The sequence below is a fragment of the Mycena indigotica genome (assembly GCF_014461135.1).
Source record: "Mycena indigotica strain 171206Taipei chromosome Unknown Mind.scaff0008, whole genome shotgun sequence".
Taxonomy (NCBI): Eukaryota; Fungi; Basidiomycota; class Agaricomycetes; order Agaricales; family Mycenaceae; genus Mycena; species Mycena indigotica.
The window spans coordinates 4,546,775-4,616,834 of NW_023503007.1; the positions used below are offsets into that span (position 1 = coordinate 4,546,775).

General features: G+C 52.9%; 8 protein-coding genes across 8 annotated transcripts; 6 read left to right on the forward strand and 2 right to left on the reverse strand.

The window, feature by feature from the left end:
• Nucleotides 1-9,020: 9,020 nt before the first annotated feature.
• MIND_00983700 (uncharacterized protein) lies at nt 9,021-13,614 on the forward strand (the record flags this gene model as incomplete). Its single annotated transcript, XM_037366446.1, has 5 exons — nt 9,021-10,016; nt 10,063-10,692; nt 10,913-12,320; nt 12,379-13,013; nt 13,099-13,614. 5 exons carry the CDS (start codon nt 9,021-9,023, stop codon nt 13,612-13,614), a joined length of 4,185 nt encoding a protein of 1,394 aa, XP_037217858.1.
• Nucleotides 13,615-31,453: 17,839 nt separating this feature from the next.
• On the forward strand, nt 31,454-33,190 carry MIND_00983800 (F-box domain-containing protein; the record flags this gene model as incomplete). Its single annotated transcript, XM_037366447.1, has 2 exons — nt 31,454-31,891; nt 31,940-33,190. Exons 1-2 carry the CDS (start codon nt 31,481-31,483, stop codon nt 33,188-33,190), a joined length of 1,662 nt encoding a protein of 553 aa, XP_037217859.1. The 5' UTR covers nt 31,454-31,480.
• Nucleotides 33,191-33,759: 569 nt separating this feature from the next.
• Nucleotides 33,760-35,063, reverse strand: MIND_00983900 (uncharacterized protein; the record flags this gene model as incomplete). Its single annotated transcript, XM_037366448.1, has 4 exons — nt 33,760-34,429; nt 34,476-34,619; nt 34,667-34,942; nt 34,993-35,063. 4 exons carry the CDS (start codon nt 35,061-35,063, stop codon nt 33,760-33,762), a joined length of 1,161 nt encoding a protein of 386 aa, XP_037217860.1.
• Nucleotides 35,064-39,829: 4,766 nt separating this feature from the next.
• Nucleotides 39,830-41,430, forward strand: MIND_00984000 (uncharacterized protein; the record flags this gene model as incomplete). The annotated part of the gene is made up of 12 exons (XM_037366449.1): nt 39,830-39,864; nt 39,918-39,948; nt 40,002-40,196; nt 40,248-40,327; nt 40,376-40,427; nt 40,476-40,558; nt 40,609-40,707; nt 40,764-40,867; nt 40,921-40,970; nt 41,026-41,152; nt 41,204-41,277; nt 41,335-41,430. The coding sequence occupies 12 exons, from the start codon at nt 39,830-39,832 to the stop codon at nt 41,428-41,430; spliced, it is 1,026 nt and encodes a 341-aa protein (XP_037217861.1).
• A 4,618-nt stretch (nt 41,431-46,048) lies between these two features.
• On the reverse strand, nt 46,049-47,233 carry MIND_00984100 (AB hydrolase-1 domain-containing protein; the record flags this gene model as incomplete). The annotated part of the gene is made up of 4 exons (XM_037366450.1): nt 46,049-46,345; nt 46,392-46,539; nt 46,588-47,023; nt 47,071-47,233. The coding sequence occupies 4 exons, from the start codon at nt 47,231-47,233 to the stop codon at nt 46,049-46,051; spliced, it is 1,044 nt and encodes a 347-aa protein (XP_037217862.1).
• A 1,250-nt stretch (nt 47,234-48,483) lies between these two features.
• MIND_00984200 (Beta-xylanase) lies at nt 48,484-50,159 on the forward strand (the record flags this gene model as incomplete). The annotated part of the gene is made up of 6 exons (XM_037366451.1): nt 48,484-48,743; nt 48,797-48,929; nt 48,977-49,287; nt 49,341-49,620; nt 49,668-50,082; nt 50,137-50,159. 6 exons carry the CDS (start codon nt 48,484-48,486, stop codon nt 50,157-50,159), a joined length of 1,422 nt encoding a protein of 473 aa, XP_037217863.1.
• A 2,104-nt stretch (nt 50,160-52,263) lies between these two features.
• Nucleotides 52,264-54,137, forward strand: MIND_00984300 (FAD-binding domain-containing protein; the record flags this gene model as incomplete). Its single annotated transcript, XM_037366452.1, has 8 exons — nt 52,264-52,595; nt 52,646-52,801; nt 52,853-53,117; nt 53,168-53,243; nt 53,293-53,818; nt 53,879-53,907; nt 53,957-54,050; nt 54,098-54,137. The coding sequence occupies 8 exons, from the start codon at nt 52,264-52,266 to the stop codon at nt 54,135-54,137; spliced, it is 1,518 nt and encodes a 505-aa protein (XP_037217864.1).
• Nucleotides 54,138-60,824: 6,687 nt separating this feature from the next.
• On the forward strand, nt 60,825-62,058 carry MIND_00984400 (AB hydrolase-1 domain-containing protein; the record flags this gene model as incomplete). The annotated part of the gene is made up of 5 exons (XM_037366453.1): nt 60,825-60,987; nt 61,038-61,473; nt 61,524-61,671; nt 61,719-61,861; nt 61,911-62,058. The coding sequence occupies 5 exons, from the start codon at nt 60,825-60,827 to the stop codon at nt 62,056-62,058; spliced, it is 1,038 nt and encodes a 345-aa protein (XP_037217865.1).
• Between the last annotated feature and the right edge of the window lie 8,002 nt (nt 62,059-70,060).

Below are 70,060 nucleotides of genomic sequence, written 5' to 3' on the forward strand. Positions count from 1 at the left end.
ATTTACAAACTGAAGTATGTAGTAATACATCAAAGTATTTATAGTACGAGAAGTAACGGAAACGGAATAAGGGATAACAAAGTAAGTAACGAGATTAGAACAAAGTCAAGTAAAGTAGAAGAGGAGTTGCATACGAGGAACAAGGCATAGATGATTGCATAGATCATAAGTCGGGGTAATTGGAAACGCTCAGTAAATCTTCATTGCGTAAAAACCAAATACCGGAATCGATATCGGAGACGGAATGCCGGAGTCGGCATGGATATAACACAGTCTAATGGCACAAGTGATAGTGTGTGTTGACATATCGCCAAACTCAGTGATTTCATGGCAAGAGTGTTGGCCCTAGTTGACTAATTGGACAATAACACAATAGACACTATTATTGATGTGTCTAAACCCCATGGGTAGACAGGAAGAGGATAGGTGTGCGTATTTCAGTGGTGGTCAGGCACTACTTGTGATTTATTCTCTGTTTCTCAACTCAGGCATCATATAATATACACTAGGGGCACAGCCTACAGCTTGCCGGAACACGCGGGTCAAACGCGTGGCTGACCTCGTACCTACCGCGGGCCAGCCGCGTTGCTAGCGCGGACCCAGAAACAAAGAATTTCTTTGTCCTAGGACAAAGAAAGTTGTCACTGAGCAAGCCCGTGGTAGGTACGCGGTGAGCTCTGCGGCCGGCCCGCGTGTTCCAGCACGCCTTAGGTAATTCCCCCAGTGATACCTTTGAAATGCCATCATTTATGAAAAATAGCAATAAGTGACTAGATTATAATCATGACAAGAATAATTTTAAATCTGACTACCTGAACTTCTGTAATTGAATATTCATAGAAGTGATATTGAAAGTTATCTGTTTCCTTATACAGGTTATTAATTAGCAATTGGCTTTGACTTGGAACAGTCATAGTATCACATGAAAACTTATGCAAGGGGACCATGGAGACCTTTGAGCTGTCATATACCCAGTTGGTATTTTACTTATTGTGAATCTCATATGTCAAACTCAGCATCTGATACAAGTTTTCCCCCTCCCTATGTCACACTGGTTTTGCAAATTTGGCATCCCAAAAGGGTAATTTTGTGATTTCTTCCAGTATCTCTGGTGCTAAGAATTTCCTGATAAGATTCCATGAATTGAGTTTCTATCAATAGCATTTGGCCATTTGAATTGAGTAAAATGTTGAAGTTTTGATGTGTTTGAATGTTCTGGCAGTTTTTACTTATGCTGACTGTAGTACTGATTCTCTACTGACTCACTTGGAATATATTAGAACAATGTGCAGCTAGTAGATAAACCCAATAGATAGTCAGTATATGGCATTGTTTGCCTTAACGCACAGATCCCTTCCAGGAGTGTAATTGCAATGCTCACTTTGATCCCATCACATCTCAGATCAACCGGAATTTCAACATAAAATAGTGCTATATTGTGCTGGACCATGATCAGACTATAGTCAAATGGTGATCTGACTATGGTCAGAAATTGACACTTTGGGATAAATTTTTGAAGTCAGAATTTGATCATGAGGTAACATCACAGAGCAACCTCAAACCTCAGAGCTGACAGCTCAAACCTCAATCTTGCACTGCAACCTCAATGTGCAAAGCACACTTCTCAAATACAAGCATCACAAACCTCAGAATCTTATGAATATGCCTCATTCCTTAGCTCAACAAGCACTGAATGCAAGCTCATATTTTCCAATGAAAAAAAAGGTCATACGGCCCCCTAGGCTCTAGCTTCACTGGTGAGTCCTGCCCTTGAGATACTGTTCCGTCTGTTTCCCACAATTGAAAATAGGTGAAGCTGCTGAGGAGAGTGGGTTGACTGTATGTCCTTCAAATCCTATCCTGATGATTGTATCTATCTGTTGTGCAGACAATCCCACTGGAAACAGTCAACCTCATCAAGCAACTATCAGTTTAGCGGTCTAGCACTGTGCATCTTGCTGCACTCAATGGGGGGTGTTGTCATTGTTCGTGTATTTCAGGGTCCTGATGCAAAAGTTGTAAGTGATAAACTATACTGTTAACATCTCTCTCAAATAACCCCCAGGCTCACAGGAGGAATATCTTAGCTTCAACATATCTATGGTCAGCCAGTCCTTATATTTTCTGTCAACTGTAGCAACTATTAAATCTAGGCATCCAAACTGGCTGCACATGTTCGGAACCTCACCACAATCTTCAAGGCATCAATATCTGGTATATCAAGGAGGTGTGTCTGGTCTCTGAAAGGTTGCTTCATGCTTCTATTCATGGCATCCTTGTAAGGGCAACCCCGGAGGCCTGAGATCAAGGTCCTAGCAGGGGAGGATCCAAAGCGTGAACATTGGTAAGCGAATACAAATGAAGCTGACCTAGCAGGGGAGGATCCAAAGAGAAGAAACTCTAAGGGTCCGCCTGCTAGGTAGCTGACTATATACTGCTTGTCCGTAGCTGCCGCTGTCGGGCACAGAAGGCTTGGGCAGCGTCGCAGGCGAGGTCCCAGGGCGACCGTCGGGAGGGCGTTGACGGATCGGTGATTGTGCGGGCGAGATGGAGGGCCGGACCGGAGACGGAACCGGAGTCGGACCGGAATCGGAGGCGTCTCCGAGGGGCCGAAAGGGGAGGTTCCCCTGACATCACCCCCCCTTTGAATGCGGCGTCCCGACGCATAGACCGGAACGGAATCGAGTCGAAGGTCGCGGAGGCGATGTGTCGTGGCTTGCCAGGGTACTTACGATAGAACTCCGCAATTTTCTCCGGGCGAAGACGCGGTCGAAGCGGACCCATTGGTCGTGCGATGCGTCGTAGCCTTTCCATCTGACGAAGTAGTTCAGCCGTTTATACCTCACCCTTGCGTCCAGGATTTCCTCTACTTCCCACTCCGGGACTCCGTCCTCGAGGTCCGGAGGGGGCTGGTCGTAGCCGGGGCGTCCGTCGAAGGGGTCGTCCTGAGCGAGCTCGAGCTTGACGACGGGGAAGACCGGGTGGAGCTTCGAGTAGCGCGGAGGGAGGTTGAGCTTGTAGGCACCTTTGCTGATCTCCGCGACTATCTTGAACGGTCCAAGGCGGCGATGGGAGAACTTTTCCGAGGGGCGAGTCGTCCTGATGTCAGAGGCATCCAGCCAAACACGGTCGCCAACCTTAAACTCCGGAGACGGAGTCCGTCTCCGGTCGTAGTAGCGCTTGTACTCCTCTTTGGCCTTAGTGAGCGGCCTTGGCTTCAGCAACACCAGTGGCGATCCGGTCGCGGAACTCGTTCACTGACTCCATGGCGGAACGGACTCCGGGTTCGAAGCCCATGCGGGAGCCGTCCCGTGTCCGTCATGAAGGGGACCTGCTGCGTGGAGGAGTGAACGTGGTTGTTGTAGGCGAACTCCGCGGCCGGAATCAGCTCATCCCAGTCGTCCTGCTGGTAGTTGGTGAAGATCCGCAAGTACTGCTCCAGCTCCTGGTTGACGCGCTCTGTTTGACCGTCTGTCTGCGGGTGGTACGCGGTGGACGTGGCGGGCTTGATGCCGATTAGACGCCAAAGTTCTCGGGTGAAGTCCGCGATGAACTGTGAGCCGCGGTCGGAGACGTACTTCTCCGGAGTCCCATGGTGCCGCCAGACATTCCGGTAGTAGAGGCGGGCTGCCCCTACTGCATCGACCGTCGTATGACCCTCTGAGAAGTGGGCGCGCTTTCCGAGGGTGTCAACGACGACCATGATCGCGTCGTACCCATGGGCTTCGGGAAGCTCTACGATGAAGTCGACGGAGACGGTATGCCAGCGTTCGGGGCGTTTCCGTGGGGTGCAGTTCTCCGTGGGGCAGTCTCCGGAGTGCCTTGGTGCGACAGCACAAGTCACAGGTCGCAACATACCGGCCGATATGGCGAGACATCTGAGGCCACCAGTAGTTCCGGGAGACCAACTCCAGGGTCTTGAAACGACCTGCGTGTCCGGCGACTCGGGTGTCATGGCAGAGCTCGATGATGCGTCTCCGGAGGTCCTTGTCCTTTGGCACGACGATCTTTCCTCGGAAATGGAGAAGACCGCCGGAGACGGCCCATTCGTCAGAACGTGAGGAGCGGGGGCCTCGAGCTTGACCTTGAACCTTAAGAAGTTGCCGGGCCGCTAGTGCGACGGGCTCCTCCAGGTCAGGCTCACCGGAGAGGGCATCACGGATGTCGCGGAGGAGTTCAGAGCCGGGACCGGAAACGGAAACGCCCTCGAGTGCGCGGACGTGGAAGAGTTCAGGCCGCAGGAGGACGACATCGGAGTTGTCGGAATCGACTCCGTGGTCGGGTCTCCGGGAGAGGGCGTCAGGCCGACCCATATCGCGGCCAGGCTTGTGGTGCAGCGTGAAGTCGAACCGGGAGAGGTACAGAGACCACCGGGCCTGTCTCCGGTTGAGGTGCTGCGTCTTCCTGAAGTACTCCAAATTCTTATGGTCAGTCCAAATCTCGACAGGGTGCGCGGCGCCCTCGAGGAAGTGTCTATACTCCTCGAGTGCGCGGATGATCGCGAGCATCTCCTTGTCGTGGATTTCGTAGTTGCGCTGGACATCATTTAAGCTTTTGGAATAGAATGCTACAGGGTGCCACTTCCCGTCCGGGGCGGATTGTGAAAGAACCGCCCCGTCGCATAATCAGAGCTGTCCGCCTCGAGTCGGAAAGGCCGTGCGTCGTCCGGAATCGCCAGGACCGGTTCGAGGTGACCGCCGCCTTGATCGCTTGGAACGCGGAGGCCTCCGTCGCCCCAAGTCCATTGCTGGTCCTTCTTGGTGAGCACGAAAAGAGGGCGCGCAAGGGTCGAGAAGTCCCGAATGAACCTGCGGTAGAAGTTAGCGAACCCAAGGAACTGCTGAATGTCCTTCTTGTTTTCCGGAGTCGGCCAAGCGGAGACGCCTGCGACCTTGACGGGGTCCATTTCGACGTGGTTGTGGGAGATGATGACTCCGAGGTACTCGATTGACGATTTTTCAAAGTCGCACTTCTCCGCCTCGAAGGTACAACTTGTGCTCCCGGAGTCGCCGTAAGACCTCCTGGACAATCTGCCGGTGTTTCCGGAGGTCGGAATGGGCGATCAAGATGTCGTCAAGGTAGATCATGACGTCTCCGGAGAGGATGAGGTCCTGGAAAATGTCATTCATCATCGTTTGGAACGTCAGGGAGAGTTTGTCAGGCCGAAATACATCACCAAGGGCTCGAACAGGCCTCGGTTAGTCCGGAAAGCCGCTTTCCACTCGTCACCTTCCTTGATCCGGACGTTGTTAAAGCCCCAACGGACGTCGAGTTTGGTGAAGTAACGAGCGCCTTTGAGCCGGTTGATGAGGTCGTTGATCAGCGAAAGGGGGTACCGGTTTTTGACAGTCATCGCGTTGAGAGCACGGTAGTCCTGGACGAAGCGGAGTCCGCCGTCCTTCTTCTTGACGAAGAAGACCGGAGATGCCATCGGAGACTTGGAGGGGCGAATCCGGCCCGTCGAAAGCCCTTCCTCGATGAACGCGTCGAGCTCGCGTTGCTCGAGGGGCGAGATGGGGTACACCTTACAGTTGGTGGGCTTAGCATCGGGGACGAGTTCAATGGCGTGGTCCCAGGCTCTCCGCTCCGGTAGCGTGTCGAAGGACTCCTTGTTGAAGACGTCCTGGAACTCCTTAGCCCAGTCCGGGATCTCGGAGGGCGGAGGGGCGGAGTTCCTGGCGAAGGCTTCGGCCAGGCGTTGCGAGACAGTACTGCCCAGCGTATCTCCTCCGAGGGACGGAACGAGGTGTAGAAGATGCGGTCACCATCTTCAAGCTGACCATCGTCATCGTCGTCGCCGGAGTCCCGGCGTCAGATCAGGCAGGCCGGAGTCGTCACCGGAGACGGAATCGTCTCCGTCATCAGACCCAGAAAGGTCCATGGCGCAGACCGAGGGGAACGGGCCGGAGCGGAGACGCTTCTGAAGCGACCGGAGTCGCCGCAACTCGGTCCGTTCGACGCGCTCTTCCTCACGGCAGGTCGAGCAATTGGGGGCACCATGTCATCTTGACCTCCTTGGTTTCCCAATTGATCTCTGGGTTATGTTTCCGCAACCAGGAATACCCCAGGATGAGGTCTTGCTTGCCAAGATGGGTGACGGCCAGCTGAACTCGTTCGGCATGGCCCTTGTAGCGCAGGACCAAGTCCGCGATCTGTTTGATGGAGCCAGCGTCATTGGGGGTGCCATCGACATTGAAAACCGGAATCGGCTGATCAAGAGTGCGGACCGGAATGCCATTCCGAGCAACATAGTTCGTGTCAATGAAGTCGGAGGTGGCACCACAGTCGACAAGCCCAGAGAGTGAGAGCTTCGCGCGCTGGTGGTGGACTCGAGCTCTAACGGGAGGTGGAGGGAGTTCGCCCCAGGGGCAGCGGCAACGGTGTACTGCTTGGGCAGTTTCTTTTCCCAGGCAGTGAGGCGGCGGAGGACGATGACCGGAGTCGCGGGCGGAGTCGGAGACGGAGTCGAGGGGGGCAGGAGAGGGTGTGTCTTTCGTTTCGGGCTCATTGTAGGGCAAGGAACTGCATTCATCATACAAAGAGGCAAAACGATTTATAGACGCGAACGAGGGCACACCAGTCACTCGTCGCGGGGGACAAAATCCTCTCCGGCCATCGACTCCGCTGCCATCTCCGGCAGGGCAGCTGTGTCCGTGTAGCGGGCGATCAACTCCGCTAACATCTCGTCACCGAGTTGTTGGATCACCTCGTCGAGGATGTCCATCGAGCGGACATCGGCGGGGAGGGGGCAATCCCGGGCGAGATGGTTTGGGTCGCCACACCTGAAGCAGGCGCGACGAGGGGCACCCCGAGCCCTGGTGCGATCCAACTCCATAGGGGACGGGAGCTGGAGGCGCCGGAGCGGGGGCGGGGCGGGCCGCGGGTGGCACGACCGGAGCCACCGGGCGGAAAGGGGCCGGAGCCGGGATGCGGTTGACCGGAAACGGAGTCCGAATCAAACCGCCAGGCGTCTTGGGGGCGGCTGACTTGATCAGCTTGGCCCGGACCAGGGCCTCGTATTGACGGAAGGCCGGGTGCGCCAGCTAAGGTAATCCCGGAGGTCCGGGGGTCGTTCGAGGACGTGATTCCGTTATTGATCAAGGGGTCAAGTCCGTGGCGGAACTTGGTCACCTTGACCAGCGCGTCTTCGAATCCGGCGAGGTCCATCAGGTCCTCAAAGTCGTCGGTGTACTGGTAGACATCCTTTGTACCCATGTGATAGGCGGAAGTCTCCAGCTTGGAGAGAGCGTGATCTTGCTCGTTCTCCTCGACGAACCGGAGTCGAAACTCGGAAACGAACGAGCCCCAGGACGGAAACGGAAACGGGGCTTTGCTTCCGTGGCGCTCCGCCCATTGCTGAGCGGGTCCTTCTGCCATAAACGACATGGCATAGCGGACAGCCTTTTCCTCGCTCGCCTCTCCGTTGACCACGAAGGCCTCAGGGGCAAGGCGGGCGTAGGTGCGGACCGCGTAGAGAGGAACGCGCGGCCGCGTTTCCGGTCGCCGTTGAAGGTGAACGGGGGTTTGGTCGCAAGACCAATTTTTGAGGCGAGGTTGATGTCGCCAAAAAGGGCTTCGGAGTCGCCCTGGACCGGAGTCGGAGTCGGAATCGACGTCTCCGGCGATGGTGTTTGGGGTCCGCCAGCATTATTAGCGGCGGCAGCGGCAGCGGAAGCCTGGTTGGTGAGTAAAGCAAGGGCCTCAGTTAGGCTATCGATTTTCGCCTCGAGTGAGTCCAGCCGGGCGTCTGCGGTAGGAGTGACTCCGGACGGCATGACGGGTGCGGGGACCACAGGAGTAGAGGAGGAGGGGACAAGTGGCAGGGGCGGTGACGAGGGCGGAACGGACTCGTACTCGAGCCTGAGTCAGCGCCGAACCTGGCAATCTTGTCCGGTTGATCCCGTAGAGAGTTTCTTCTGCTGTAAGGGCAACCCCGGAGGCCTGAGATCAAGGTCCTAGCAGGGGAGGATCCAAAGCGTGAACATTGGTAAGCGAATACAAATGAAGCTGACCTAGCAGGGGAGGATCCAAAGAGAAGAAACTCTAAGGGTCCGCCTGCTAGGTAGCTGACTATATACTGCTTGTCCGTAGCTGCCGCTGTCGGGCACAGAAGGCTTGGGCAGCGTCGCAGGCGAGGTCCCAGGGCGACCGTCGGGAGGGCGTTGACGGATCGGTGATTGTGCGGGCGAGATGGAGGGCCGGACCGGAGACGGAACCGGAGTCGGACCGGAATCGGAGGCGTCTCCGAGGGGCCGAAAGGGAGGTTCCCCTGACAATCCTGCTTGTCTAGATGTCCAGGCTTCAGCTGATTACAAAGTTGCATCTATCCTCCGGGATGATCTTATCTTGTGTATCACTTCTTCCCTGGAAATGGTATGCCTTGTCTGACAGCAGTAGATATTTAATGATTATATTCTTAGATACAAGGCATCATTGTGAGAGAGATGATGTCATTAATATCTATTCTAAACTTATGGCTCTTGACAGGCTGGAATCACACATCTCATGGACCAGATTGTATACTTACCTGGCCTCAATGTTGATGTATGTTGAACAATAACTGGATCAGCAAATGGCTAACCATTCATGCAGGACATTGATATTCTGATTGATGCCCTGGGCCATGTCAAGCTTTCACTCTACCTACAGGGCCCAAATAAAATAGAAACTCCGAGATATCCTTGACGCGAGGGACGAGCGGCTCAAGGGTATCTGCGGATAAGTTAGATAGAGATGTGTCGAGTAGGCTATCATGTGACGCACTTTGGCTTTCTTCTCCGCCCTCGACACGTCTCTCCGGCTTTTTCTCTTTTCTCACTCCTGCCCAAGCCTCGTTTCTCTCTGCACTGCCATGTCAGACAGGAGTCAGAGCCCTACAGACGCGCCGCCCAGAACACGCCGCACGCACTCCTCGGCCGGCGTCATTGAAGCCCTCAAAAACCTCAGCTCTCTTCAGAAGCGCGCCGAAAACGAAAAAATAGAGGCCAGGAACGCGCTCAGGGCGGAGAAGAAACTCCTTCATGCGCGGGACCCCGAAAACAACCCCCGATGCCTCCGACAACGAGTCCCTCATCACAGTCGAAGAAGAGCCGCAGCCTCTCTCCCCATCAGTTTGGGACCGGCTGCTCTCCAAGGCCTCCCCCCGCACAGCTCTCGAGGCCATCGCAAAGTTCGGCGATGTGATGTCAGGCAAGCGAAAGGCCCCGGACCTAGCCCAGCCGCCAGCCAAAAGACTGCGAGAAGAGACGCGTCTTGTTCCCGGCCTTGCCCTCCCAGTCACCTTCCACCGCTTCCTCCATGACCTTTTCCGCCTTGACATGGAATGCCCACTCTCCCTGTTCACCACTTCCTCTCTCCGCTACATCGCTACCAACGCCGCCACTCTGCCCACGAAAAAGATCAACGCGCCCGAGGGTGTCGATAAGCGGCCCGTCGTCCTGGATGTGGGCGATTTTCAGAAGAACGTTCTGGACGAGAACAATATGGACCGCGGCCAGTGGATCGAGGCCAGCAAGAATTTTCTCCAGTTCATTAGAGAAGCCCAGCCGGAGCGCCTCCAACGTTTCGCAGACCATTTCGCCTTTTTCGAGCAGCACCAAGATGGAGAAGATTTATTTCCAGCCATTCTCAAAACGGATATCAAACTCCGCTCCCAATACACCCTCTCCCCCTTCATTTTCGACGTCGCTTTCTATAGCTCCCACCTGCAGACTGCTATCGTTGACCTGAAGATTGCCCGCGCTAGGTTCACCCAGCCCGCTGCTCCGCTTCCCCCCCAGGCCCCCCGACTCCCTGCTTCTGCCGTCTTGCGCGTGGGCCGGGGCCCTCTGTTGCGAGGCGGTGGCGGCTTTCCAGCCCGTCCTTCCTTTCGGCCAGGCACCGGGGTGGGAGCGCGCGACCCCGTCTGCCTCATTTGCGCTAGATCAGGCCACACGGGCCCAACCTGTTCCTCTAGATCCCTCCCAGACGGCAAAGCGACTCACAGCGAATACAAGAACGACTCTATCGTCACCAAGGTCGGCTCCTTGGACGTCTGCAGGAACTGGAACACCCGCGGCGAAGGTTTCTCGGGATGCACCCACAACAGAGAGCGTGTGCACCTGTGCTCCTTCTGCGGAGACCGGTCCCACCACGCATTCAGCTGGTCTTGCCAACGCAACCCCCTCGCTGCCTAATGACGAAGCAGACATCTTCTTGCTCTCTATCTTGCCATCTCCTGCTTCCGACGACGAAATTTTCTCCCGAGTTATCACGCCTTACGACCCAGATGCTTTCTTCGATTTGCTGTCCTCGCTCCATCTTCTTGGCACCCACGGCTCCCTGCCCGACAAACTGCGACGAGGTTTCCCGATGGGTGATTTCCCGGTCCTCAACGAGACCAAAATCTTCCCCAACCACCCTTCAACTGCTGACCACGATGCCTTTGTAAACGGCTATCTGCACGAGGAGGTTGAGGCGGGTCGGATGAGCGGCCCCTTTTCCCAGGAGAAGACAGAGTCGATTCTCAAGGGCCCCTTCCAATGTTCGCCAATCATCATCGCGGTCCAACCTCAAGGCCCAGGCGAACCGGACAAACTCCGGCTCTGCCGCCACCTCTCCAAAGGCGACCGTTCCCACCCGTCCACCAACTTTTTCGTCGACAAAGACAAATTCCCTACCAAGTTCGGTACCGCCTCTGACGTAGCCGAGATTGTGAGTTTACTCTACCTGCTCTGCACTCTTCCCCACTCCTTTTGCTCTGCCCTTCATGCTCTGCACTGTTACGTCCTATACTCTGTATTTGCGTACTCCTATCTCTGATATGCAACCGTTTCCCACTGCTCTGCAGTCTCTGCCCCGCTGCCCCCCTCTGCTGTCCCGCTTCTGCTCTGCTGGCCCGCCTCTGCTCTTCCCACCACTTACACCATCCCAGATCGCTTCCGCCCCTCCTGGCACCCAAGCCATGGTCCTCGACATCGCAAAATTCCATAGAACTTGCCCAATTCTACCTGCCCACAAGCGCTGGTTTGTCCTCCGTGGCCCCAAAGGCTTTTACATCGATCATTGCTGCCCCTTCGGCTGCGCCTCCTCCAGCAGCAATGCGGGCCTTATTGGCTCTGCCATAATCGATATCTGGGTAGCTCTGGGTTTCGCGCCCGCAAACCGTTACGAGGATGACATCCTGTCAGTCCGCCAACCAGCAGCTTCTCGCATCATCCCTTCAGGCCGCCCTTCCCACTTTTGGTACCCCGCCACCCGATCTGACGCCCTTCACGCCATTCATTCTTTGCATATTCCTTGGCACCCTACCAAGTGGACGGAGTATCTGTTTGAACTGGTATACATTGGCTTCCTGTGGAACTTCCCCGACAAGACTGTAGCTCTGCCAGAGGACAAACGCCTCAAGTTCTTGAGGCGTATCCACGATTTCCGCTCCATATGCAAATCCGGGAAATGCCAACTCCTCCACGTGCAGAAGATTCACGGTTCCCTCTGCCATCTCTCTTTCGTCCACCCCCAAGGGCGCTCCTACTTGCCGGCCCTCACCTCTTTCATCATCGCTTTCGAGGGCAATACTTTCAAAACCCGCCGCCCCCCGCCCTCAGTCTACTCCTCGTTATCCTGGTGGGAAACCACCCTCTCTGTCCCTCGAGTCTCGCGCTCTATTGCCCCGAAGGGTCCACGCCAGGACCGCCTCCTCTACGTTGACGCCTCCACAGCCTGGGGCATTGGCATCTGGCTGGATGGGCACTGGGGCGCCTGGAAAGGCTCGGGCGACTGGAAATCCCGCCAGCGGCACATCGGCTGGCTCGAGACAGTGGCCATCGAGCTGCTCGTTCTCACACTAGATAGCCTGGACCTCGAAAATGCCTACCTTCTCGTCCACTCTGACAACCAGGGTGTCATTGGTGCCTTTGACAAGGGCCGCAGCCGCAATGCAGACATTAACCTCTCCTTACGCCGTATTTTCGTTACCTTAGCAGCCCGTAATATTTCCCTTGACTTAGTTTACATTCCTTCAGCTTCCAACCCCCGCAGACCCTCTCTCGCGGGGTGTTCTCCCAGACAGCGCCTCCCGTATTTCCCCTCTGCCATGCCTGCCGCCCGATCTAGCCTCCTTTTTTGTACCTTCGTGACCGTGATAATTACACGTGACCGCGTAACCGGTCTTTTCTCTACTACTATGTCCAGAGACCTGTCTCACCACCTGCCGCCCCCGGTTCCCATGCCCCAGCGCCCGGCTCCCGCCGAGATTGCCTCCCGCCTGCCCTCTCTCACAACACCAACCGATCTCCTGGCCTCCATGCCTTCCACGCAACCACGCGTTGAGCCTTTCTCGCGTTTCTACCCCTCCCAGTCGCGTCCCGCGCCTCGCCCCAAACCTTACTCTGCACCCAGACCCGTGCACACGGCCAAACTTCCACCTCCCCCTTCCCTCCCAGCCAAACCTCGCAAGCCCCAAACGTGGAAACGGCATCGCGCCAAGCGAATTCCGGCCACCGGCCCTTGCAAAAGACCGCCTCCGGACATGGTCGTCCCCTTTCTCCCGGGCGAAGGAGGCCGAGCTCAGGGCCTCGCTCCCAGCAGATGAGGTCAACCGCTTGTACGCCGCCATCTTTGCAGCCTTTGCGCCAGACACGCAGTCCACTTACGCTGCTGGCCTCCTCCGTTTCCACCAATACTGCGACAACATCTCCATCGCAGAAGAAGCCCGGATGCCCGCCTCCGCTGCCCTCATCACAGCCTTTGTCTCCAGACACGTTGGATTGGTGGGAGGAGACACGGTAAAATCCTGGCTCTCTGGACTCCGAGCCTGGCACGATGTCCACCAAGCAGCCTGGCCGGGCAACGAGCCCTGGGTCAAACTCATCCGCCGCACCGCCAACAAGCAGGGTACCGCTTTCAAAAAGGCCCAGCGTGGCCCGGTCACTGTCCAACACCTGGTTGCCCTCCGCTCCAAACTCAAACTCAACATTCCCTTCGACGCAGCCGTCTGGGGCCGTGGCTTGCGCAGCCTTTTGGGGATGCCGCAGGTTGGGCGAGCTTACCATTCCTTCCACCAACACCTTTGACCCTCTCCTGCACGTTTCCCGCGCCGCCGAAACCAAGCGGATCAAGCACGGTGGAGCCCGCGCATCCTCTTTCCACATTCCCTGGACCAAATCCACCCGCGAGAGAGACGGCACGGTCATCCTCACCGACCGCGATGACCCCCTCTGCCCAGTCGAGGCCCTCCAGAACCACCTTTTTGTCAACGGCAACATTCCGGGCGAGGCCCCCCTTTTTTCTTTCCGCCAGGCAGACGGTCGCTGGCTTCCCATGACCAAGCCCTGGTTCTTGACTCGCTGCACAGAAATCTGGAAAGAATGCGCAATGCTTGCAGTGGCGGGTCACAGCTTCCGCATTGGCGGCTCCACCGAACTCCTTCTTGCCGGAGTCCCTTGTGACATTGTTGCAGCAACGGGAGGCTGGACCTCCCTTGCTTTCCTGCTCTACTGGCGGAAACTCGAACACATAATTGCAATGGCCGTCGGCAAGGCCTACGACAAGAAGAAAATCGAGGAGGTGGCCCTTGCTTTTGATCGCTTCCGCATCGAACATAATATCACTTTACTTCCCGAAGAAGACTGCTAGCCTTAGCTGTGTACCGTGTCCCTCCTAGTAATCCATCCATTTCACTCCCATCTCCTCCGTTTCCCTTCCTTTCCTCTTTTCCCTTTCTTCTTCCCTTGCCCAGCCCTTTTTGGGTAGCTGGGCAGAGCCCTGCGGCGCTGCCCACCCTTGTGAGCTGCGCTTCGGGTTGCTAGATTTGGGCAGCCCGCAGGCCCCCGGTCTTCACGCGCTCAGAGTCGGCAGCCTAAGACCAGGCGTCCCAGGCGCTTGCTCGACCCAAGTCGAGTTCCCCTCGGGACGGCCTAAGCCTTCCGCACACCTCGTTGCCCGGGCCGGTCCTCGCCGGCCCGCGTCTTGGTGCGCCGACTCTTTCCCCCACTAGCGGTCACTTGCGTGCCCGCTAGCGACGAGGCGAGCTCTTTTCGGAGCTCACTCGTCCGTCTCCTCCTCTTTAGCCTAGCGCTCCAGCCGTCTAACTTATCAAAACATTGCCCCTCAAACCAGAGAATGCACTGAGTATTCTTAACAGTCTTGTTGACCGGGTAAACTATTATAGACCTTGTTAACCCATGTTTGACATCTCATGATCAGGTATTTTCCCAGGCTCACCAACTTATATATGGTTTGTGTTTGTACTTGCCTGCTATTCAAGTATTTGACATTGTCTACAGAAGATAATCTCATATCTAGTAAACTACCTGCATATACGATGCTGATGCAGTGGTCAGCAGCTTATCAGCGAGGCAGCCGCAATCAGTTCTACAGACAAACAATAATCTGGCAATCAGGTATTCACCATGAGTCAGGTGTCCAAGGATTGAACCTCATCTGTCACAAAATTACAGCCTTTCTGCTTCTTCTGAGTGGTCCTGCCTCAGGAGTTGTTTTGCAGTGCTGTGTTCCTGCAGATATTACGTTCACCACTATTAAGCATACAGGCTGTATGCGATATGAGAGGGATACCATAGTTCTTGGTCCAAGTCTTAGTGAGACTTGTCTGATGACCTCAGAGACATTAGATCTAAATGAGATATGCGCTGTCTGTGGTCAGCCATATATAAAACCTATTAGTGTGGATATGGGAGACACTATTAGGGTGGGTATGGTAGGCGCTATTGTGAACGGGATGTTCAAGCCTGTTAGTGTGGATATGAGAGACACTATTAGGGTGGGTATGATAGGCACTATTTTGAACAGGGTGTTTAAGGCTATATAAGTACTACAATGATATAAATAGCCTTTATCAAGTAACAGAGTATGAAAGAAGAGAGAAGTCTTTTGCTGATAATCAAAATTACTTTTAAAATGCAATAGATGTAAGGGCAACCCGGAGGCTCCAATGAAGACGTAGCAGGGGAGGATCCCCCCTCTGTCCTCCCTCTGTGCTACTTGAAGCTTCATCCGGTCTTCCCCGTTGTCAAGCTTGAGCTTGCCCAAGATGACCCTTTGATAAACAACCCTCGATTAGTCCAAAAGGCCGCCTTCCAATCGTCTCCTTTTTTTAATTTAGACGTTATTAAAGCCCCAACGAATGTCGAGTTTAGTGAAATGGCAGGCACCCTTGAGCCTATTGATAAGGTCATTAATCAACGGAAGGGGGGTACCGGTTCTTAATCGTCATTGCGTTGAGGGCACGGTAGTCCTTAACAAACTGAAGTCCTCTGTCCTTTTTCTTAAGACGGGGGAAGCTATTGGAGATTTTGAAGGGCGAATACGGCCTGTGGCAAGTCCTTCCTTAATGAACACGTCGAGTTCACGCTGTTCAAGGGGAGAGATCAGATACACCTTGCAGTTGGCGGGCTTCGCATCAGGGACAAGTTCGGTAGTGTGGTCCCAGGCTCTTTGCTCTGGTAGTGTGTCGAAGGACACCTTGTCAAAGACGTCTTGGAACTCCTTAGCCCAGTTCGGGATCTCTGAAGGCGGGGGGGGGCCAAGTTACGTGAAAAGGCCTCTGCAAGGCGTTGGGACACTGTACTCCCAGCGTGAATCTCTTCTACTAGGCAAAGGGAGGTGTAGAAGATGTGGTTGCCATCGTCAAGGTGTTCGTCATCGTTGAGATCTGGCGAGGGGTTTGGGGTGTCTGAAGCGGCTCCGAATTTGTCCTCAGCATCATCTAGGCCAGCAATGTCAACAGTGCAGATGGTAGGGAAGGCACCTGTGAGTAGTTGTGATTTGAGGAGTCGGAGGCACTGAACCTCTGCGTGTTTGGTCCGTTCCTCATCTAGGCAGGTAGACGACTCATTTTCACCTCCTTTGTTTCCCAGTTGATCTCGGGGTTATGCCTTTTGAGCCAGGAGTACCCGAGTATCAGGTCTTGTTTCCCAAGGTGGGTTACAGCCAGCTGAACGCGTTCGGAGTGTCCCTTGTACTGCAGAACGAGGTCCAAAGTAGCTCCACAGTCGAGCAGACCTGAGAGGGAGAGCTTGAGCACGTTTGCAGTGGACTCAAGTTCTAGGGGGAGGTGGAGCGAGTTAGCCCCAGGTGTGGCGGAAATGGTATAGCTGCTAGGTAGCTTTTTATCTTTTCTTCGCCATTTAAACCTTTTATTCTGGCCCTGGTTGATAAGATAAGACAAGGAGGAGATAAGATGGACAATAAGATGGTGATTGGATCATTAGATGTTGATGTTGCTGTTGATTGACAGCGTGGAGTTGGACATGAGGCAAACAGCACGTAACGGCATGGCTAAAGTATGATGTCATTGCATCTCGTATTAGGCATGGTAAACACATGGTAGTAGTGTATATAAGTAGAGTAGATTTCGTCATGTACCCCAGTCTTCGAATTCCATCATCTCTACGATATCTTTTCACGGTGCTTCTTGCTTGCCTTCACTGGCCAACTGGCATCCTCTGAATTGGTGTTGTTTGTGACATAATTCGAAGACTACCCTCTTACCCTCGTACCTTCCTACCTCCTACTACCTACCCAAACCACTTCCCTACCCCAAAACTATCGCCAATTTTCCTCCCATCCCTTTCCCACACCTCTTCCCTTCTGCTTTAGGTTGTCTGCTCTAGGTCCTTCTGCTCTAGGTTCTTTTCTTTCTGGCTAGGTACACTCGGATAATCCAAGGGACCCACTCAAGAGGACACGCGCTTTGTACTTGCAAGAGAGACGTCTGGCCCAACCCAGACATTTGACTACAGGTTTGGTGCAAAACTGGTTTACATAAATAGTGAGGTTTATAGACTGAGTATTAGATATTGAGGTGTGCATATGAGTATATTTGGATATCTACTAGAACTATGTACTGTAATTAGTTGTGGTTCTGGCATGCGTTACAGAAAGTAGCTAAAGAGAGAGTAGGTACCCATAGAGTAAAAGAGAGTGCCTTCGCTCTTACAACTCGTCAGAAACTAATTTCAAGTATAATCTAAGACTTGAATGTAGGGTTGTATAGACTGTCAAATAAACCTGTCCAGCACTTAAATCAACCTCATAACTAATCTAGATCTCTCACAGTACCATTATCAGTGTTATCTATTCCAAACATGATGGGTCTACCATGGCATAGCCTTTGTAAATCTGGATAACCTGAGTATATAGACTAGTAGGGGTATAATCTATCTTCTAGAAAGTGGAGCCCCCTCATCACCAGCATATCACCATCCTAGGTTATATAGCACTAAAGGTCTTCAGTAATTAACCAACTCTAATACTTGCTGTATGGTTAGGAATGGGTAGGTGTGTGGTGGACCATCCTATAGTACTATATCAACTTGGATTATAAAGTCCCATGCATGGGGTCCCAAGATATCAGTAAATTACTTTGTAACTCAGTATTTAATCATACTTGGTAGTTAATATGTTGATGTGATGGTACCAGATGAGATGGCTGACTAGGAAGACTAATGGTAGGATGATATACCTTTTAAATAAGCTCACTCCTAACTTTATCCACCTAGGCTAGCTAGAGATCTATGGTTATCTTTCAGGGTTGATAGAAATCAAATACCACTGATAAGTAAATACACTGCATAATCGGGATTATATTGACTTAGGATTAGAGATGGACATACTAGAGCCTCAGCTTGGAGTCTCTGGCTATATAAGTCATCTTCCTTATAATGTTAGAGTACCAGATATTCTCTTTTATATGATGGAATAGCAACTACAGTAATTACTGTAGCATTTTATTCAGTTCGGCGGTCACGCGTCATGCCGGCCGAAATATTTCGGCATGTCACGGTGCATTTATCTGAGTGCCGAAAATTTTCCACCATCAAAAAAAGGCATTTTTTTTTCTGAAAACAGCCCTGCCGGGTCATGTAAACATAAGTGGTTCTACTCTGAATCATCTTCACTCTGGTGTGAGTGCCAGAGCCTTGTTGCATACCGTTTGGTTGGTTGCAGAGGCCTGGCGCTGCGACGGGTAGGAATAATATCAGTTTCAGTAACATCGGCACTCTCTGCCACAGCCACAGAAAACAGTCCACCACCTGCCTTCCGCGAAACCCGCTTCCGTTTTGTCCCCATCACATCTGCGACGACCGCAAGGGGTGAGATGTCGCTGTCGTCGACTTGCCTTCAAGCGCTTGTCCAGTGCCGCGAGTCCCACCCGCCACTGACGAGCGATGACATGAAGCTCAATGAGCTCAGCCCAGTACGCAAGCAGGCACAACGGGTAGTACACATGGTTACCCGGGATGTGTGGGCAGGCAATTGCATTGAATTGATCTTCTTCATCGGCCTCGGCGACGGCTGCCAGAAGTGTACGAATGACAGAAGCCGGCGGTGCGGTGAGTTTAGAGAAGTCGTGTGTGGTACTGGTTGGCTGTTGAGAGACAAGGTAGTCATCCGAAGCACCAAAGTGAGTCGATGCTCGAAGGGGGGCTAGCGGGAAGGCCAGAAACTGTGACACATTGAGCCGTGAACTTGGGAGAAGACTTTGATGAAGATCCCGGGGTAGTGAGAGAAGCGCAAGGCGTTCCTTTGTCAGCGGCATCTCGGGACGGTGGGTCTTTTCGACGGCGGGGCTCCTGGGAAGGTATGGGGTGCGGTGACGAAAATTTTCGGCGGTCACACCTTTGATCCGACGATGACGAAATTTTAATTTCGGCATTGATGTCACACCAAATTTGGACGCCGAACTGAATAAAATGCTACAGTATATTATATAATGGTGACGAGATACCATGTTTTATTGATAATACTTTTTAAAACCTTCCTAACAGTACTTATATCATGTATTTCTATTAAGCACTTACGGAGATAGAGACTCATCAGTTTTGAATCAGCGAATGATTGACTGGTACTGCCACAACTATTCAGCTGCTACTATAGGTTACTAAATGAAAGTTGTTCATATAGTCAAAATATACAACTTTGGCTTTGTGACAATCTGTGACATAGTCTGATGATTGTACCGTCAAATAGTGAAAATCTCCTTTTTTAGAAAGTTGTTATGCTTATTACTCTATATTACGGCATATAAGCACGGCACAGGTACCAAATAGTGGTTATTGACCAAAAGTTCCTTTTTAAGACACTTTGTTATATGTCACATAGTGGACTTAGTTCCGATAGCCTATGTTGTATTATTCACCTTTATTCACCCTTACATTCTGGACTTAGCGAAAAATTTGCCTTGGACTTTATAATTATTCACCCCCTTCACCAACAATTATTCGCCACTTGGGGAATTGCTGATAATGCTGGGGCTTATCAGTAGCAACCTACGTTATTGCTACTGATAATGTAGAGTGTGTTATGGGCTAAACGGATGTTCAGATAACTAGATGGTTTTTACAGACCATTAAAAAAAGGCTTTTAACAGTAGTTAGAATAGGTTTAAACGTTAGAGGGGGTGCTGATTCGATGCGCTTAGATGGTTAGAAGAAGGTTAAAGGGGGTTAACACTTCTTGTCATCTCTTATTACTTATCGTCAGGTACTGGTAAATTAACAATAGGTTAAGCAGGGGGGTTGCTTGTTGTTAATAATATAAGCTTTCAGTAATGGGGTCTTAATGAGGTTGAAAAAGGCTGGTTGTTTATGACAGTTAAGAGGAAGATGCTGATAATAAACTAATATTTAGTCTTGCCTATCTTATTGCAGAATGATTTGAAAAGGAACCTAAGAGCTAAATAGTTTTAATCCTAGTACTTTCCAAGGCTGCTATGCTTTCTTATAAAAAATCAACTATGAATCTTTGTTGCAGAGGATAATTTATAAGCACTTATATATTTTAGGGTGCTTATAGCCTTTTTAGTTCTTAAAAGGCTGCAGATTAATCCTAGTGTGAGTTGCAACTAAGTTTGCTAACAGCCTTGATATACTAATAAATAAACCAATTAGTACTAGGCTAATACACCTTTTTTTCCTAGTACACTCTTTACTATTTGTATATTTTAGTTCAAAAGCCAAATTTGGCAAACCTGACACCAAACTCCGGCTTGAACTAGTCTCGAACCAGCCTTTTATGGGGGACAAAGGTTGAACCTGGCCAAACCCGAGTTTAGGTCCGGTTCAAAAAGTGTTTTAGCTAAACACAAATGCTGAACCTCGGTTTGGTCTGGTTAAGTTTGGGTTCGAACTAAAAAGCCAGGCTGAACCTGGCCATTATTAATCAGACGGCAGAAACTACATAAATTAATGAACCTCTAGTTCAACAAAACAACAAAAACATGGATGATGGACCTTGCAGAAATAGAGACTTGTACCTACCCTACAACCTTACACATCTATGTCAAGGTCCTGTTTGCAGGGGCCTGTACTCACACAAGAAGGAGAAATTTTAGGAATTTATGACTTTTCTTAGTCAATAATCATATATATCAATCTACAACAAGTGAAGTTTGGTTGCTTTTATAAAACTGTCATGTGCCTCAGTTGGGTGGGGCACCTGTTATTTCCACTGATTTATTACTGTAACAATTTGTTCAATTCGGCATCGAAAAACTGCATGACATCGGTGCTGAAATGTAAATTTTGGCACTGTCCAGTAATTTGTGTGACCGCCAAAAAAATTTGGCGCATTCAGCAGGCCACCGAATGTGCATTTTAATGCTTTGATGGCTCTCTGACATTCGTCATCTAAATAATAAGTTGTGACACGCCGAAATATTTTGGCGCCGGAGGTCCGGTGTGATGCGTGACCGCCGAATTGAATAAATTGATACAGTACTCTTATATTAAGCAGATGTCATGTAAATGTATGCACATGTTTAGTATTGGCTTTAACAATTAATTTGCTCCATACTTCCATTTTTGGGTTCACTGCTGTTAAAGTCCTAAATTAGTTATTTAAGAAGGCTATCTGTGTGCCATTTTTTCAATATCATGTTATTTGAGCAGCATTCAAGTTTAAAGCTGGGGCATAGCCCCAGCCCTGTCTAGTTCTAAATACCTATTGTGATGGATAATGGCGCACTTCATCAATTGAAAGTAATTTTGATCATCAACAAAAACTACTCTATTCTTTTACACCTATAAGGGTTTTGCCAGTTTCAGGAGTTTTCAAATGATATTCAAATTTCAGAAAATTGCTAAGTAGTAATTTTGGACTATTCTTTGAGTATTCTCTCAATTGTTGTGAGCAATATGATTTCCTCAACCTTACAGTAAAAGTGTGTCTCCCCTGAAAAGATCGGCGCATGACGGCACATGATTAAGGTGACACGTCACCATCATCATTTCTTCTTTTTTTCACCTCGCGCCAACCTTCGCTTGTCCTCAACTATGAGAACGGAAAGACGCCATTCTACCTATGAGTCGCGGCCCTCAATGATGGCCGATGTAGCAGGCGTGCACTGGCGTGCTGTGCGAACGGGAGGGCCGGAGTCAATATATGGGCGGACTGTCGGGACTCGGTGAGAAGCCCACAGTGCGCAGCGTCTGTTTGCCACACTTTTCTTTGAGCATCCGACGAGGCTCAGGAGAGTTGCGGGGATGACATTTGGCGGGGGTAGGAGCGCGTTCATGTTGCGGGATGTGGATGAATTTGGACCGCTCGAGGAAATGTGGAGTGAAGCTATGCTCGTCGAGCACCCAGGTGCGTTGTCGACTGTCGCGCGACCTCTCGGCCTTGACTTGGCTCCCGCTCTTGCGCCCCAGGGACCCCGAAGGCTCGCAACTTGAAGTCTTGAATGCAGCTACCTGGCCCTGGCATACGGTACCGCGCCCTTCCCTGCCTGCGTGGACGACCGGCGGCCATACTAGCCTTTGATTCCAGCAAAAGAACTTGAAACAAGCATACCGAAGAAACTGCACATCGCCCGTGGTGAACCTGCGATGGGCCAGGATAGTGCGACGGACGGCCGTGGTCGACAACAACGAGAAGGGGCCTGCACATCCACCACGTAATGACGGACAGCGCAGAGACCCCCGCGTTTACGCAAGTGCGGGCAGCGGAGCCCGGGCTGGATATGAGAAAGACGAAGAAGCCTCCAGGTTCGTTCGCTGCTCGCGGGAGCGCCTGCCAGAGCTTATATGAGCGACAGATATGCGTAATTCACCTGGGACCGGCGCCGTGAAAAAAAAATCAATGCAGTTCCACCTACGCCTCCTCGCGCTACTCTGACTCCCACCATAGTAGTCGCGCCTTCAAGCTGTCTAACCTCTGTCGTTGCTCCCTCTGCCAGGGGCATTTTTTTGCACATTGACGATTGGGAGGAAGACCTGAAGGCGGCGGATATCACGTCACGACAGGACTAGTGGGCCACGCTCCGACATCCGCGCTTCGATACCCTCTTCTGCACCCACACGAGGCGGGCACGCGGCTGGCCGCGGACACGCAGCGTCGCGGAAGTGGGGCTGGTCTGGGCTCGAGGCGGGTTAAAACGCTGGGATGCGTCGCGCCTTGCCTTTGCTTTCTCTCCCCCAACTCCCCCTCACATGCCTTTGCCCGCGCGGCGCCCCCAGAGTGCCCTTCGCGGAGAGCACCGCCCCACCAGCCTCCGGTTTTTGGCCATGGGCCACCCCTGGAAATTGTGGGCCAGCAAAGCGTGCCTGCCAGTGCTGTTGCCAATGTCCGTCAGCCATATCTCCGACCACCGATGTCTAACCCGTCTCCGGTGTTCATCGACTCGGCGAGGCCGACGCACTGGGAGAGCAGAATCCGAAGCGCGCCCCCTGATCCGATTTCCGCCCGCGCAGGGCCATCCGCCACATCTGCCCCGGGGGCCTCACTGGTGGCAGCGCGCCATCAAGATCACGTTGTTCACAGGCCATCCTTTGAAATTGCTGCACGCTCGAACTCGAATCCTATCGCTTCTCGCGCTCAGGTACCGCTGCCCCGCCGCGGCCACCCAGCAGCAGCACCAGCACCACTGGCAGCAGCGTCGGGGCCGTCCTGGCTGGCACCGTCGGCTGTGCCCCGGGACCGGCCCCCGTTCACTGGCAAGTTTAACGGCGTGCCTGGGCCGTCGAGCTCCTGGGAGGCCGAGAGTCCGCCTGTGCACGCTATCAGTCTCTTTGCGGGGCGGCTGGACTTGGCCCCGGCGGTGCCCCGTCTCGGGCCGGTGCCCATGCATGCGCAGCCCCGTTTCAGGTCGAATTCGTGGGAGGTCGAGGGCAGGCTGCGACACCACCCGCATCAACTTGAACTTGACGGTCGGCTGGAAGCGCATCATTCCGGGCGGCCCGAGAGTAGGCCGGCAAATCTGTCCGCGCGGCGGTTGGCCCCAGCACCGCCCGGGCCGGAGCAGCCCGGGTTCGGGCGACAGCACCCGCAGCAACTCGACGTTCAACCGGAAGACCAGGCTCCCCGCGCTGGTTACTCCTCCGTGGCTCGAGAGGGGGGGCGTCCTGGTCACCACCCTGAGGACGGCCCCCACAGACTTCACGGTGGACGCGACTCTCGCCACGTGGGGCTTCCCCAGGCTGGCTCCCAGCTGAGCAGAGCACAGCCGGCGCCCGGGGGGCGGCGTGTCAGCGAAAGAGAACGTGCAGTTGCGGCGTCGAGCCACGTTCAAGTTGGAGCAGGCGCCAGTCAGCTGATGCCAAGCAATACTCACGAGGTCCGGGGCAGAAGCGGACACATGACTCGCGAATACCTATCGGCGCGTAAGCCATCCGGCCCACCGGCTTTCGGCCCTCCGGTTCTCCGCCGCGCCGTGTTTGCGCCGCCGTCAACGCCGCGCGTGAACGCGGTTGCAGGCGCGGATATTGCGAGGCTGAACTTCGCTCTCATGGCGGTCCCCAATACGCCCGCGGACTCGGAGCCTCGCCCGGTTCTCCGGCCCGCCGTGTTTACGCCGGCGCCGCCACATCACGACCACGCGGCTCCCAAACCTGGGCCGACAGGCGCGGACGTGCGCGGTAGCTGGCGCCCGGCCGTTGGTCCCGCCGACGTGGCCGCCCGCAGCAGGCCACCGACCGCTGATTTCAACTCCGCGCCGCGCCCGGTTCTCCGGCCCGCCGTGTTTACGCCCGCCCCGACAACCATGCCGCGCCACAACTTGAAGGCTGTCGTCAGGGTCAGGTCGCGGTCCCCACCCGCGTGCCGACGCGCTGCACCTGCTTTCGGCGGCGACCTGGGCCCAGCGACACAGCCGACAGCCCCTGTGAATGTGTCGCCTCCAGCGTCGACTCGGGCCCCTGCCAACTTCCCGGTGGCAGTAAATCGGGGGCCGATCGATGGTCAGCTTCTGTCCGAAGCGAACCGCAACGCACCCGCGGCCTTCGGCGTCGCACCAGCCCCTGGACGAACTGGGAAATCCCGGCACGTTGAACCGGCCGATGCTTGTCTTGATCCGAACAACAGCTATAAGACGAGCGCTAAAACGGCACTGCGGGCGAATGCCGCACTTCAGCACTCCAGCGCCGGCCCCGCGCCGCCGACGCGCGACGGTCCCCGCGGCGAGACTCGCGTTCGCCGCAGATCTAAACCCGTACCCGGCGCGGCGGGCACGTGCCCGCACTGCGGCCAGCAGTTCGCCTACCGGCGCAGCCTCGAGAAGCACGTGCACTGGCATACCCGTGCGTCCCCGCGCCCCTGCGCCTGACCCGGACTGACCTGCCCCCAGCGTACACGTGCTACCACCCCGGGTGCGACGCGGTGTTTTCCGCCGAGCTCGACATGCGCCGCCACTACTACGGGCACTGGTTTGGCAGTGTGCCGGCACGGGACGTGTCCCGGAGCCGGCCCGGGCCTGCCTCGCTGCCGTCAGAGGCGGTCGAAGGCGATGCGGAGCCAGTTCCTGGGGTGCTGCCCGTGCCGGAGCCAGAGGCAGAGCCCAAGCCAGAGAGCGAGCCACAGCCTGAGCGCGAGCCGCTGCCTGAGCCGCTGTTAGAGCCTGAGCCTGGCTTGGACTCTGCTCTGGCAGGGCCTGCCTCACTGCCGTCAGCGGTGGTCGAAGGCGATGCGGAGCGGGCCGCGGACTCGGAGGTGCTGGCTGTGCCGGAGCCAGAGCCACAGCCCGAGCTGGAGCGGATGGAGCCAGACTTGGACTCTGCACTAGCCGATCCCCCCGGTGATTCGCCCCGGACACCCGGCACCGTGACCCTTGCAAGGGCGAGCCCCAGATCCAACCGGCGCCGCCGCCCGCCATACCAGCTGCGGCCCCATCCGCGGCCTGCCCGCCCGCGGATCCCGCTCCCCGTGCCGCCGCCGCCCCCACCGTATGCGCTGCGGTCGCATGCCGGGAGCCGGGTGCAGCGGATGGGGGGCGCAAAGCGGCGCCGTTTGTGTTGACCCCTGTTGTTTTGTTCTTGGCTGCTTGCTTATTCAGTTTCATTATATAAAACAGCACTAATATATTGACTAATGTTGAGTTCATAGCCATATCTAAATTTTTGCATTTTGTGAGAGGCCCCCTGATCAAGAATACACTCAATACAGTAAATAGATAGTCAATGAAAACAAATGGTTGGACAGGCTTTGCGCTTTTCTGTGTACTGTCACTAAGTGTTCGCTGGGAAAGGGGAGGGGGGTGTGTGAGCTAGGAAGTGAATAGGCGAACGAACACAAAAACATGAGCAACATTACAAAGTGTCCGTAGCCTGGATCGAACAGGCGGCTCCTCGGGAATAATCCAATCCCTCAAACCACAACGAGGTGATTTAACCACTAATCGATACAGACCGCCAAAGTCAATGGCGTGTAGGTATGTGGCCGGGTTCCTCTGTTGATTTGCGATAAAATGATAGGATATGTTGATACTCTTGCAGTGCAGGTCCTGTGTCTTCAAAAATATCAAGTACACCACTAACCAAGACCCTCAGCAGACAGTCTTCACTCAAGATGGGCATATTTGCCTGGAGGTATCACAAATCAGTTGAATCTTAATTGCTGTATATACTGGAGCATTATGCTACCCATTCTCTGTTCATCCAATGTCGCATGGTTGATGATATGGCAGGACCTCCATGATGACAAAGATGAACAGCCACATGGCTGTCTTCTCAAGTATGGTCAAATGAGTGTATACTGCAAGCAGGGTGATCTCTGTTACTGTAGATGAATGTGATACCAAGAAAGCGCAGTGCTGAACAGGTGGAGAAACACAATGCTGTATCATTTTGATTACCTGTCTGTGTTACGTGTTACTGTAAGGGCAACCCCGGAGGCCCGAGATCAAGGTCTAGCAGGGAGGATCCAAAGGGTGAACATTGGTAAGCCAATACAAATGAAGCTGACCTAGCAGGGGAGGATCCAAAGAGAAGAAACTCTAAGGGTCCGCCTGCTAGGGAGCTGACTATATACTGCTTGTCCGTAGCTGCCGCTGTTGGGCACAGAAGGCTTGGGCGGCATCGCAGGTAAGGTCCCAGGGGTGTTAATGGTGGCCGTGCTCAAGTACGATAAGTCCTGATTGGTGGTGACATGGTTTATTGCTGACATTTGCAGGAGACTGTCGATATTCCTGGTATTTGTCGTTGCTGGCGGAAGCTTGATATTTTTCTGGGAATTGGTGAGCAATCTTAAATGCGGAGAGCGGGAAAACTGACCGATAAAAGGTGTGCTTCAGCCAGTCCGCAGAAATGTCAAATACGATGGCGAATGCTATCGGTCGATGTCCAGAGCGGGGTCCTCCATATTTCGTGCTCAATCGTGTTCATGGCGATGATGCCGCAGTTGACGAGATGATCTTGGGTGCCGCATAGGATGGAGTTGGACTTTGACGGGATTGTATGTGGTTTCGTTGTTGTGTCCAACCACTGCTTAATTCTACCCAGTAATTCCTTTGGTTTTCCGGTCCCATCCAACCCGTTGCCTGTAAGCATGAATATTTAGCCCCTGCGATTAGATGGCATACACATCGTAAGTGATTTTCCGCTCCTTTGTCAACACCTTGATTGGAATCCAATGCTTACGCTCCTTCCAGTGCACCACAAACAACAATGTTCCCTTGTCTTCCGCGAGTTTGACAACTCTGTCAAGCCACAGCTTATACCGGCTTCGCTCCTTCCCCACCTCCATGTCCCTTTGCTAAAACGCCATATTCTCCTGCAAGTTCACCGATTCGATGATGTTGCGCTCATCTCCGACCTCATCATTGGCCAATCTATCCACAAGCTGCCCCCAGCATAACATTCATCAAGCCGCTATTCATCCAACGGTCAGACAACAGATGTGTTAGGTCCAATGTGGTGGTATTTGAGTCGGAAAATGTCAGGACAAGATTTTGGCACCACGGAAGGACAGCCAAGAGTGAGCGAGCTTGGTTTATTATTGGTGTCATTGAGGCGTTTTTTTGCTTGGTAAGCCATTCCTCCCCCGCTTTCCAATCCTTCTGTGCATCTGACATTGTGGCCAGGAGCGCCCAGATTGTTATGGCATATAATGGCCAACGTTCGGTTGTTTGTTGGGGATCGCAAATGGACAGCCTTCCATCCAGAACAGCCTCAGGAAAGCCAGCTGTTAGCTGCTTCACCAGTTCACGGGGTGGTGGAGATGTGCGAAAGGCGAGGGTGGATTCCATATTTGGCTGCTCACTGGACCACCACAATGAGGCTTTGGAGAAGACGACGCCGTTGGGTATTTTGGGTAGAGGGAATCAGAGGAATGGGAGTACAGGGAGCATATCTCTGGGGATGAGATTTTGGAGTTGTGGTGGAATTTTCCTCTGCGCATGGATGTATCTCCTGACTGCGACTGGTAGTCGCTCTGGGGGCACCTTCTTATTCTTCCCAATGTAGTCCTGGATTATTTTGGCATTAGATACCAGAAACTCATCATCTGTATTGAATATTTCCTCAGCTGAGTGTGTGCCAGCCATAGCCAATAACGTTTGTAAGAGGTCGAGGAAAATTTATGTAATAGGGGTGGGTCCATATGGCAGCAAATAGTAGAAATATGCAAAATAAAGCTGGAGGAATAGGATTCGAACTAGGGTCGCACTACGCGGCTGGGACCCATGGGGTTTTTACCCAGTATCTTCCTCAGGCATTCGAAATTTTGGGCATTTTTACCCGGTGTTACACCCCTGACTTTGCCCCAAATTTGGCCCATTTTTACCCAGTTTACCCCCAGCATTTTCAAAATTTTCTCAATTTCTTACCCGGTCAAGGTTTCGGCCTCTAAGGGGGTTGTCGGGGTCCTCTCCTAATGGGAAACGGGTATTTCAAACCAGATTAGCACCACAATATGGTCCAAGTTGCCGCCAATCTAAGGCAATCTTGTGCCTAATTGATTGTAGCTATGTGGCTGCAAACCACATGCCTAAGAACTTGTCGGACAAAGGACTTCCAGGGAGATCGGCCCTACCGGAAGTGGGCTTGGCGCATTTCTGGGTCCTGAGTATTCATTTTGAGCTGAGTTACAGGCTATCAAGGTTACTCAGCTGATGATGATCTCCCCAGAATTTGGCCAGAAAAGAACAGAATCCATGGGTATTACGGGTCCAGATCATCCCGTAACCATGCCATTGCAGCAACTCACTAGATCGCTGATGGCATGGTAATAGGCAACCGTCGACGGGTGTCGTAGACCCGGGCTACAGCTCTAGGTGGCATCCCTACCTATTATTCCCACCAGCCCAGAAATTGTGAACACAATGCTGTTACGGACAATATCCTTACTGTCTATATATCAAATCCCAGAAAGATCTTAAATATCATTGTCTAGTGATACCTCAGCAGATATAGCACATCTGCTATACAACCTGCACCATAGTGGCAACAAATGTGCAGTAGCCATGTATGTGGGGCTGTTTGTAAACATATCCTAGAAGTTACTCGTCCTATTACAGTGCAGGCTACTTCTTTATACCCTACAGCTTGGTGTTCATATGCACATCTTTTGGCATAAATTATCTAGCCATTCTGGAGATAAACCTCAGTTGTATATTAGCTAATGATTAACTAGTGCTGATATAGCTATTCAGCTGCCAGCATAGATCCCATTCTGTTTACAGTATTTTCCTCAATGAGTATGTCAAGTTCACATTGCTTGAGAGGTGAGATAGAGTATACCTTGCGGTTGGCAGACTGGGTATCCCAAACAAGTTGCAAACAATGGTGTGGTCCCAGGTGGCAGAAGGGCAGAGTTCTGAGCAAAGACTTCAGCTAGGCACTGGGAGATGGTGCTGCCTGCTTATCCCCCCATTGGCAGAAGAAGGTATAGCAGAAGTGATCTCCATCTCTGAGCTGGTTGTTTATTGACATCATTATTCAGTCTGGAGTCAACTCTGGCAGGTTGAAGATGTTGCCAGAACCAGAAAGTTCAGATAAACATCTCTGTTGTCAGGGCTAGATGCCACATAAATATAGGTACCCCCAACTGTGGCCACAGGCCCAGGCAATCACTAGGGAGTTGGGACAGATGTAGGCCACCCCCAGGTCTACACACAGGTGGCCTGTAATAAAAAAACTAAACCCTAATCATAATGTGTATCAATCCTACAAATATCAAGTTAAAAGGCTAAACATTAGCTTAGAGGTTCCCAGAAAGCAGAGTTTAGGTCTCTCTCATTATATTTGCTCAGGTGGTTTATAAAACTGAAAAGGCAGTTTATCAACAGGGTCCCTAAAGAAACCCAGGTTCAGAGGCTATTTTCATTGAACTGTTGGATATCCTGCAAAATTTTCCCAACTAAGCCCTGACTTTCTGAGTACCGCACCTTAGTAAATGCATCAGGAAAAACCTTCTGAAGTAAATTCAGATGATTAAGATGAATGTATATTATTTTATCCCATATTATTCAATTTTTCCTCCATAACTTTTATTACCTTTTTTACCAACTGTCAGACTGCGGGCCGGGCCGTGCAAGGTCCTCGCCTAAGAACGCGCGCCTGGAACAGAACAAAGTGATAGTCAGGCCTGCGAGTACGGCAAGCGGGGTACATCGAAACCGAAAGGGCCCGTTAACTCGGTCCCTTGTCGTCGGTGATGGTCGAAGGCTCGAATCGGGTCGTGGCGGGCCCGATAAGTCAATGGCACCTCATTGCACAGAGTAAGGTAGTTCTTCAGACGATCTAAGCGATAGAGTACATGGTACACTATCGCGCCTTATATACGCGGGCCTGCAAAGGGGGTAATCGGACACCCTGGCCCCTCCTCCTCCTCCTCCTCTCCCGTTCCTGGCCGCAGAGGGGACGGTCGGACATCCCTTGTGGGCCAGGCGCTACTTCTAACCTCCTAGCACTCCTCCCCAACCCCTGGTGTCGAGTTGGGCTTGGCAACGGCTCGACGCGTCATTTTCGGTCACGTGCTTCTCACGTGTGTGTTCCTCCTACTGGGGCGCATGCGTGTTACGGGCCCGTGGTGGCCCGACACCAGCGCCGGAGAGGACGGGCCAGGTCTTATCCATGACACTAACCCCCCCTCCAATTACAGTAGCCATTTTACCCAAGATTACCTTACCTCACACACTTTTACCCCATGCTAATATTAAATTATGCCCAGAATACTCTATATCAGCTGTCTATATCAGACCAAAATAAACAAATACCAAATTGCAAATTAAAAGAATTACTATAGAAAACTGGGGTACACATACCAATTGACTTCAACAAACACTTGTATGAGGGCACCTATGCTCACCACATGGAACAAATCACATACTTCCATGTTAAGCCCCCTCAGAGCATGTCACACATTATGGCTGATCTCTATATGGAGGTGGTTAAACCCAAGTAGATAGTCCTCCATCTAAGCTTCTCTCATTTAGAGCTAGTACTATTGTTGTTGTAGATATGGAGCCTGAAATCTTTACCATTCATGATTAGATTTTCTCATAGATATTATTATCTCTTTAATTACTATAGAAGAACAGAAAGACACATCAGAGACTCCTCAAGAGAACAGATACAAGGGTGATTCAAGTGCTGGACAGGTTTATCTTTTCTGTGTTTGAGCTAGGGTTCCAGGGGGTTGGTAAAGCGTAAGAGGTATGGGTTGGGAGTAACCTGAGGTGGTAATATACAACATTGAGAAGTATGTTTGAATCAGATTAAGATTAGTACTGTTAGTAGGGACCCAGACTAGAAAAATAGCTCTCATAATACTATATTTGAATATCCTGTGATTATCATAGGTATAGTCATTGACGAACTGTACCTTCTGTCAGCCGCGCAAGGGCTGTGTGACTGACGAAAAATTTCATTGCATGGAGTACTAGTACTTATATTGAATATTTAATCAACCATAATATAGTTCAAGTTGTGGCCAGCACTAGTTTTAATCATAAGGCAGAACTAATGGCTGAGCATTACTGACCCATTTTGTTCACTGGGCCTGTGACCTGTGACTGTGTGGCCGAAATGTGCACATATATACATCATAATACATGTCACAATAGTACTCATGATAAGCAAGCCAAAACCAGGGTAAGTATGTGATTATGACCTTGTGCTTATACCTGCTTAGTATCATCTGTAATCTATATCATATTGCACATGCTTGAGATGGATCATATTTTTTAACGTGACAGTGACCACAACGTGACGGCAGCGACACGTCATCATCACTTCTTCCTCCTAACGACAACCACGAGACATCTCGAATGAGTCCCACGGGCTCAGCCGGTCTTTGTCCCTCCTGCGGTTTTGTACCGTCCTATCGGGAAAACGCATCCGTGTCCACCCTCCTTCGAACGAATGCGACTCCGCCTCACCCGCAACAACTGGAGACTGCCATCTCTGCAGCATCGATAGAGCTTGGACGCTATGATGACGCGATTCAACATCTTCACCGCCGGGCCCAGAGCCTACAAACAGAACGCGATGAGCTGGCGAGGCACGTTGCGGCATACCGCAGTGTGTTCTCGCCTATCCGTCGACTCCCGGACGAGCTGCTGCTGTTGATATTGGAGATTGTTGTGTCAGAAGATCAGCCTCGTCACCGTTCTTCCCATGGCAACTGGCAGCAGTCGATGGCGCTGCTTGCAGGAGCTCATATACATCGCCTGGCTGGAGTGAGGAATTCTTCGCAGTCCAAGACAGTCTAACACTCATCCTTGTAGGTCTGCCCTAGATGGCATGGTATCATCATGAATGCCCCATCCGTGTGGGACACCATTGCCTTCAATACCCTGGGTCTCTACAGGCGGAAATCCTCTGTCGAGCGGTGCAGTTCGGAGCTTCAAACTGTTTTGTCCCGCAGTGCTCAGCGTCCGTTGACGATCCAGATCTGCAATATGGACGAGAGCATCGACGCGTGCGAACATAGATACATGGCGACTCTGCTCCAACTGGTTGCCCAACACTCTGAGCGCTGGAGCGATGTATCGCTCGAGCTCTATTTCATGGCAGATCTACCGGCGAGCCTCATGAGGTCCTGGAGAAACTGTGTCCCTCGGCTGCAATCGCTCACTCTCTACGGCTCAACAATATGCAAGACCGAGTGGTCCACATTCGAAGGGTTTCGAAATGCACCGGCGCTCAGAAGTCTATCCTTCAGGGGAGATCTTAACGACCTGCCGACACAAATTCCTTGGGATCAAATCACTTCGCTTGAGTACACCCCCGCTTTCTGGGACTTCGGACTGCGAGATTGCCTCCTGCTCGCACCGCCCTTGCAGGCCCTTGCTCCGGGAGCCCTGTTCAAGGTCTTTGCTGTTCTCCGCAATATGGAGGGGTCGGATGGTCCTATCGACCCGATACAGTCTCAAATCGGCACACTTGATCTATTCATAAACGTTGACGATGAGATACCGCGCGCCCGCCGATACCCCGTCTCGCGCATCCTGAACTTCTTCACGACACCACGCCTGACGGAGCTCGTGTTGCTGACGCGCCACGGACAGCTCGATGACGCTGACCTTACTGGCTTTGCTGTACGTTCCGGGCTGGGGGCCTCGCTGACTCAGTTGTCGATCTCAGCCATCATCTCTGACACAACACTGCTAACCCTCCTTCCCATCCTCCCAAGTCTCCAGGGCCTCGCTGTTGCTGACCGTTTGACACACGCCGTCGTGACCGATCGGCTGCTGGAGGGCTTGACAGCCGTGCAGGGGGAAGGAGATTGCGTTTTGGCTCCGCAGCTCAGGCGTGCCAAGTTTGTAACGAACATGGAGTTCCAAATGCCCCTCTTGTACGCTTTCGTCGACCAACGCACAGCAAGTCGACCTCAAGGCGTATTTACGCTGACAATTTCGTCGAAAAGCATCAGGTGGATGATGAAGGAGAACCTTTTCGCTGAGTTGGAGGAGAGGTACAAAGACTCGGAGAGGGTGGAGATAGATATCACGAAGTATGATAGACTCGCGATATAGTGGCCCGGGAGAGGGGCGTTAGGACATGTAAACATCACTGAGAACTCATCAGCTCTAGTTTCCGGAAATTTATACTTGGTTTACGTCTGTATGCTGCTGTTTCAGCCGCCCCTAGTAGCAGTGTCCTTTCGTTTTGTTTTGTACTAGTAATCATGATAACGCCATGAGGCGTCCGTCAACTTGAAGTAAGTGCCCAAGCCTTCGAAAAGTTCGGAATGCGCTGTGATAACCTTCTGAAGGGCATAGGGGACGCGGCCAGTGGGAACATCGCGTCAGGCTGTCAACTGCGGCGCTGGTTCTTCTTCGGCATCTCGGGAGGGCCGAACGGCCGTTGATATTCTCGACGAAGGACTTGCTTGTCCGGGAGACTTATGAACTCTGCATTGCCGATGCACTCCGACATCTGTTGCGAAGGCACGGTGAGTCGCGTGACAAATATTTGCCTAATATCGCATTCGGAACATAAGTATTTAAGTTCTAGGATAGTTGCAAGTTTTTATTGTAGGAACGCAACCAAGTTAAAGAGAGACTTATCGTACACTTTCAAATATATGCATCCGAGCCCCGACTCAAGCCAGCTCCGCCACCTGTTCGCTGGACCGATTCCGCTCCGCCGCGCTATCAACTGCCGCGCAGTCACTCCACTCATCGCTATCTTCCACCACAGTCGTGCGTGCATGCGTGCCCATTATCAGCCGCGGGCCAAGCGCATCGAAGTCAAGCCGCCCCCCGACCTTGAACCCGTCCGTCTTCCACACGCGCTGATAAACGAATGGCGCGGCAGGCCGGTCCGGAGCTGTAGTCCGCAGCCATACGCGCAGCCTATGCGACGCCCCGGTCGGCACGGACCGGACCGGGACGGTGTAGATGAGGAAGGAGGTCGCCTTGGGGTCGCCGTCGACGCGGAGGGGCAGGCTGTCGATCAGGGATTTCCCAATGCCGCCCGCCTCGTACGCCAATGTGTACTTGAACAGCCGGCCGCGCACGTGCTCCCAGCGAACGACGAACTGCACGCGTGCCCGGCCCACGATGGCGTCGTAGATCTGGCACTCGGGGGCTGCCGTGTGGAGGCGCGCAAAGGAGGCGTCTTCAATTGTCGCGAAGTCAATCGTGGGTTCAGCGCCGAGCCAGAGTTCGTCGTCCCCGAAGATTCGGTGGTCTATGCCGTTGACGCGGAGCCAGACGCGCAGAGAGAAGAGGCAGCCTATCGGCAGAATGTTGCGTTTTCCCGGAAACAGACTAGGTTGAATTAGAAAAGCGGAGAAATTTGAATAACAGCACACACAAGACTGCAAAGTCCAACGTCCGCGGGTCCACTGTTAGCCGCATGGTGACAAGCTCCGCCAGCTGCCGTTCGACACCGTGGACCTGGAGCGAGAGACGAAAGTCGTAGTCCCCCGGCCGTGCTTTCCCGCTGGATGATTCGACGCTATTGAAGCTCAGAACAATATTGTAATACGGAAAATATGAACGCACGATATGGAGAGGCATAGCGGTGCCCCTGCAGCTTCGAGGGAGTATGAATAGATGTATCGCTCCCGTCTCAAGCGCAGCGGCAGCGTCTCAAGTGCAGGGGTGTGTACCCTTGCGCCAGCGAGTGCTTTTGGGGTGGGATTGGGCAGTCGGCGGACTTGGGAGTGGGATGAGTCCGAACGCAGGGCAGGGGAGGCGCGGGGCGATGTTGGGGAGGTCCAGTGGGTGTCGCTGATGCTGCTCGTCGTCGCATGGCTGCTTGAGCTGGTCGCCGTATTACTGCCGCGCTGTCAGCTGACAGGTCTTTACTCCGCCCAGGACGGCCAGACCTTCTGCTTATAGCAACGCTGTATTCCGGGCAGTCCTCGTCCTCCTCGTCGAGCGTGAGGTAGCGCGGCATGGGATGCGGAGTCGGGGCGAGGGTCGTCGGTGTGAGAGGAACGCTGCTGACGTGGGAAGATCTGATACCGCCAGTCCATCCAGGGGCTCTCACCCACTACGGTGGCAGGCAGTGGAGTGATAAGAGCCCGTTAGACGCCGTCTGCCAATCAGAAAGAGCCACCTTTAGTCTTTTCCGGGGTCGCCGGCCTGAGCCATCGAGGGAGGTGCAGTGCGTGGAAATAGCACCGGCCGCCTAGACTCAGCGGGCCGGGCCCACAGGCGCTTCATCGGCCCCTTCCGTGGGGGAAAAAGAAGAGAAGCAGATTCCAGTTTTCTTCTCAGTTGTCGGGGTGCGGGCAGACAGGATGCACGAACATGCGGCTATGCTGCCTCATGTCTGGTCGCTTCATCAACCTAACCGGTCACATAAATCACCTCGCGGTTTGATAATTCTCTGCTGTATGTGTCAGCTCCCGAGGAGCCACCTGTTCGATACAGGCTACAGACACTCGCTCAACTCTAGCAAGTTTCCTCTTTTGGTCTCTGCTTCGGACACTGGTGCCGTGTTATAACTACCATACAGCCTATCAATAGCAGCTAGCTAAATATCTCATTTTGCATGTTGGCAGTGAAGATTGGCAAGATGTCCAAATGCAAAGAGGAGCTTTTTAATTGCCAACAGCAAACTTGAATCACATATCACACTCATAGGTGTTGTGAGCAATGGGCTCAACTCTCTAGGTTCATGGCCTTGGATAGTTTATCCGAGAACTCGGAGAGAGTCCTGCTGTGCTATGGCAGAGCTCGCATAGTGAGTGGCATAGCCAAATGGCATGCACTATGGGCAAGTCGCTAGTCATTCACCTCTACTACCTGGAGATCTGTGCACAGGCCTACTCTGCCTTACATCTTAGCATTGCTGTAAAGTTATCCATCCCACCTATATCTTCAGGGCAGTGCCGCAACACATTTTGCGACCACCATCGGCGGGCAGCAGCCCATCTTTCTATATGAGGAAAAGCGTTGAAACCACCAGATTAGTATGGGGACACAACGTTGTAGAAGCAGAACACAATATATGTGCAGATGGTGTGTCACGGATAAGACCCGGCCCGTCCGCTCCAGCGCTGGTGTCGGGCCATCGCAGGCCCGTAGCACGCAGCACGTGACGACGGGGAACATGCGCCCCAGTAGGAGGAACGCACACGTGGGAAGCACGTGACCGAGAACGACGCGTCGAGCCGTCGCTGAGCCCAACTTCGACACAAGGGGACTGGGGAGGAGTGCTAGGAGGTTAGGAGTAGCACCTGGCCTGCAAGGGATGTCCGACCGTCCCCTCTGCGGCCAGGAACGGGGACGAGGAGGAGCAGGAGAGGCCAGGGTGTCTGATCACCCCCTTTGCGGGCCCACGTATATAAGGCGCGATAGTGTACCCTGTACCCTATCACTTAGATCGTCTGAAGAACTACCTTACTCTGTGCAAGGAGACATTATCGACTCATCGGGCCCGACACGACCCGATTCGAACCTTCGACCACCGACCACAGCAAGGGACCGAGTTCACGGGCCCTTTCGGTTTCGATCTCCCCCGCCCGCCGTACCTGCGGGCCCGACCATCCGTCTCTTCTGTTCCGGGCGCGCGTTCTTAGGAGAGGTCCTTGCACGGCCCGACCCGCAGTCTGACATGGTGTGCCCCCTCCGCGGCCGGCTTGATGTACATCTTGTTGATTGGCACACTGAACACGTCATGTGCAGGGCACGTGTGTGCACCGCGGGGGTAGTCCTGAGCACAGGAAGTGGAGTCTTCCGTGATGAGCAAGATAAATGGGTACATACAAGCTCTGACATACACTGTGGCGTGCCATCCGTGTGGGTGCAGTACAGTGTCAATAGTTCTGTTATCTGGGACGGTGTTCACCCACAGGTGAAACTCAACCATGGCCTGGTAGTAGAACCGCAGGGAGTCCCCTTGGGTAAATAAAGGCAAGTGTAAATTCTGGATTTATCTATCTATTCTGCATATAAATTGTGCTGTTCAACACAAGAAATCATCAGGGCTTCTGCTAAAGATTGTTTTTAAAGCAAAACATAATTCTAATGTTCAATAGCTTTGATTGATAATCAAGAAAAGAACACTTTATCTGGTCAAGGAGAAATAAAGTTCTGTATCAGAGCATAACATCCAGAATATATTGAGACTAGCTAGTTTTATGTCCACAATTTGTTAATGATAAATATGTTGGGAATCAACACAGGTCAGTCCTGGAGTCACTTGGGACAGGTATTGACATGGGTGGCATAAGAGATACAAGGAAAGACTGTGATGTATTCAATGGGTACATGTCATAGCCATGCATTTGTCACATGCCTCGGCCCGTGGACCAGTCACGGCCCACCATTTTTATGTAAAAGCTGGTCTAGAAAAGGGTGTTTGATCTGCCCCCAAAGTGGGTGACAAAACTTAGTCTGTTTATAGGATCTATTTCTTATATAAGCGGGCAAAGTTGGAACAATCTTTTTTTTTGGTGCAAATAGAGGCATACAAAATTTCTTTTTTTGGTGCATGGATTTTAAGTGTATAATCAATCAAAAGGGGCGCCGTTTATTCCCGAACTCCGAGCCCGTGATGGTTGGCGCCAAGGGGCGGCGCTGTGCCTCGTGACCGGCATGAATTCGTCAAGCGGATACTCGGCCGACGGGTCGTCGGCCGAGCGCGTTGGGCAGCCGGGCGGCACGGGGACAGGAGGGTCTGGACCGCATACGGTTGATCTAAGTACGTCAGCGGTATGTCGTCAAAGGAGAGAGGTAAGGGATGACAAGACGAAGCAGCGAGCCTTATCGCGCGCCTTATCGCTCTCGTCAGGTGTATAAAAGATCCCACACACGGTGACACTCGCGTTCGCTACCCCCTCCACAAGCGACTCGGTCTCCGCGTTGTACCCATCCATCGACGTCTCTGCGCCCTCGCTCGCGATCCCTCCCGACACTGACGCCACGCAATCGGGCGCGCCCATCGCGGAAATTGCCGCACCAAATGGCACCAAAGGCCCGCCGGAGCGCTGCTCACTCTCGCTGTTGCTTGTGGTAGGCTGAGACAACTTCTCCATGGGCGACACTGCTGGGGCAGAGGCGTTTTTTGCTGCCACCTCACGCTCAGATGGCGTCAGCAGTCAGCAGTCATATCCGTCGCTGGGGCCGGACGGCGAAGTGTTTCAGGGCAGCCGCGGCTTGGCCGCGGCAAAAGGTCAGTTGTCAACAGGCAAAGCAGTGGATGAAATGCGGATGAAGACGACAACTTTCTAGGTGTCGCAGTTAGATGTCAGGTGTGTAGATGATGTGAATAAGATGTTGAGTGCCTGTTCCCATTAACTGGCGTCTTATCAGCGTCGGTTCTTGGCAAGATCAGCGGTTACGTCCTTGGTCGGGATGTTACGGGATGACCGACATGCGGCAATGCCCGACGTCGACGGCGCCGAGAATGGCAATCGCTTCTCTTCCTTCTCCGTCATGTCGGTTCTTGGAACCAGTTGTCCTCGCGCTGCCTACAAACTCTCAACGCGCGCAGGCGGCTGGCTGCGAACTCCTATCCAGTATCGGGCACGCTCGTTTGCCGGTGGAGCGGGAGTGGCGTGTACGTGGTCTATGCCTTCTTTCGTCGCGCAGCTGACGAGCCTACTAAGCATAGCGACTAAACCTGCCCCTGGCCAGCTCCGCGCGGTGACGTGGCACCGCGACCCAACGCGTACGAGGCTGATGAGGTGGAACTTGAGAGGCGGCGGGGGAAATCGGGTACGTGGCTTGCTGGTGTCCAACGCGGGTACATTGGCTGACGCCACAACCAGGCAGTCCATCTCAAACCGTCGTTTGAGCGGATTACCATCCCCTACACTGGCAGCCTAACCTTCTCGCGTTTTACGTCGTCGCATCCTGTTCGACGCTGGTGGTACGAGAGCGACCATCGGGTGCGTTTTTCGGTGTCCACTCGGGATGACGTGTCAAACAGGCAACCTGTTTCAAAGCCAGATTCTCCCGTCTAAAGCTTAGGTTGCCCCCGTTCATCTCCTTCATCCTCCCCCCACACGTCGCCCGCACCCGCCAGTTCTTGGTACCCACTAGTCAACATAACCCTCTGTTGCGCGCGATTTGATATGAGGCGGATGCAAGGTGGATGTCGAGTTACCATTCTTCTGGACATGTCAACACTCGCGTTTGGACCGGCAGAGCGATAGGACTTGGATAGCACAGGGGATGTTGATGGTTTTTGTTGACAAATCGCGCCGCCGGCCTGATCGAGCTGGGCAGGCAATTACCGCTTCTCGCCAACCTCGCGCCTTGGGTTGGCTCGTTGCTTTCGCGGGCACATCAGTCGGTCGACCGGGTATGGTGTCGCAGTGACTTACCCTCGATGCAGCTTATCTTACCAATAGTATGCATCAACTATTTATGCTGTTATCGAATAATTCCGCGCCGAGTCACGTTCGACGAACTCACTGGCTTCACTTTCCTCTTCCAAGACCCGACCACGCGCTCCGTCAGCTCTCGTTCGGCGGCCGACAGCGCTGCCGCGTTTCGTCGCGGCATTTGGATATTCGCAGTGCCAATAAAGCCGCATTGACAGCCTCGGCATAGGGGCCATCGAACCCTGATTCCAAATGCATCCATGGGCCGCCCCCTCAATCGGGGGTCCAGGCCTGCAATCGGCGCGCTGGCGGGTGCTTGTGCAGTTTCAGGCGTCGTTTATCTGTACAGATCCCCGCAGATGTCGAGCGTCTTCCCCCTTCCGCCATGGCTGCTCTTTCGTCTATTATTACCGTGACTGGGTGCGCCTTACGACAGCCTCGCGCGTGGTCGTAACCTGACAATTCATGCACAGGCCGCTGCTGGTTGGATCATGGGTCAATTCGGTGCGGCCTTTGGCGCGCGCATACTGTAGGAAATGCTCATATCCCGCATCTAGCTGCTCTACAGCGCGGAGCTCGCGCAAGTTATCAGGTACTTCACCGCCTACCCGGACGACGAGTGGCTGGTCAAGGCGCTCGTGCTGCTTTGCTGGCTGATCGACACGGCCGCGGCCATTGGGAGCTACGCCGGGGTGTACCTCTACACCATCACACATGTAGGAGACATGGAGTATCTTAGTCGACAGAACTGGGTGCGTGTTCACTTGGACCGGAGATGACCGTTCGTTAACGCCAGCTTTCAGACCTTCCCCTTCATTGTGTTCACCACGGGCGTCGTCGCAGCCCTGGTTCAGTGTTTCCTCGTCGTCCGATACATGCGCTTGTGCGTTGGGTTCATGTTTCCGTGGAGTCGTCTGATAAACCACGTTAGCTCGAGAAATGTGCTGTTTTCCTTATTTCTCTTCTTGGTCATTGGACTCGCGGTCCGTCCATCTCTGCGACTTGATTACTTATTCCCTTACACCTTGTAGCTTTCCGCGTCTTTTGTCGCCGGCGTCATCGTCGGCCGCTATCCCCTGTACACTGATAGAGGACGGCTCCAAACCCCAGCCATGTATGTTGCCCGCCCTTCCCGCTGGTGCCCTCTGAGCGCTAACCATTTAGGCTCTGGATTATCTCCCAGGCGGTCACGGACATCCTCATCGCGCTGGCGCTGGTCTTGGAGTTCCGTAAGGCGCGGAGTAACTTCCGCAATACGCAGAGGTCGGTCGTTCTTGTGCTTCCGCAGTGATCGCCGACCCGCTCAACGTTGCACACAGCGTATTAAATCGCCTGGCCGTGCATACGATCCAGACGGGAGGCGCAACGGCGACCGTCGCGACGGCTGCGCTGGTCGCGTACCTCGTGAATAAGCAGAGCAACGGTGAGCGCTGTCATGTCCCCGTTACTCTAGACGGCATAGTGAGACTGTCATAGTTCCACTGGGGATCGCGTATTCCATGGGGCGGGTGTATGTCTTGACGATGGTACGTCGCCCACGCGTGTGATCGTGGGCGACGAGACACTGACTCGTCACGCCAGCTGTCCAATCTCAACTCGCGCAAGAATATAGGCCGCGGCATTGGCGCGATGAGCGAGGGGGGAGCCACCGGAACGCAATTCCACGCCGAGGGAGCGTCGGGGGAGAGCGGCAATTTGGGCGGGATTCGTAAGTCTCGCGTTACACTGTTCGGACTCGGGTTTCTCAGCCGGCCCGCAGACATCCACCGTAGCGCCGTTGTGACCATTGACCCGGAAAATGGACCCCGGATTGCGATGGAGGCGCTCAATGCGGTCAGTTTGTCCCGCGTCATTGCCCCAGCCGGACAGTCTTGCTGATTGTTGGTGTAGTCTCGGCATGCGGACAAGACGCGTACCGAAAACGAGTCCGACGCTGCAAGCGCGGAGAGCAAGGTGCAGGATTCAGTGTGGGCTTCCAGGACGTAGACCTCTCGATGATTTTATTATGTATACTTATAGTTTAATCGTAATATGGGATACTCTTGGATGATTCACTGGATAACAATTGGCAAGGTTCGTTCAACTTCGTTGATGGTGAACTTAGCTACATTCGTGGGTTGGAGCCAAGTTATAGCACCAAGTAGTGCCCAGCCAAATCAACCTTGAATCAACCCACACCAAGACCCGGTGGGATCGCTTTCGCAGGTCCACTGGGTGCATGCTTCAAGGAGGGCAATGTAGACAGGACCTCCCCGTCTTATAACCTGGCCACTGCAAAACGATAGCGGGCATGCTTCGTGCAAAATTTCTGCGCGACCAGTAAGCCATCAACATTAGTGCTGGCCAAATATGATTATATTATTTTATGGGCATAATATATTATAATCATATCATATAGTATATTGTATACTGACCCATTTTGTTCAATTCAGTTGTTCAATTCAGCGGGCCTGTGACCCGTGACTGTTTGGCCGAAATATCAAATTCAGCCAGAGGCCAAATTTTGTATAACCTCTTACCTAAATAGGAAATTCAGCGTGCCAAAGGGGCGAAAATTTTGAGATCCTTCCAAATCAGGATGCTTTGGAACTCTGTGACCGGCCGAAATATTTCGGCCAGAAAATCTGATGTGACCGTGACCCGCTGAATTGAATGAAATGGGTCGAGCGGCACCATGTACTCCCAATCAGCGCCCACCCGTTGGAGACCATTCGACCACCACAGTTCACTCCCCACCGCCAGTCGTTGGACCGGCAGCAGCACCATTCACTCCCAATCGACACACACCCATCGGAGACCATTCAGAGCCACTCTGGCAGCTCAAATAAAATACCAACTAAAATAGATTTGACATGTGAGCGAGTGATGTAACGCTGTCAGCTGCCTCAAGATGTTCCGTTTCTCCCTCATTTCTCTTCTTCCTTGAAGCCCATATGGCCAGAGGCCTTCGTGGTCAACAGAGAGCCGAGCGAAGAAAAGGCCGTCCGCTACGCCATGTCCTATATGGCGGAGGGACCTGCTCAGCAGTGGGCAGAGCATCATGGAAGTAAAACCCCGTTCCCCTTCCCTCGGTGGAACCTATTCCTCTCCGAGTTTCGCCTTCGGTTCATCGAGGAGAACGAGCAAGACCTTGCACTTGCCAAGTTGGAGAGCGCAGGTTATCATATGGGAACGCGGGACGTCTACGGATACACCGACAACTTCGAGGACCTAATGGATCTCGCTGGATTCGAAGACGCGTTGGTTAAGGTGACCAAGTACTGCCATGGACTTGACCCCCTGATCAACAATGGCATCACGTCCTCGAACGACCCCCCAGACCTCCGTGACTATCTGGGCTGGCGCACTCGGGCTTTCCGCCAATACGAAGCCTTGGTGCGGGCAAAGCTCATCAAAGGGACAAGCCCGCGGACACCTTCGGGGGGCTTTGCGTGGCGCATTCCCTATCGCCCGTTCGGCAACTCCGTTCCCCATCTGCCCGGTGGCCGCACCTGCGCCACCCGCGGCCCGCGCCCCCGTCTCGGTACCTCCGGCTCCCGTCCCTATGGAGCTGGATCGTACTAGGGCTCGGGGTGCCCCTTGTCGAGCCTGCTTCAGATTAGTGTTCGTCACGGGCCACCCGTGGGTAAATCCGGGGTGGCCCGCGTTTCAGCGGTCCACCGGCTACAGCAGCCACGCCAAGGCCATGCCGAGGCCACCTGAACGATGTCGGCTAGTGCTGTTGCGGGTTTCGACCCCCCAGCAACAGCCGTCGTGGCCATCCGAGCCAAGTTGGTTACAGTTGCTGATGGTTTCGAAGCGTCGGAGCTTGGCCAGAGCTGGCTACCCGGCTGGCTATCGGGCTGGCCGGGCCAGGGACGGGGCCAGCGGGTTTGGGGCATCAGGCCCGCACCCGTACCCGCGCAGGCCCGTCCTCATGGCCCGTCACGGGTCACGCCACCCGTGACGATCACTACTTCAGACGCGGCGACCCCAATCACTTGGCCCGGGATTGCCCGCTCCCCGCCCGACGTCCGCCATGTGGACATCCTCGACGAGGTAATCCAGCAACTCGGCGACAAGATGCTGGGAGAACTACTCGCCCGGTTGTCTGACACTGCGGCCCTAGCAGAGGTGCATTCGGAGGTTCCGGCACACCCTATATAGCCCATTCTTTGCAAACGATGTGGGCTGAGCTGCAAGGCTCTAATGCAAAAGATGTGAAACAGGGTTTAATTATTGAATTTCTCAATGGAATTGAAAGATATGACTAAGCTAAAAATTGATATAGTCATATAAATCACCTTTTCTTCAGGCCGAATACTCGTAGGGTAATACTTTGGACTTATGTGGCAGAAATAAGGAAATAAATTCAGAGATTAGGTAAGACTGATGTGGCATCACCTGGTCATTAGATCTAGTGATGGCAATCAAAAATCGTTCCACATTAGGTAATATTATCTAAATGCCCTGATCCCATCAATTAAAACCCACCAGAGGGCTTATAAATAATTATTTTATTGTTTATAAGTTTTTCTTTGGGCACTTGCCCTCATCTTTTGCATTACAGCCTTGCAGCTCAGCCCTCATCTTTTGCAAAGATACAGCTATATGAGCTGTCCGGCAGAGGATTTTGTCCCCCTGCGACGAGTGACTGGTGTGCCCTTGTTCGCGTCCGTAAATCGTTTGGTGAGCGCAAAGAGAGGCTGTGCAAGGGCCGAGAAATCCCGAATGAACCTGCGGTAGAAGTTAGCAAAACCCAGGAACTGCTGGACGTCCTTTTTATTTTCGGGCGGATGCCAAGCGGAGACTCCAGCGTAGGGTGCTGTAAGTAATTCCCCAGCCAATACTTACAGGTGTTTCTAATAGTTTTTAAAAACAGGGGTGTTTATAAACAGTTTTTGAAACAAGGGGGGGGGGATTACTTAATATACTTTAGTGTCTATAATAATTATCTAGTACTACTACTTCTATAGTCTGGTACCACCCTATCATTAGACTACCTCTTGATAGCAAGAGTATTTTCCATCTCAGCAACTAGGTATCTACTATCCAGAAGGAAATTACCATATTTGGTAGTGTTGATTGTGTGACTGATGTGATATAATGTCACACATGGCTGTTTACAAACACCCCCCACCCCCAGGAATTAGAAACTAACACTGTTTTTAAAAACATGTTTCTAACTGGTTTGTAAACCAGATCAACTTACAGCACCCTACTCCAGCGACTTTAACGGGATCCATTTCAACGTGGTTGTGAGAGATGATAACCCCCAGGTACTCGATTGACGATTTCTCGAAGTCGCACTTCTCCTTGCAAAGGTACAACTTGTGCATTCGGAGTCGCCAAAGGACCTCCCTGATGATCTCGCGGTGCTTACGGAGGTCCGAATGCGTGATAAGGATGTTGTCAAGGTAGATCATAACGTCTCCAGAGAGGATGGAGATGGTATAACTGCCAGGTAGCTTTTTTCTCCCAGGTCGGCAAATCCGAACGGGGGCTTCGGAGGGGGCAGGGGGTGCGTCTTTCGTTGCGGGCTCGTTGTAGGGCAAGGGAGTTGATTCATCATACAAACAAGTGAAACGATTTACGGACGCCGAAGGGCGGGACAGACTCATACTCCGAGCCTGAGTCAGCACCAAACCTGGCAATCTTGTCTGGTTAATCCCATATAGAGAGTTTCTTCTGCTGTAAGGGCAACCCCGGAGGCCCGAAATCAGGGTCCTGGCAGGGAAGGATCCAAAGAGTGAATAATGGGAAGCAAATGCAAATGAGGCTGACCTAGCAGGGGAGGATCCAAAGAGAGAGAAGAAACTCCAAGGGTCTGCCTGCTAGGTAGCTGAACTATATACTGTGCTCTTGACATGCCAAGTGTGATTGTTGCTCCGAGCAGTATGCCTGCACCATGTCGCAAGCCAGGTGCCAGGCGGATCTCCAGGGTGGGGCGCATCAGGGTGATGCAATCACCAGAATCGGAATCGGACCGGAATCAGGGTCGGAATCAGCAGGCCGAAGGGGAGGTTCCCCTGACACCTATGCTCACAGGACTGAGTCCTATCAGGCCAATCCTACTTCTACTCTTTTTGTATATACTCACCATATCATAGTATCTAGATTTCTCCAAGCAATCAGGGTAACTACCATTGATTCCTTTTGAAAATTACTGCCAAAATGAAATGAGTTGATTTATATATCATTTTAGAACATTCATCGATAGTTTTTATGCAATTTGAAATTCTCACAAAGAAGAACTCAATGATTGGAGTTAATTCATAAATAATAGATTGCTACATGAGCTATTTTCCCAAGTCGGACTTCGCTCTGACTCTGATACCCCCGAGCCAATCTCATGTCCCCGTCCCGGACCCGTCAGCCGCCGTACCGTACACGGCCGTAGCCGTATACGGTACGGTCTACAGCCCTAAGATTCCTCTCGCGTTTCCTTTTTTTCCACTGAAGACCAAATTTAAAACAATGGGTATCTGGAGACCCCATCAGGGTACAGCCGTTTCAGCGTGCTCGTTGAGCCAGAGCCAGCTCTTAGTTCTAAGTTACGTAGGTCTTTTCTATGCCATCAACTTCTCCCATAGTACACATAAAAACGAAACCCTGGGTATAGACACTACTCCTCCTCCTCGCTCTCGCTGTCCGGGTCCAGCCCACACTTCTTGAGGTCGTTGAGCCACGGCGACTGGATGCGGTCGCGCGCGGGCATCGGGGGCACGCTGGTTGGCGGGACGATGGAGAGGATGAACGCGTGGAAAAGCGCGTTGATTTCGCGCGGGTGCGTGACGGCGCCAAAGTGGGGCGCGCCGGCGATTTGCTGCACAGAGACGTCACGCACGCCGGCGATGCGCAGCCGGTTTGCGACCTCCTCAGTGGTCTCGAGCGGGTAGGCGATGTCTGCCCCGCAGTGGAGCTGTGGAAGGTGGGTATCAAGAGGAGAATGAGAGTGGAAGACGCACGAGACGGATTGGGCACTGGATCTTGCTGAGGGCCTCGATGGTATAGGCCTTCCGGAGCGTGAAGAAGTCGACGGTGCAGACTTGCCAGTCTTCAAGGCGCTCGCGGGACCACTTGTCGCCCAGCAGTTCAATCGAGCGCGCGAGGATTCTGTGTTCTGATTAAGACCAAAGAGAGAAGGATTTTAAAGAAACGCACGCATCAAACATATCGTTCTGCTCTCCGTTCACGCTCAACTGTGCAGCTCCAGTAAACGCATCGCGCATCGCGCTGTCTGCCGCCTTTAAATCGCCCTTGCCTCCGTTGTTCTTCGCGCCTTCCTCCCAGCAGTCGTAGATCTCCTGCCGACCCGCCGCAACGTCTTCTGGCTCCGTCAATGGCAGGCTGGAGACAACGAAGACGGACTTGACGTTGGCGGGGAAGAGAATTGCCGTCTGGATTCCAATGCAGCCCCCCATCGACATACCGAAGATATGGTACTGGGCAATGTCGAGCGAGGCCATGAACTGCGCAACGTCACGCGCAGCTACCTCACGCCCATATCCAGGCCCAGCACGGCCGGATGTTTTGGCGTGGCAGCGCAGATCGAGGGCCACGAGGTTGAACCGGCGGAGCTGGCGGTCGGAAAATTGGGCTAGGTTGATATTATTAGGGAGATGAGAGAAGGGTAGCGCGGCGCACGGTGGTAGATGACCTTCCCAATGTAGACTGGGTGAAGGAAGACGATTGTCGGGGCCCCTCGCTCGCTCTTGGGGATTTTCTTCACGGCCGTCTGCGTTGGGGTCGAGATGACATAGCTAAATGTGATCTTCCCCGTTGCCGTCTTGAGCGTTGTCTCGTACATCGGACAAGTTATTGACGGGCGGCGGCTCCGAGTCGAGTCGAGGAAGGGGGTGTGGACAAGGGAAGCAGGAACCACACGCGTTATAATATATAAAGCAAGCAAAGTTGCCGGGCGATCGCTGATGGAAAGTCTGTTCCTCCTGAGTGCCCGTGTGTACCTATCGGCTGGCCTAGAACCACATGATCTGGAGATGCGAGGGGTATTATAATTGCGCTGGCCCTCCGCTAACGCGTACCAGGGGCCGGAGTTCCCTGTCCCCACAGAAATGCCGGTACTATGCCAGTAAACCCCGCCGAAAGAGGGATATCCGACTATGCGCTAGCGATGCACGCGAGTGGTGCATTTTAGGGGCGTAGATCCCCACATGTGATTGGTGAGTAGTGATTGGGCGTACGCCGCGCCGACCGCTCGTCGACTTGTCGCGATAGTCGCGTGGTGGCACCTCAATCCGGAAGGGCACGGCGCTACATATGGCCAGGCTGCCCCCTAGAAAGTGAGCGAAAACAGGGTGTGTGGGGCGCCAGTGTAAGGGTGGACACTTAGGTCCAGCTATATCGCTAGGGATGGCGCAGGGAATTCAAATCCTCTGTGTCTAAGTGTAAGCTCGTGGCGGTTGGTGGAGAAGTTAGGAGATGCGTGTCAGATCAATTAATCAGCCGCGTGGCCGGGCACATCATGATGCCGTCACGTCCCTGTCACGACCGTGAGGGCATCTTTTTCTCATCCATGGCACTCGACTAACAGCTCCGGATGGAGCAGGGTGCATCCAGCAAGTGGAGTTAACCTCCCCCCCCCCTTCAACATCCCTCGCATAGGTGCCTCCATCGGACGGGTCCCCGGCGCCACGTCACCGCTTTCTGCAAAGCGGCACCGAGCTATTGAGCCTACTAGATCATGTTGTCAATCGGCAGAACTGGCCTCTTGCTGGCCAGTTCAAGAATACCGGCCCATGCGTATTAATAGGACACCACTCGTATTTATAGTTGAGTACCTCCGCCTTCTGACGATCGGCGCAACTGCTGGGTTATTTCCCAGGTCAGCTGCTGTCGCGGCGTGCGCTCCATCACCTCCTCTGAGACCTTATATACACCCTAGGGCTCTTAAACCTCGGGTCCACCGCGGTTGGCTTGTGCGCTGGCTTCACCTCAGCGGGAAATGCTCGGGCTCCAAAATAGCGCAGGGAGGCCGGATAAAAGACTTGGGACGGCGCTGCCAAGTCGCCAAGCCACCGCCGACCCACTGTTCCCGGCATGCCGCGCCTTCTTACTTCCTTCGTTGCCCTTGCAGTGACGCTCGCCCCCGCCCTGGCGCAGCCAGCCGTGTCCCTGTTAACGGACAACGGATACCCTACTTCAGGGACCCTCAATCTCGTTTCGACGCTCCAGGCAGTATCCACGCGCAAAGGCCAAACATTCCACTTCGGCTCAACGTACGACACATACGACGCGAACCAGTCGTGGTTCACTAGTGTCTTCTCCACCTTCTACAAGCACGTCGTCTCCGAGAATGGGTGCGCTTCCACGTTTGATCTGCGCAATTCCACTAAGCGGGCTGTCTAATTAGATGTAAATGGGACGCAACAGAGCCGAGCCAGGGGACGAGTTCGCTCACAGAGTGTTTGGCGTGCCAGAGCTTCGCGACGACGAACGGTGACACTTTCCGGGGGCATAACACCTTCTGGCACTCCCAAACTCCGGTGTGTGTTACCATCTTTGCAAACCGACTTCTCATGTAGGGACACAGTCTTGGCTGCCCGGGTCGTTCTCCGCGTCGCAGGTCGTAAACACCATCATCCCGCAGCACGTGCAGCAAGAAATCCAGGGCATGGGCGCAAGCATTACTTCCTGGGATGTCGTGAATGAAGTCGTCGGTGATGGCGTCAGTAACGGAATGACTCCGCTGCAGTGTGTGCAAAACAAGAAGGTCTGGCCGACTGTAACAAGCGACGGCTCGAGTACGGCGCTTGTCACGGACCTCAGTTTCATATACGCTGCGTTCAAAACGGCCTTCACATATGCGGGAAGCAGTACGCGGCTGGCGATCAATGAGTATAAGTACGTTTTCGTCTAATATTGCGCACTTGGCGGCCCGACTTACCCCCGCGCAGCACCGGCGGACAAGACGCAAAGACCGCCTGCATCATCTCACTGATTCAGAACATCCAAAACAACACGGCTATCCCGTTCAACCGTCTTGCCGTAGGCTTCCAGTCGCATCTGACGGCGAGCACCGGCGGTTTCTACACCAAGTCCGCGCTCGCGACGACTTTCTCGACCCTTGCGGCGCTCGGCGTCGAGTCGATGATCACCGAGTTGGACATCTCGCTCAACTCAAACAATCAAGCCAATCTGCGCTACCAAGCTGCCATCTGGGGCGACTACCTTGATGTATGTAATTTCCACCAAATCCATCGATATCTGACGGTTGATCACAGGCTTGTCTCTACGCAGCGAACTGCAATGAGTTTATCAACTGGGACCCGCGAGACGACCTTTCTTGGCGCGGAACCTCCGCCGCTGCGACGCTGTTCGACGGGAACGGCAACCCTAAGCTTGCCGCATACGAGGTTGCGGCCCGGCTCGCCAACTACGCTGCTGGCAACGCTGAACCATGCGCTACGGCGTCGGGAACCAGCGTGTGCACCATAACCGGATCAGGCCCCGGGACAGGAACTGGAAGCGGCACGACCACGGTCAGCAAAACGACGAGTGTGGGGTCAACGAGCGTGAGCACGCCCGGCGGCGGGCCGACTGGGTGCACGTCCGCACTCTATGGGCAGTGTGGCGGGATGGGTTGGACGGGGTGTACCAGCTGCGCGAGCGGCTCGACGTGCAAGTACTCGAATGCCTGTGAGTCGTTTTGATTGTATGTGCGGTGGAGACGGCGCTGACACACCATGGCAGATTATTCACAGTGTTTGGCTTGAGACGGAGCACCCGGGCGTTGGAGGGGTAGGAGGAGAGACTCGGAGGGCGTGGGCGAGCACACTGTATGATATAAGTAAAATGAATCAAATTTCGTTTGTAGATTCTGCGCTAGATACTCTGGGGTCTCTCTTGAAACAGATGTGAATCTAATAATTAAGTGATTTCCATTTGATACATGTTGTTTTATCCCTTTTTATTGAGTATATACGAGTTTGGTGGGAGTGGGACTCATGCCAGTCCCACTCCGAAGCCATTTGACAGCGCTTATAGCCCTTTTGGTGGGACTGAATCCATCAAGTGGGACTCGTCGCTTTGACAGTCCCACCTAGTGTTGTCTAGGGCCGGGCTGCCCTGCCAAGCCCCACTTAGGGCCGGGCTTTCCAGGGCTGGGGCTTGACTCTGAGTCAAGCCCTGGCCCCAGGCCCTGCCCTGCCCTGCCCTGCCCAGGGCCTGAGGCTTAGGCCCTGTCCTGGTCAGTGAGCTGTTTGAGTAGTACTTGGCAACCAAAAGAGGACATGTGACTGATGCTAAATCACTAGATCAGTCACATTGACTTTATTTTGAGTACATATTCACTATTACAGCTTGTTTACAGTACCATATCAATGAAAATGGTTAGCCATCACAGCCATCACTAGATTGTGATGGAACTGGAAGCTTCTGAGCATCACATTCGTCACATTTTGTGACTCCGGGTCACTCTGCCGGCCATCAGGGCCTGGCAGGGCTTAGCCCTAGGGCCGAGGGCTTCACCACAGTCAAGCCCCGGCCCTGGGCCCTGACAGGCCCTACCCAAGCCCAGCCCTAGGCCGGGCCTGGGAGGGCCGGGCCGGGCAGGGCTTGAGGGCTTAGGCCCGGCCCTGGACAACACTAGTCCCACCAATATTGTTGTCTTCCATCAACGGGTTGCGGCGCCGGCCGCGGCGGCCGGGGTCTTCCACCCCGGACCCCGACCAGGGCCTTGCCCTGGACCCACCCTGCCGGGGGCATCCGCTCACCGCGTGGCCTGCTGCACAGAGCTTTTCTTATTTTTTTCCCTGATTTTACAGGCTTAATCAAGGGTATTTTCACGAGATTGCGGCGCCGGCCGCGACGGCCGGGGTTTTCCACCCCGGACCCCGACCAAGGCTTCGCCCCGGACCCCACGCTGCCGCGGGCTGCCGCTCACCGCGGAGGCTCGCTGCGCGACGCCGGCTAAGTCCCACCGCTGATCTTGCATCAGAGGGCCTTGGACACGATCAGAGTGACCGGCTCTGAGTTCCACTTTGATAGGATTGGGTGGGAGTGGGACTGGCACGAGTCCCACTCCCACCATTCTCGTGTACCCTCCTTTTTATTTTTGTTTTATTTGTGGGTGAGAAAAATTGAAATGTGTTGAAGAAAGAGAGGAAAGACCAATGTTTATTCCACACAGTATTTATATACTACTCTAGTTCTTCTAGTAATTTCTAGCTCAATGAGTCAGTGGAATGTCATAGAACAATCCCGACGCGGAGCGTCGGTGATGGCGGTCCGGTGACTGACGTCATCCGGCGGGCGAGACTGGGGTTCGCTACCCCATACATCAACAAAATGCTAGCCTTTTATATACAAGGCGCAGTACCTACTAGCCCCTCCCGAGCGAGGGCACTAATTCTGGAAAAAGAAATAATTGATGCTTTCCTGTCGGCCATCATAATTTCGTGACTCGATGTGACTGCCACGTCACCCTCTCACCTTCTTCCACCTGCTACACGCGGGGCTCACATGCTCTTGGAACTATCTAGCCTCAACCCTACCTGATAACTCCGCTTCTACCACGGGAGTCCCATCGCCACAAGTGCATGCCCGGCATTCGACGCGTTATGCATTCCCTGATTAGGTCCACTGTCCTCGTCTCCACCCACCCACATGTCTCTTTGTGCATGCGATGAGTTATCTACCGTAATTCCCGTCGCATCGAGAATGAATCGGAACTCAACAGATGTATGTCGAAACCCCATTTTTCGCGCCGTCCCTTAATTTCATTGATTTCATTGTATTGGCAGTGATGCTCACAGACGAAATTGCCGCCAGCATATAAATAGCAGGGCAGAGGGACTGCGAACCACGGTCCTGTCTCCCATGGCCTTCCTTACACTCTCCATCTTCATCCTTTCCGGACTCCTCCTCACAACGGCGGACCCGACTGTCGCCCACCCCGGGAACGCCGTCGAAGCGTGTGCCTCGATAAACAAGTCCTTGGGATCCCCCATTGTCCAAACGTCTTCGGGACCAGAATACAACTTCACCGTCAATAATGCATGGAATGTCCAAAACACACTGTTCAAGCCGGCGTGCATCGTGTTCCCGCGCCAAGCGTCTCATGTTCAGACCGCCATGAAAGCGATCTTCAAGGCCAAGGTGCACTACGCTGTGCAGGCCGGCTCGCATACGGGGATGAAAGGATGGAATAAGTGTGTCATCATACCTTCGCAAACCCATGTCTGATTGTATTGGTGTTTAGCGTCCAGGATGGGATTCTGATCATGTTCTCACATATGCAGAGTCTGTCGTATGACGCGCCGTCCCACTCCGTCACTTTTGAGCCTGGAATTCACTGGGGAAACGCAACCGCTGCACTTTCTCAATTCGGCGTCGCCGTCGTTGGAGGACGTGTCGGGTGAGAACTACCATCAAATCACTCTAAGCTCCGGGCATTAATAATGACTAGCGACGTCGGCACCGGGTTGCTTCTTGGTGGTGGGATTTCTTTCCTGAGTCCTTCTCAGGGATACGCAGCCGACAACTTTCTGTCACTCGATGTGGTCCTTGTCGATGGAACACTTGTCACCGCAACAGCAAGTAACAAATATTCCGATCTATTCAAGGTACTGAAGGGTGGGGCAAATCGGTTCGGAATTGTCACCAAATACACCGTTCGGGCGGTCGATGTAGGGACAGCCAATGAGACTCCCTTTTTTGGGGGACATATTATTGTAATGTTTCCTTGGTATAACAAAAGATGGGAACTTGATGCTCTACTTAGTATAACTCCTCCTATGCAGCCACATTGTCCAAAGCAACAGCAAAATACACAAGGGAGACAACAGATTCCAAAGCAGGTAACTCATCCAATAATCAGGTTTAATTTCCTGCTCTTATAATAATCAGCATTGCTCTTTACTATCACCACTACACTTATCAATGGTGTTGCTCAACAAGTCTGTGTTCTCTTCCTCTTCTATCATGGCACCGCTCTCCCACAGTCAATCTTTGGGGATTTCCTCACTGTTCCTGCAATTACAAAGGAATTATCCCCACTTAGCTGGACCCAAATTCTTCCTGCACAAGACCCACCTGACTTTGTCAGTTCGAATCGAGGCTTTGTACAGCACTTCAGTGCTTCTGCTGTTGTTCCTCAAGACAACCTTGTGCTTGATGCTTTATCACACTTCCAGAACTTTAGCAGCACCTTCCTGCACAATGGGACTCAGTCTGGGATGAATACAACCTCCTTTGTTCTGACCCCAATCCTTACAACCCAGATTGCGGCAGGCCATGCAAAGGGTGGGAATGTAATGGTTTCACCCAGCTTAAAGGGCCCCTACCTCAATGTGCAAAGGAGTGAGCAATTTGATGCTGGAATCACTGATATTCCCCAATTTGTGCAAGATGGTATGAATCTCTATATTAAGCAGTAAGCATTAGCTTGATCTATCTCTCTCTATGTGCATGTGGCTTACATTTATGTTACCAGAGTGCCACCTTCACCTGGTCTACCCCTGTGTATGTGAACCCCCCCTTTTAAAACTTCCTTTTGACCTTTGATATTCAGTCATCAATGAGTGTGATAAGGGCCAGAATGTCTACAAGACTTATGGAGAGTTTGAGCTGCTTAAATCTACTTACAAGAAATATGATCCTACCAGGTGCAGCAAATGCTTATCCTCATTTCATACCTGACTCTGGACCACAGATTCAATATGCTGTTCACTGAGGGGCCTATTGGGCTCTGAAAGTAGTTTTGAAAGGGAAGATAACCAAACCAGAGCCTATAATATATTGTGAGAAAGCCCCTAGTGTTATGTAGTCAATTCTGGTCTGTGATACTAAGCAAAATTACTTATGAAGCTTGTGTCAGGGAAACCCCCCCTTTTGGCCCCTCGGAGACGCGTCTGATTCTGGTCTGATTCTGATGGCGTTTCCGGTCCGGCCCTCCATCTTGTCTGCACAATGACCGATCTGTTAACACCCTCCCAACGGTCATCCTGGGACCTTGCCTGTGATGCTGCCCAAGCCCTCTGTGCCCCACTGCTGCAGCTACGGACAAGCAGTATATAGTCAGCTGCCTCGCAGGCGGACCCTTAGAGTTTCTTCTCTTTGGTCTGCCTGCTAGGTAGCGGAACTATATACTGCGCTCTTGACGTGCCAAGTTTGATTGTTGCTCCGTACAGTATGCCTGCACCCTGTCGCAGGCCAGGTCCCAGGGGGATCGCCTGGCGGAGGCGGTGATGCGATTGATGGCGGTGATGCGATCACCGGAATCAGAATCAGGGTGATTCTGGGCTGAAAGGGGGGGTTCCCCTGACTAGTGGTCTGCCGGGCCAGGCTTTGAGCCCAAAGCCCGGCCCAGCCTGCATCGGGCAGCCCGGATCAGGGCTCGGGTTAAGTCGAGCCTCGGGCTTCTGTTGTAGCGATGCCGGGCCCGGGCTTAAAGCCTGAGGGCTTGGGCCGGGCCTGTCAAGGGCCTCGGGCTCGGGCCTTGGAATTCCTTGGCCCAGGCCCAACAAAGCCCAGCCCGAAATTGGGCTGGGCTCGGGCAGCCCGGCCCGTCATACCACTACCCCTGACATCACCCCCCCCCTTTGAATGCGGTGTCCCGATGCATAGATCGGAAAGGGATTGTGTCGGAGGTTGCGGAGGCGATGTGCCGTAGTTTGCTGGGGTACCTATGATAGACCTCCGCGATTTTGTCTGGGGCAAAGACACGGTCGAAACAGACCCATTGTCATGCGACGCGTCGTAGCCTTTCCACCCAACGAAGTAGTTTAGCCGCCTATACCTGATCCTAGCATCCAAGATCTCTTCTACTTCCCATTCCGGGACTCTGTCCTCAAGGTCCGGAGGGGGCTGGTCGTAGCCGGGGCATCCATTGAAGGGGTTATCTTGAGCGAGCTCAAGCTTGATGACAGGGAAGACTGGGTGGAGCTTCGAGTAGCGCAGAGGGAGATCGAGCTTGTAAGCGCAGAGGGAGATCGAGCTTGTAGGCACCTTTGCTGATCTCCGCAACTATCTTGAATGGTCCTAGTCTCCTAGACGGCGATGAGAGAACTTCTCCAAGGGGCGAGTTGTCCTGATTTCAGAGGTATCCAGCCAAACCCGGTCGCCAACCTTGAACTCCAGAGACGGAGTGCGTCTCCGATCGATTAGACACCAGAGTTCTCGGGTGAAGTCTGTGATGAACTGCGAGACGCAGTCAGAGACGTACTTTTCCGGAGTCCTGTGATGGTGCCAGACATTCCGGTAGTAGAGGCAGGCTGCTCCTACCGCATCGACCATGGTGTGACACTCCGAGAAGTGCGCTTGCTTTCCGAGGGTGTCCACAACAACCATGATCGTGTCGTGTCCGTGGGCCTTGGGGAGCTCGATGATGAAGTCGACGGAGATGGTATGCCAGCGCTCTGGGGGCGTCTCTGTTGGGTGCAGCTCTCCGTGCAACAGCATAGGATTGGTGCGACAGCATAGGTCACAGGTCGCGACAAACCGGCCAATGTGGCAAGACATCTGAGGCCACCAGTAGTTCCGGGAGACCAATTCCAAGATCTTGAAGCGACCAGCATGTAGTGTCATGACAAAGCTCGATGATGCGTCTCTGCAGGTCCTTGTCCTTGGGTACAACAATCTTCCCATGAAAGTGGAGAAGACCACCGGAGACGGCCCACTCGTCAGAACGGGAGGAGCGGGGGCCTCGAGCTTAACCTTGGACTTTCACCCTGTATAGCCCTTTCTATGGAAAAGATGTGGGCTGAGGCCCAGGGCACCATTGCAAAAGATGTGGCCACCAGCCTAGACATAATGTATTTCTTAAATTAAAGAGTCAATTTAAGAGATATGACTAATATTACATAATATATGAGAAGCTGAGTCACCTTTTCTTCAGGCCGATGATTCATTATATAGTACTAGGGATTAAATAACACAGGGAAAGGAAATTGATGATTATTAATATTCCATTGATGCCAGATCACTGGAACATTAGAATCAGTGATCTCTATCAAAAATGGTTCCACATTGGTTCTTATATATAAAAGGCCGTGGCTGCATTGAAAGCAAACCATTATAATAGCTCAGCAAAAAACATATACCAAGATGAATAATGAGTCGTCCATCTAGACCAGGTTGACAAACTTCAGCCTGTTCTTCTTGCTGAACAATTGAGTGAGATTAAACGGAGCCAAGAATGGCTGCGGCATCATGTTGTTGATTGTCGCTAGAGTTGCTGTCCCACCATTCGCCATTTGGAGAAGTCGGAATGGAAGTGCATCGCCTGGCACATAGTCATCGTTACCGAAGTGGGCAGCACGTGCAAAGGACCAGCGGGTAGGTGACTCCTGCATGTCCCGCTTCAGCATCCCCATGAGAGCCACGATTGTTGTCTGTTGTTGTGGCGGGAAGCGTGTATCGGAATTTGAGATTATAGGTGGTTAGAAAGTTGTTGAAATCCGGATTCAAGCTGCCTGAACATGATAAATTTGGTCTGCTTTGCAATGAGCAGGAGACACCAAAGCGATGATGAAGATAACTAACCGTGGGCAGAGGACCTGAACTTCGATTCGCACATGCTGCACACCAGTGCTGAGGTCGACCAAGAAGACAGCATCGACAAGAGCATCATTTGTCAGGATCAGGATCAGCAACCCGCTCCACCGTTGATCCGAGAAGTGGGGCCTGCGTGGGGATTCTGAACAGCAAGGGATGCGGGCCGAGAAAAATGGTTTTGGATGGCTGTTGTGCGTGTTTCTCGAGCCACAGAGATAGCCGCGGGAGTCGGAGCAGCAATATGGGGTTGTTGTATGCTGTTGGCCGACATTGCAACGCCCAGAGATGTGGTGCTGACAAGCTTTCTCACTGGTGTGAGAAAGAACAAGAAAAGCAAGAGCCCTTCAAACTGCTCTAACTGCAACCAAAGGCTACAGCACAACCAGAGAGAGAGAAGAAGAGGAAAGACTTTGGACTCTGAGGGAAACTCTGCTGGGGGAAACTATATGATATGATCTGGAAACTAAACTAGAGACAGGCTTATATACACTACTAACTAGGAGCTAGGAGAAGGAACAGGAACTATAAGGAACCATATAGGAACTAAGGAACACATAAAGGGAGAGATCAGGAACAACTACCAAATATGAACAAACAAACACAAACAAGCTGAAGGCTTGTCAGTGCCAGGCAGGGAGAGCAAAGCAGATGGTGGGGTGTCGCTGAGCCTGAGACCGGCCAAGGATGCCCTGTCGAGAATGGAGTCGTTGTTACAGATCGATGGCCTGATACGGGCGGTGTTGTGTACAGTGTGATTGGAGCCGCGGCAGGAGCAGGAGCGGACCCAGAAGCTGTTGCGCCAGTTGTTATGTGTGGTACAGGTGTGGGTGGAGGTGTCTTCGTTGAGCCCTCCACTTGCGGAATTCTTGCCATTCTTGAAGCTCTTGCGGATCAATGTCAGCAGACATTCGCTGGTAGTCACATTAGAAGGTTTTGCTCAAGGATAAAAACAAGGACCTACGAAAAAAAGGAGGGTAATAAATGAGTGTACTGGTTGGGAGGCAATAGTAAGGGGGGGAGAAAGTGAGCCATTAGGCATCGAAGAGCATCTTATAGGGCGGCGAGACGACCATGGTCGTCTGGAAGTAACGTGTTACTTCTTAGAATGGGAAGGATACATGCGCATCCACTAAGCTCCTAGCAAAAGCTTAGACTTTACAATGATAAAAACCGTCATACGCAAGGGTTGGGGCCACGGCGTATGCATCTGGTTGTGTACTATGAGAAGCTCAAGTTACAACTTGGCATTAATAAACCAAGAAAATATAAATGTACAACAGATCAGCATCAACTCGACGAGCCCATGGGCAATGCTCGTCAAATTGAAGAGGGGGCTCTGTTGCTAGTGTTCATCACAGGCCACCTACAGGTAAATCTGGGGTGGCCTGTACCCGTCCCCTGCGGATGGCCCGTGGCAGCGGGTGCGGGTACCCGCGCTTTAGCGGGCGGGCCGCGGGTAGTGCCCACGTAATATGATCAGGGGCAGATCTCGGCGCCAAGGTCAAGTTATCGCCCGACAACAAGGTCTGGGCTGCCTGGACTTTGGCCAGACTGCCGTTCCAACATCATCAAGTGACGCAACAGCTTCCGGCCTTGACCGGCATGCCAGTCAGCTGGGCCCGGTAATGAGCCGTCAATATGACCATTATATGAATACTAATATATGGACCCCATAAATTCATTTTCATGCACAATAGCCATACAACATATGGAGAATCTCAGAATAAATGTTATAATCCTTTGAATCAAATCTATCTGCACCCGGCAACAAGGCCTAGGCCTGCTCTAGGCCAGGGACTGGTCTAGACTCTGAACCGAACCAAGGGGAACATGTCCATATTTGGCAAGTCTGACCCAGGACCTATATTAGAACCTTCCAGAAGCCTGTAATTAATTTGAGAGTAGTCTATAAGGAGGCCTGTAAAACCCTAGATTAATAGATTAGCCCCCCTGGGTGTGACTACTACCATCGTCGCATCAGTCGGGATTTGTCACACTAGCTTAAGATAAACGTCAGGTTAGGTTAAGTCAAGTCAAGTCAAGTCAAGTTAGGGAGAGTTGAGCCATATTGCTCCTCTCAACAATCTCACACCATCTCAACCATCTGCTCTATTGTTCATCTAAAGTGAAAACAGTTAAACACAGTTTAAACAGCATCCCAATCCAATAAGAATATCTGAATCTGTTAGCCGTTTCCTGCGGCTTGAACCCAAACACAAACCACACAAAATTAGGATTTGATTAGTTGAGTTGAAGGTCCTGGTGATCTCCTTGATTGCTCATTTTCTACGTATATTACTGGTTTGGAACTTGACTTGTATATAGTGTCCCTATCTTTCAATGTATTTTTTTTCATGACATGACATGCTTTTTTTTTCTGGTTTTTTTTCTGTTGTTATATGGATATTTACCACCATACTTTGGGTTGTCTTCAGGTTTAAGGAATTTAAAATAGTGTCTGCCCTGTTTCTCAGTCTATGAGCACATTCAATCAATCTGAGTAACTTACAATCAATATAATTAATAGTTGTACGACATCAAGGTGGTATGTTGCACCTCAGTTTGGACACTGACCTGTCAAGTGTGAATATAATCTTATAGCCAGGAGCTGTCTAGAGCCTCCCAATATCACAATTAACAAATATGCAAATTGATTCTTTGAGAAAAACACAAGGGGGGTTTGATAATTGAATCATGGATATAGGCTCGGAAAGTTTTTTTCCGACCCTCCCTGTCCTGCCATATAGGGTAATATGTTCCCACGATTCGCATCATGTGACCACTGATGCAATCAAAAACTGGCCTAAAAATTCAATCTTTGTATAACTTTTTCTTTCTATATATGTGTATGTGTATATGTGTAGATATGTATCTAGAACCCTTTACACACACATGGAAGGTGATGTCAACTCTTCAAATATGTTTACCTCTCATTAATTACCTGATGATAGGCCTGTGACAGGGTGAGCTATACAAGCTTATGGGCCTGAAAGTATATAGTAGGTTGTGAACTATAGAAATTAGAGTGTATACACTATATTTTCAGTGTCTTTACACCCATATAAGGCTGAGATCTTTCATATACAAAAAGTTTATTTTACCCCCTGGGGACCCCCCCCCTACCCCATGTGCCTGATAAAAATCTTGAACCCCCCTTGGAAAAACAGTTGTTTTGATTGTAAAACCAAACAATCAATTTGTGCTTAATCAATATAATTGTATATAATGCAGATTGATTAACCTGAACTCAGATTGATTGCAAGTACTAGTACTCCCCACAGTGCAAACCTTATATTGACCCACGTGGTAATGACTCAATCGATCAATCAGCATCGTCGATCATTGTGATACAGATCTTCGTTCCTTCGCCTTTTCCTTCATCCTTGTTGACGATACAGTCTACACGGTCGTCCCGCCCGGCAGCCGGTTGTCTTAGGTAGAGTCAGTTCTGCGGCTGTATCCCGAGTGTAGCTCTGCCATTAGGAGAGCCTGCCTATATCACCTGTTGATCACCTGTATGCGGTGCGCGGATCTTCTCCTCTCTGTTCATGAAATCTGACCATGTGGCGTATTGTCCAGGGGCTCAACAGGGTAGCACGCCAGGTTACAGACTTTTGCATAATGGAGTGCAGTCGTGATCGATGTGCGAGTAGCATTGACACTCAGGCTGGGGACAAGAGCCGCTGGAAATGACTTCACGCGAGCCATCCGCTGAATCCGCGTGGGCGGTGCCAGTGGTAGTGACCCGGGGGCCGCGACCCACTTAGGGGAGATCAGAGGATCGGATTCAAAAGTCCATCTGCATTTTTTGCACCCGCGTCTGCGTCTTTCCTTCCCCGCCCTCCTGCACCGCACAACCGGTGGGCAAACTTGAAGGCGAGACGATGTTCGACACAACGCTGAAGACGCCGACGGGCAAGGTCACATTCAACTATGTCATCTCGACGCCCACGCAGACAGCAGTGAAGAAGGTGCCCAAGGCCGAGCGAGGGCTGCCCGCCGTCGTGTTCCTACACCCAGTGTACATCGGAAAGGTCATCTACCACCGTGCGTCCCTATGTTCCACCGCTGAAACTCATGCTAATATGAAACACCAGCGCAATTCGCAGACGCCCAGCTGCGCCGCTTCACACTCGTCGCCCTTGACTTGCGCTGCCATGCGAAGACCGTAGGCCGGGCCGGAGCGGGGTATGGTCGGGAGGTGGCGGCACAAGATGTCGCGCTCGTCATGGCCTCGCTCGACATCGAACAGTACCACATTTTCGGCATGTCTATGGGCGGTTGCGTCGGGCTCCAGACCGCCATCCTCTTTCCCGCGCACGTGCTCTCCGTGTTCGTTGTCTCGAGCCTTCCGCTGACCGAGCCGGAGGATGTCGCCGAGGGAAGGCAGGAGATCTGTGACTGCTGGGCGGAAGGCGCGCGGAACAACGGCGGGAAGGGTGACTTGAAAGCGGAGGACAGCGCGATGCGTGACGCCTTCACCGGAGCGGCGCAATTGAGCGTCAACGGGGAGCCGAACGAGATGTTTAATGCGTATGTGGCTTTCATTTGATCCCGCATATCTCTTCTGAACTTTGGCGCAGCATCCTGGCGCGGTCTATCGAGCTCCTCGGGGACAAGTGGCCAAAAGAGCGCCTCGAGGACTGGCAAGTGAGCACCGTGGACTTCTTCACGCTACGCAAGGCGTACACGCTCGACTCTCTGAGCAAAATCCGCTGCCCGATCCGCCTGGTGGGTCCCCTCTCATGCATTCCTCCTGCCCACTTATCACGGAACAGATCCACTGCGGTGCGGACATCGCCTACCCTCTCGACGCAACAGAGGAAGTCGCCAACCGGCTCCGCACCGCCGGCGTCCAGGACGTATCTGTCCAACAGCTCGCCGGCGCACCGCATTTCGGCGCAGTCACGCATCCCAAAGAGTCCGTTGATTTTTCTTTCCTCATTCGCGAACACTGATACGATTTCAAGGATCAATGCGCTGTACCACGATTTCTTGTCCGCGCTGATCCCGCCCGAGAGCCTCCCACCGCTGCCCCCGCGCGATAGGATCGTGTCGCCGTGGCTGGCCGAGCTGCGCAAGTGTGGGCTCGAAGATGAGAGCGGCGAGGATGATTAGTCGTCAAAGACGTTTGACTTGCATGTATTCATAGCATCAGGATTCAGGATCTTGATAGGGCTCCACCCATTTCTTTGTACAACTGTTTCTGTGTACAACCCGTGTAAGGCTCAACCCAATACAATACAATACAATACTCAATATAAGTATTGGGTTCTGATACATAAACAGGGTCAAATTAAAAATAAAATAAAATAATCAAAGTATAGGAAGCTCCCACACCTCACCCCCCTCCCTGACGCCTTCCAAAAAAGGCAATTTGATCCTCGTTCGAACCCCACCTAGCACACTTATAAAAAGTAATTTATTTTGAGGCTCAAAGCCTGTCTGTATTGAGGAAAACCTCTGTCTTCTTGCGATTAAACAATACCTAAAATTATTCATGGGATATTACCGGCTCTATTGAGTGAATATGTCAGGGCCACTGTATATTGGTCTACCCCTGGCTTTTCTCTTCCATCGTCTCTTCTCTCAGATGGTTGGCATTACATTGCGATGTATTCCTGTTGCAGTGATTGCTCTGTGTTCGATCCTTTTGGCAAGCATATTTTTGGAGTGTTTTGTCACATTCCCGTTGATTGTGACACGAGAAGGTGCTCGAGACACTGCGGGGTCAGATCGTGGAGGTCGCTATCGACGGAACGCGTAAGTGGCCACGGCACTGAAGTTTTATCTTATCTGACTGTCGGATTAGATGGTACAAATTCGAAACATCTCGAGCTGTTCACGATGCTCGCAGAATCAGACAACGCGGGGTTCCCGTTGTCATATCTACTGCTTTCAACTACTGAGGCTGTCGATGTCGGGAAGAAGAAGAAAGCGCTCACCGAATGGGCACACGTTCTATGCGAGCGCTATGACATCCGCCCTACCTTTGTCCATATCGACAAAGAACAGGCCGAGATTGCGATGGCCCAAGCTGTGTGGCCATTAGCCAAGATCCAAATCTGCTGGTGGCATCTGAAGCGCGCCATCAATGAGCGGCTGTCGAAAGCGAAGTTGTCGACAACGCCGTATAATCCGGACCCGGCGCACGCGGAATTCGATTTTATCGATCCGAAATTCAAGCCCGCAGGACGAGCCGATCCGAAGGAACACGAGGGTGAGGCTTACGACTATCAGCCACGGCGCAAGAAGAACAAACGCAAGAACAAGAAGCGGCAGCAGCCACTTCCTATGCCCACTCGTCCACCAGCATTAACTATTAAACCAGGCGTATACGGGGTTTTTTTTAAAAAGATCCCTTGTAATTAGAATATTAACATTTTTAAAAAACATCAGTGATTTACAAGTCTTCCCCTCATTTTAATAAAATCCACGCTGTCAAACTCCATATCTTTCTTGGCACCTTGGCATCAACAATTTTTTTCATCTTTTTTAGCCTTTCCCCTACTCAGTATTTTCCCCATACTTAAGGAATTTTCCACACGTCAGGTCTGGGGCCTTATGGCTACCACACTGCCCACCCTGACAAGGCTTTTCAACCTTTTAAACCTTTTTTTGATCTCTCATTTCCCTATGTAAAACCCGCCTTTTGGCAGGGGCATAAATTAGAGGCATTTTTTAAAAACATTAACACTGGTAATGAGAAGGCTTTTTTAAAAGAAACCCCGTGTACAGGTGATTAAACTGCCTTCCACTCAAGAGCCACGGCACGCAACATCTAGCGGGGCCCGTGAGCTCAACGCCGGCGGCGAGGATGAAAGTGATTTTTACCTGGACTCTGATGGCGACAGTGACTCGGACTCGCCGGACGAAGGTAACGAACCGATGGATGTGGACTCCGAGTCGGAATCCGAGATTGATGAGGAATCTGCACATCGTGTGTTTTGTCCAGAGCGGTCCCGCGACCGTGTTATCGCCTTCGTCGAACGACATCTTACAGCCCACCCGTCTATTCCAGGCTTCGCCCATCCAAGCGCCGAGGGCATCCGGGCATGGGCCGTCAATGAAATGTACTCATTCTGTGTTGCAGAAGGACGGCCGGAGCTGTGGGCCTACATCTGGGAGAACTGGTACCGGCCAGGGCGCTGGGAGCTTTGGGCCCGGTCGGCGCACAAGGACATCCCGCGACTAAAGACAACAATGATGGCTGAGAGCCAGTAAGTTGTTGCATAGGGCTTTGCTGTTCACTGACTATCTGATAGCTGGCGCCGTGTGAAACGCGATTTCCTCAAGCACTTCAAACGACCCCGACTGGACTTTCTAATATGGCTACTCTTGGTTCGCCTAATGCCCTCCTACTACCGTCGACTCGAGCTGATGGCAGCGGACACTGGCCGTTACCGGGAGCTGCCGTCGTGGCGCAAAGACTTCAAGCGCGAGTGGCGGCGCTGTGCAACAGCGGCGATTACTCTGCCGCTGAACGATCAGTACCGCCCGGATGCACACAGATGGGTTTGCACTTGCCCATCCTATGCAAAGAGCCGTTTTCTTGTCTGCAAGCACCTCGTTCAAGCTGTGCGCCCCGTTGAGCCGGAGTTTTTCCTTGAGGTCACCCGCAATCGGACACATCCAATCTGGGTGCATCCGTTGCTTATCGCCGTTGACACCGGCGCTCCGATCAATGCCGCCGCCGCCGGGCAGTCGCAACTAGATGATCCTACTCAAAGAAGATCAGCCGAGCCAGACGACGAAGAGTTGGTCGAAATCCGGGCGCAACGACGGACAGCGCGAGAGCGACTCCAATCGCACATCAATGTTCTCAAGGACTTCATCGGCGGCCTGGAGCACCAACTCCAGTTCTCTGACCCGCGTTTCGTTGACACGCTCGAGCGGCAAGGTGCTGGACTCTTCAAAATGATCCATCAATGCCAGACTGTCGAACACAGCGCAAACTCTCCCCGGGTAGAGACAGGCACAACTTGGGATAAGCACAACAGCTTGGCAATGTTCTACCGGACACGGCCACCTGCGCGAGACGATGAAGCATAATAAGTTATATACTTAGCTAGCTCTAACACTCAAATACACGGTATAGTACAGCTAGAATGGCTTTTTATACAAACATATATATGACCGTCTCGAACCCGGTCACCTTCCTTTTTGGGACGTCAGGGAGGGGGGTGACGTAGGGGATCTGTATAGGATGCTTCAAGTTATAAGTATATTGTATATTATTAAGTTTAGTATCTGTGGGTCATTCTGTCAGGGGAACCCCTGCTTCGGCCTCCTTCGGACCGTCCGAGTGTCAGCGTCGGGCTCGGGCCGTATCGGGGCGTCGGGGGGTCCGACTTCGAAGGGGTCTGAGGAGCACGAGAGATGGGTATTCGCCCGGAGAATAGACGATATTAGCCTAGCGACTACATCTTGTAAGTACGACTTTTATATGCTACGGTATTAGGGATGGATCGGATGGGCGCCAGGTCCCAGGGCGGATCGGATGGGCGCTGCGTAGGGCCGTAGGGGTGAACGGAAGGGGTTGGAAGAATGAGGGGGCGTCCAGGAGGACGGCGGTATACGGGCCCGTGCGGCCTTATGGCCCGGACGGCCCGACCCGAACCGTGACATCACCCCCTCCGTTGTGGGCGGCGTCTCGACGCCCTATGGGTCCGCGTTCACTGGTCTTGATTTCGGATTTTCCATCGGCCGTTTACGAGTTCTTCGCGGGGCGCGAACGGGTTGAGAGTATAGAAGTCCTCGAGTGCCTCTTCTGCGCCCTCCAGTTTGTCCCGCAATTCCCACGTCCACTCTTCCCGAGGGTAGCCTTTCCACTGAATTAAGTACCTCAGGCGGTGTCGACCTTGCTTGCGTACGAGGGAAATGGCCTCGACTTCGTAGTGAGGCTCGCCGTCCCGCATTTCTGCCGGGGGTGGTGGGGCGGCCCGTTGATGATCGGCTACTGGGGCGTTCCAGGGTCGTAATAGCGCCGTGTGGAATACGGGGCTTACGCGCCAAGTTGGGGGTAGCACCAGTTCGTAGGATGTTTTACCCACTTTGCGCTTGACTTCGAACGGCCCGAACCTCTTGTCGTCCAGTTTTTTTGAGGGTCGATCGCTGGTCAAATTCGTCCCCTGGAGGTAAACTTTGTCCCCTTCGGCGTAATTCGGGTCGGGAGAGTGTTTTCGATCGTAGTATTTCTTCATCGTTTCCTGGGCTTCTTTCATAGCTTCGGCCGCATCGGCCCGGGGTTCCTTCATTCGCTCGGCAAACACTGTAGCGGCCTCGGTCGGGACGTCTTGCGGGGCTTCGGACCCCTTTCTCGGGTGGAATCCCAGCGTGAGGAAGAAGGGCGAGAATCCCGTTGAAGAGTTAACCTTGTCATTAAACGCGAATTCCGCTAGGGAAAGCCAGTCGGACCAGTCACTCTGCTGGAAGTTGCAGAATGTTCGAAGGTATTGCTCGACCTCCATATTCGCACGCTCCGTTTGCCCGTCCGTCTGTGGGTGATACGCCGATGAAGATCGGACCTTGATTCCCAGCAATTTGCTCAAGTCGCTCATGAAATGCCCGATGAATTGCTGGCCCCGGTCGCTAGTTACTTCCTCTGGGAATCCGTAATCCTTCCAGACGTGATCGCGATATAGCCGAGCGACTCCTTCCCCGGAGATATTTCCCGTGCATGGGAGTACGCGTATCCCTTTACCCAGTCGATCGACGATTACGAGAATTGCGTTGTACCCAGAGGATTCGGGTAGTTGAACGATCAGATCGATTGATATGCGCTGCCATACCCGAGTCGGCACGCTATTCGGGACCAAGGTCCCTACGGGGCGTCTCGGGAATAGGGATGAGCACGGGTCAACCCACGGGTGTCCGGAGGATGACTCGGACCCAGCCCTGCACAGCCACTGATCTGTGACCCGCGGCTCCGGGTACGGGTCACCCGCCGGGTTGCAAGGTGGAGGGAGAATTTGGCGACAAATAATACCGATAAAAAACAGGAGCAAGAGGCATAATTGAACGCGGGACCCCCTGGTGAAGTTCCAACCGGCAAGGCAACAGTAAATCACCATAAGCCAGCTAGACTGAGTAGGCACGGGTTAAGCTGCAGCTGACCCGGATCCGTACCCGCACGGCTCAAACCCGACGCACGGCTCAAACCCGCCAACCCGCGTGGGTCAGCCGGACCCGTGCTCATCCCTACTCGGGAATATCTTCGTTTGTTGGCACAACGGGCAGGCCCGTACGTATGCCTGGCAATCGGCTTGAATAGACGGCCACCAGTAATTGCGGGTCGTCAGCTCGAGGGTTCGATGCCACCCCGGGTGTCCCACGATAGGGATGTCATGGTGTTGCCGTAGCACCCGATGCCGTAGTCCCATAGCCGGGGGGTACGTACACCAGTCCATTCCGAGTCTTGAAGCCGTCATGCTGTTCCCAGCCTTCCGGTTCCCCGTCTTCCCAGAGTTTGAGGACCTTTTCCTCAGTGGCCGATTCGGCCCGCCGGATCGAGTCCATTAGCCCGTCGCCCTCCGTATGCTCCAGTGTCAGCATAGCGCGGATCGCGTGTTCCTTGAATAGCCCCGCCGGGAGTAGGACGATGTCCTGGTTATCCTCCTTCCCGTTGTCGTACCCGTTTCGTCGGGATAACGCGTCGGCCCGCCCGTTCGTTTTCCCCGGTTTATGTAACAAGGAGAAGTGATACTCGCTCAGTTCGAGAGACCATCGTGCCTGCCGCCGGTTCAGTTTCTTAGCCGTCATGAAGTACTCCAGATTCTTGTGGTCGGTCCAGATTTCCGAACGGCTTATCTCCCCCGTTCTGGAGATAATGTCGCCACTCGGTGAGGGCCTGCATGATAGCGAGCATTTCTTTGTCGTGAATGTCGTAGTTGCGCTCGGTGTCGTTCATGGCCCGGGAGAGGAATGCGATCGGCACCCACTTCCCCTCCTGTTCTTGCGAAAGGACGGCCCCGGTGGCGAAATCGGAAGAGTCCGCTTCGACCCGCCATGCCCCGTGATCCGTAGGGAAGTGTAGTACGGGTTCATCAGTGACCCGGTCTATCAAGGTCTGAAAGGCCTCCTCTTCTTCTGGTCCCCATTTCCATGGGCTGTCCTTTCGGGTCAGCTGGGTCAGTGGCTTGGCGTACGCGCCCGAAGTCTTTGATGAATCGTCGGTAGAAGTTGAGGAACCCCAGGAAGCTTTGAACCTCTCGCAGGTTACGAGGTCGGGGCCATTCGCGCACGCCAGCGACCTTGATCGGGTCCATGCGAGTTGCCCATTCCCGACGATCACACCGAGGTATTCAACTTCGTTCGCCTCAAGTCGCACTTGTCTGGTTTCAGGTACAGTTGGTTATCCTTCAGAATCTGTAGGACCTCTTTCACCGTTGCGCGATGTTCGGAGAGGTCGCTAGAGTATATGAGGATGTCGTCCAGGTACACGATCACGCGACCCTGGGAGATCAGGTTGGAAAACAATTCGTTCATCATGGATTGGAACGTGGCCGGGGAGTTGGTGAGGCCGAAAAACATCACGAGTGGTTCGAATAGGCCCCGATTGGTAACGAGCGGCCTTCTCTTCGTCGCCTTCTTTTATGCGGATGTTGTTGTATCCCCAACGTACATCGAGCTTGGTGAACCACCGGGCGTTACGTAACTTATGCATGATGTCCGATATGAGTGGTATCGGGTATCGGTTTTTGATAGTGATCTCGTTTAGCTTCCGGTAGTCCTGTACGGGCCGTAATTTCCCGTCCTTCTTCTTGACGAAGAAGAACGGGGATGCGTATGGGGATTTCGAGGGCCGAATCCGCCCGGTTGCCAAATGTTCCTTGATGAATGCGTCAAGCTCTTTCTGTTCCTCTCCTGATAAGGGAATGCAGCGCCCTTTGACGGGTTCGGCGTCTGGGTGTAGTTCAATGGCATGGTCCCACTTCCTCTGTTCCGGGAGTTTGTCAAGTCCTGTTTTTCGAAAACCTCTTTGAATTCCTCAAGATAGTGCGCGGGTACGCTCTCCTCGGTGGTTCGGGGCTTCGCGGCAGCGAGGCGGCGGCGGCCAGTTTGGTGGCCACGCTCTGCATGGCCCGGATGTGGGCGGGCGCGTTCGAACCTTCGTCGTAGATCCGCGTGACGAAGAGGCGATCCCCTTTGCCCAGGGGTTCGTTGTCCTCTTCGTCCCATTGTTCCAGCAATCGGGCCCGCTTGCACTCGGGCGGGCATCGGGTGAAGGCGATCGCCCCTTCACGCCAGTCAATCACGGGATTGTGCTTCTTGAGCCAGTGATGCCCGATGATCACGTCGCTATTCCCGGTGTCCGTGATGGCGAATGTCAGAAGTTCGGAGTGATCCTGAATGGTGACTCGTAAGCGGGTAACGTGGGTGATCGCCCCCGTCGGCGTTGATCGTCCCGTCAGCGTTGTACACTGGGACTGGGTGCGGTAGGGCTTCGAGTTCCAGTTGCGAGTCCTCCGCGAACCGTTTGTGCATGAACTCGGAGGTGGCGCCACTGTCGAGGAGGGCGTCAACTGAGTACCCGCGGAGGTCGTTGACCCCTTGAAGGGTGACGGCTACCCGCGTAGCCGTGGTGCCCTCACTTTTCCGAAAGGGGGGAGCATTTTGCAGTTGTCGCAAAGCTTCGGCTACGTCGGGGGCGTACCCCGTTCGTATGAACTCTTCTAGTTCGGGCCTGTTCTCGGCTCGTCGGGCCGGATGTATCCACTGTTGTAGTTTCGCACGAGCCTTCTCGGGCTGGTCTCGAATTTGCGCGACAAGCCTCTCGGCGCTGGCCGCGGGCCAACTTTTCCAAGCGGGCCTTGGAGTGTCTCGTATGGTTTTATGCGGGTTTTTTCTGCGGGCGGAAACGGTGGGTTGCGGGGTTCGTTGTTCGGGGTTGGTTTCTACGTCTGGTCCCACGTATCTCTGGATTGGCAACACGGAATATCGATTATGCGGGTTGTAACTAGAGACACTTGTGGTATACGTCGGTGAGGGCGTAGGCTTCACTCGCGACGATCGCCAAAATCCGCTTTATCCGCGTTATCTTTGACAAACTCGGAGAAGATAGCCCGGATCTGGTTTTGCCGATGCGGCCCGGTTCGGGCACATCCGACTGATGTGTCCT